Raw genomic sequence first — 72,089 nt, forward strand, 5'->3', positions numbered from 1 at the left:
TTTAGCATGATGTACCAGTCCACTCCTCCTGCCCTCTATTGCCCAATTCTATGTCCCATTATTGACTTCCTGCTTAGCCTCTGTGCTTAGCTTACTGCCCCTATTCTCCTTCCCCCTGCCCTCTGATGTCTGTGTGCTCCATCCTTTTTGCCCACTATGTTCAATGTACCTGCCACTCCTATCTACTCTGAGTGTTCTGTTGAGTTGCCACTCCCCTCCCACCTGCCTAGCATTGTCAGATGACTGTAACCTGTCCCTGCCACCTCCACCCTGCCTGTCCACATTCCATGCCCCTATCCCCTTCCTCCTGTCCCCCATGGTCCATTTTACTGCCACACCCTTCTGCCCTCCCTGGTCTGTTGTGCTGCAACTGCTCCTCCTGCCGGCCCGTGTGGTCTGTTGTGAGGCCCCTTGCCCTGAACTCTCTTGTCTGTGCCCAGGTCCTGACCCTCCCTTCTATCCTCCATTTTTTTTGTTTGAATATCTTTTCTTGCATTTTTCGTTTATATTGCATAACATATCATTAAACTTACATCATGACCGTATCACACAACTCCCTTCAATCCTCCATGGTCCTTTGTGCATGCCCCTGCACCCTCCTTCTTGACCATCATAGCCATTGTGCTGCCACTAACCCTCCCACTTGCCATGCATGGTCTTCTGTGCTGCCTCGGGCCCTCCCACCTTCCCTGTGTGGGCATCTAGCTGCCCCTGACCCCCTTCCACTTTCCCTCCACGGTCTGTGTGTATACCATTATACTGGCGGAAACAGTAGTAGCACAGACGGTCCAGCAAACGGATGAATGGGAGGCACTGTCCAATAAAAAGAAAGACGGCATCCGGACAGCTCTCCATGGAGCCTTCATGACGAAATACTTGCGGAAAAACAGTGCACCAAGGGGACTTATCGTTACCAACGAACCCAGACTGTTTCATAATAATAAAGAATTTCACACAAATTGGTCAGGAATAGCCTGGAAATATACAAAGGACTGGCTACCCCTTATCATTAATACTGCTAGGGAGCTAGCAGATGCATTGTTGGTGGAAATCCAACAGAGTGAGGACAGACTTAAAACCATGGTACAGACAACGGTGTTCCGGAAAAAACTGGAAGAAATCAACAAGGATCACTCGGAATGCCAGGAATACCTGACTCAGTCTAAACTCACCAAACTGAAGAAAGACATTCAGAAATTCAGTAAAGAGACCATTAATCCATACACCACCGATGAATATTACGAAAGACCAGCACAGCCTGAACAAAACAGAAGACAACAACGATTTAAGGCGACTCCACAAAACTGGACCTTTAGCTCCGGGGAAGAGAGGAGCTCAAGTGGGAAGCAGTACTGACGAAAGCACTGACAATTACCAGGGCAGAAGACGACAGAACCATCATCCACAAATGATGCACCCACCACTGCCTCAATATGGGTTCTGGCAACAACCTTTCTATGGACCCGAGTTCGGATTTCCACCTTGACCGCAGCCTATTTTATACCGGGGCCCCGGCCGGGGAAAAGGAAGACAAAAACAGTAGAATACAAGAATACAATGGGAAGATCAAACCCCAGTTGCAATGGGAACCTGCAGCAGAGGGAGAGGGAATGGTCCCTCAACAAGCAGAGAGTAACCAACATTGTCAACTTGAGTGACTACCATCTCTCTGAAGATGAAGAGTCTGTTCTCTCTAAAGGACTTGGTTTCGTACCTACACCAGTCAATGACCCTTTTGTGCTCAACACCAAACTAGAGCCATTTTCAGGAAAGTCAAACTGGTAACCATTTTGGGGAAACAAGTGATGGACAACTCGAGAGAAATGATACAGGACTTAAGAAGAAATCCACATTTGTGCCTCCTACCCAGACAATTCCCTGGCACATTCTAGCGTTTGAGCAGATAGTACTCAAAGAGGTGGAAAAAAATCAACTTCAAGGGAGAAAAGGGTTTTAACCCTGGAACCCCTAAAGCGTGCCCCACACCCCTTCTTTTACATATATCTTTTTCCTTTGCATGACTGTAAGTTGCAGATGCCAATGGATTGACAATGTTACCTGATTGGGGATTGATTGATTAACACAATGATGCACTACAAGAGGTTCATTATGAATCATAATCATCACAAACATGCCGACACCTCTCCTGCGACATCGCACCAGACGCAATTTTTTAACCTCAGACACTCCTTTTTAATGGGCCTTTTCTACAAACATGCACTTTCATTTAGTTCCAGCACATGCGCAGCTCTAGCTCCACATTAACACCGGCTCGATTCCTGTGCGCATGCGCGTCTCAGTCAGCAGGACCTGCGCAATGCTCATGAACCCCCCCTGCGCATGCTCACAGGCGAGCCGCTTTCCGCACGGCATCCAACATTGCGGTAGAATCACGAACAACACGTACTTAAACAAACATGGAGGAGGTTCTGGGGACCATATTTGGACAGCCAGGCACTTCACGAGGATACTCCATGGGCATTACCTAGACACCGGATCTCGCACAGCTGCCCCGGAGTAGTGCTCATCAATTACCTCATTAATCACTTAACTTCTGTAGCTTAGACTATAAAAACGAGTCACTAGCTAAACTCACTTCACCAGCGAGGAGCGAAGGCATGCAGACCTAGGCATAGAGGCGGAGATCCCGTCACTGGACAGTAAGAGTATGAGTGTGGTGCTGGATGGTTTCTCTCCCTACAGGTCATACGATCATTTTTAAGGCATAGAGACATGAATGTTGGTCCTTGTGACAGGCCCCCAGGGGCCTCTAACAGTGATTTTCAGTTTTTTCTCCCCCACATCTTTCTAGTTCTTGGACCTAAAGGGTTTATCTGCCCCCTCCCTCCTATGGGGCCATTTTGACCTTATCCCGGGGTAAGCACAATGGGTATAATTTCTCCAACTATGGTGCACAGATTGTTTCTCACGCTAGAACCATGGTGATTATGGCTTGTTTTGTCAATATGTATACTAGTTATGTGACAGTGTTATTGGTTTATTCACTTGGTTTTTTCTTTAAGGCAATAAAGATCTAGCCATTTCATAGTGGAATGTGATCTCTATCACCCCACTAAGTGGAACCCTCTGGCCATATTGTGGTAATAGCGGAGCCTGTTTTCACATGGTCATGGAGAATGCAGCGGACCCACATGTGCCTACAGGTAATGCATATAGCCATGTCTGAACTGGGGTGGCAGAGTGGGCTAAAGAACGGTGATGGATTAAACCCATATCCTTTGACTGGGTGTGAGTGTTTGTTTGATTCAAATGCCACGTCCATCACCACCCCCTTTTGTACCGCTACAGGTAATGGTGGGCGCAAAATCCGTTCGGCTTGCAGATTTTGCGGATTTTCGGCAATTTCGCGATCCGCGAATCTCGCAAAATTGCCCAAAAAATCCGCAAATCCGCTTGCGGGCGGATTTTGGGCAGTTGAGTAGTGGTATCGCACAAACCAGTGGCGTCTTCTTGGATAAATATGAAGGGCAGGGTTCATTGTGGCACGATGCTCCTGTCACAAAAATTAAACCTCAACAGGAAGCACTTACAGCTATAAATAAAGCAGGTGCCCGAGTTGAAGCTCAAGTTCAGTAACGCATTCATCACCCCAAAATCAATCGTGAGCTTTGTAGAGGCCGGGCAGGTGTGCTTTCTGCACGAGTCGGCTCCTGCAGCACGGATTCCATTGGAGGGCTCCTGCAGCTTCACGCAGCACGTTCCTGCAGCACCGACGGATACAGTCCCGGACAGGTAGGCTGCCTCTAACCATCGCATGACCTAAGCAGCGTACACTTGCACACCATCGGATGTCTGTCATGAAGGGGGGTGCCCGCTCACCGCCCCCGCCCCCGTGCTGATCCACCGCCGGGGGTGTGCTGGAGGTGCGGGGCTGTAATTAAGGAGGCGCCCGATCATCGCGGGCTTCGCAGGGGCTGCAAACAATGGAACAGAAAAGGCATGTTTTGCCAACAGTGTCTTAGTTCAATTAGGGGGTGCGGGTCGACGCGGTGCCAGGGGCGGTTAATCTGCACCGCGTGGGAGCCCCGGACCCGGTCATTGAATCCGGGGTCACCCTCGGTTACAAAACCGGAGACGGATAATCTGCTCCGAGTGGGGGTGCCTGTGTCGTGCCTGTGTCGTGCACAAACAATCTGGGTGCCCGTATGGTGTACAGAATTTCGGGTGCAGCGCCCCGGAGCGCGCGCCTCCAGTGCTTCACACACTACCAGGTACTACACCATGGTGAAATACCGGGGACTGTTAATCTGCACCCGATTAATTCAAAATATCCCCCCCTTTCCACCTCTATCTGTTTGCAATACCAAAATACTAAACCTGCACGGGGTGGGCAGTTGTGAACACAGGAACTGGGGCACCCTCCGGTGCAGTGCCAAAGACTGCACGGGGGGCATCCCTCCTGCACTCAGAATGAGGGGGGGCCAGGTGCAATGCCAGGGCTGGTCATTCTGCACAGAATAGAGACCCTCCAGCCTGCACCCAGAACCTAGACCCCCCCTGTACCCCACCCAGTGCAGGTAACCTGCCTCATGCGTGGTCCCCGGGATACCTAAGGTTACAGGAGTGTGTGCCCGGGGCCCTGATCTTGGGTGGGAACAGCGAGCCCTGCACGCTCACCTGAGGGACCCCGCCACCCACGGGCTCGGGTCAGCGGTGAACCCTCATACCTGCGCACAGGATCAACCCCGTGGGTGCCGTAGTGTAGGAAAAGCACTGTACATTTACCCTATAGCACTTACTGATTAGCCAGTGGACAGTGGGAAACAGTCTATTTGGTCAAATCCGGGAGTTTGCAATTTTTTTTGCGAATTTGCAGATTTGTTTGCAAATTTGCGCGAATTTGCAGACCGCAGATCTGCAAAATTCGCCCATACTTACCTACAGGCAGAAACGTGTTGACCTCTTTCACAGCAGTGGGGGGACACTAAAATCCCCATGATACCAATCACCTTCTTTTAATTACCATATGGATGCTGGCACTATTAAATTTAAGCTGACACCCGTAATGGCCTTTTAATTCACTCTATAATTTTCTTTGGGCCCCCACTTAGTTTAGAAGTGCATCCCTGTCGTCAGGTGTATGCCCGCCCTCTATCAAACCAAGTTTTTAGAGGGCGAGGACTGGTCAATTGTGAAGCATTACACCCGGTGGTGTGTGAGACCAGTCCTTCACTTTTTGTGAGATGCCAGCACTCACAATTGGAACACTGCACTTACACTGGTGATACCAAGACTGTGAGCGGCTCATTGTGGTACACAGTTTATGTTGGAGGCTGCCGTCTACCAGTACCCCGTGCCTCTGGTTCCCTCAGTCCAGATTTATCTGGCTTTTGTGGTTACAGGTATACCATTATAGTCTCACTGTTGATCTCCATGTTGTGTCCTGCTTCTAGTGCCCATCCTGCCTGACCTCCATGGTCATCTTGCTGCTCTTGCCCTGCCCCCTTGCCCCCAGCCCTCTGTTTCCATGTGCAGACCCCTATTCCTTCCGTCCTGGCTTGTCTGTTCCATTGTAATGCCCCTGATCTGTCCCTCCTGCCCTTTATGGTCCGTTCTGCTGCAGCTTTCTCTCCTGTCTGTCTATTATGGTCAGCTGGCTACCATTGCCTCTTTCCCCTCTGTTCTCTGTTGTCCATGTGCATGGTCCTGTCCCCTCCCTATTGCTTTCTATGGATTGTTGTGCTGCACTCCCGTCCCGCATGCCCTGTGTGGTGTATTGTGGTGCTGCAAGCCTCCAAACCGGAAGCTCCGCCTCTGGCCCGGAAGCTCCGGCCCGAGTGCAGACGTAAAGTTAGTAGTCGTAAATCCATTCTGTGAATACCAAAAGTAGTAAGTGCATTCTGTGAATATTAAAAGTAGTAAGTTTAGGATTTTGTCTTAAGTTAATTCTGTGAAACGGGCCCGTTGTTTATTAGATCACTGTAGTAAAGCTACTGCTCACCAGGGAAGTCTGCTGCTGGTATTGAAAGTGCAGGTTTCAGTCTGCATGGCAGAATTTTTTAATGAAATAGAAGAGGATTTGAGAAGTCACTCAAAATGTGCCCTAATATTTCTTTCTGCAGCTCTAATCATACTTTCTATGGCAAAATGAACCCCCTCATTTTGTTCCTTTTTAAATGAAATGTTTTAAGTGTTATCACTTTATTCCAATCAAGATGGCTTCAGGTGTGCCATACTTTTGTCATAAGTTAGACTGTTAGCGCTCTAGGTGTTCTTTAGAACACTCTGGGAAGCTGCAGTAGAACACAAAGGAATCAACTGACAGTCTCTGCCCTTGTTGGATGTACATGTTTTACTGAGAATGTCAGACTTCATTCTCACATGACTGAGAAAGATAATGTGAATTTACAGAAAATATGCTCTCAGTTTAGCTTATAGGTCACCCTCCAAGCCTCTGTGGGAAAAGCAGGAGAAAATAGTTTTCTCTCAAACATGATTCATGATATCCCAGCAGAAGGTTTTTTCACATGGTAAAATCACATTAGAACACACCACAATTGCTAAAATGAGTATGGTACCATCAAAAATGAATTATAATGTAACTAAAGTCTTAAAACCTTCTATTAACTGCGATGCTTTTTAATGAGGTGCTATCCTGGATATTGGTCCCAAGATGGCTGCCAACACTTCTTGGATGAAGTGCTGACAGCCAATCAGATCTCACGATGAGATGTGTGGTTAGGCTCCGCCCAGATATTAAAACTTTTTTTTTCTAGTTTCTCATGAACTACTGAACGGATTTACACCATTTAACAAAAAGTGATCTTTCTGAACCAAGGGCTGCATTTTTGCCAAATTTGGTGGAATTCCGTTCAGCAGTTCGGGCTGTAGCCGTGTCTACAGTTTCAGATGGAAAATTGCATGGAGAAAACACATTTTGGGGCCTCCCTTTTTTCTCGGCCCCCACCTGCCAAATCACCCTGAATCATAAGTTTTGAAAATTTGACGAAGATTTGTCAATTGGCGCCAAAGTTATTGGGAATAGAATGTTGCGATTTTCCTATGGAAAATAGGTCCTAACTCTAACTACCTAGGTAGGTGATATATATATATATATATATAACCTACTGGCGGTCGCCAGTAGGTAGTTATAGTTAGGATTGATTTCCATAGGGAAATTGCAACATTCTATTGGGAATAACTTTGGCGCCGGTTGAGGAATCTGCCTGAATTTTTCAGCAACTTTGCCTCGCGGCGCTCCGCTCCTTCTCTGAAAAGTTTGGGGGGGATTCGTCAAGTGGGGGCCGAGATAAAAGGGGGGTCCCAAAACATGTTTTCCCCATGTTCATTTCCATAGGGCGGTCGGTCGCACTTTTAGCTCGAACGGCTAAATGGATTTTCACGAAACTTGGCAAAATTGTAGGGACTGGTAGCCCGATGTGCCTTTGCTATGTCTCAAGATATGTGCTCCAGAGGATTTTAAGTAATTTAGGTTAAAAAAAATGTATATATCTATGGCAGCGCCCCGGTACGCGCACAGGGGAGCGCTCCGGGCGCGCCACGCGACTTGCGCACGGAAAGCTGATTGGCTCTCGGGTGTCTGTAAACATTCAAAACAGTCCGCAGCCGCCGCCATCTTGTGTCTCGGTAGGATCGAGACACAAGAGGTGGCAAAAAACAAAGGGGGAAATGACCAAAAGGGGGCAGGGTACACCCCCCTGACCCCCTAGGTTTGATGTGGGGGCCATAAAAGGGTCCCGCGGGACAAAACATTTTTTAAAAAAAATTCGATTTTCGCGGGGGGAGCGCCCGGTACGCGCACCAGGGAGCGTACCATGGGGAAAAATAGTGAAAAAAATTATATAATCATAATAATAAATAATAAAATAATCATTTTGAGTGATCAGAGGTAGGGTAGCTCTGAAAAGAGCTTTTGGGTTCTGTGGCTGTTTTAGGTACCTACAAGTACGTCCCGCACACACCCACACGCACACAACCCCACACCCCCAACCCACACACTCCCCACACACACCTCACACACGCACACCTCCACCCACACCCAAACACCCCACACCCCCACACTGACACCTTACACATCCACACCCGCACCCACACATCCCACACACACACACACACACCTCACCCCCCCAACACACACACACATGCACAAACAGATACCTCACAGACACACCTCACACATCCCACACACACACCTCGCCACCCACACACATACGCACACCTCACAGACACACCCACACATCCCACACATACACACACATCCTACACACATACCCCCCACACCCACACACACCCCACACACACCTCACACACCCACACCCCCACCTACACCCAAACACCCCACACACCCACACACACACCTTACACACCCACATCCCCACCCACACCCACATACCCCACACACCTACACACACCTATACACCTCATCCCCCCTCAGACACACACACACACACACACCTCACAGACACACACCACACATCCCCCACACACACCTCCCCACCCCACACATGGGGAAAACTCAGTGAAACACTAAAATAATAATTTAAAGTGCTTAGAGGTAGGGTAGCTCTGAATAGAGTTGTTGTGTTGTTTGGGTGTTTTAAGTACCAACATGTAGGTACCAATGCTGAGTCTTAAATTTAATGTACACCGTTTCCTCTGTAGATAATTTGCATGTTGTTACAGAAGTTATTGTGGTATATGGAATCCATATCATAGTCTGTCAGGAAAGCAGAAACAACATGGAGGCAGGAGATGAAAAAGAGATGTCAAATACACATTGGAGATACTATATTGGGAGAAAGGAAGTATCTATGAGCAAAATTACTATGTAACATAAAAAAGTTGCACAGTATACTATAAGTCTGACTTTACATTATAATCAATTTGGTACTAGTATAAGAATTACATATAAAAATGAATAATGTCTCAAACAATTTTAGAATTATTAAATATACATTTATTTTTCAGATTCTTTTTCAAAATTTGATAGAACTTCTAATATTTGACTGTCAGAAATGTCCTCATTTTGAATCAACAAATCTACTGATTCTACACATTGAAGTAGTTCATAGTCCCGTGATTCATCCATGAATTCCAAGTTATCATTGGGTACAATCATTTCTTCATTGTTGCTCTCCAGAACAATTTCAAAGGAAATGTTTTGCTCTCCTTCCATTTTTGTGCTGTAATTTGCATAAAAAATAAATATATCAGTAGGGATAGGGCACTGTTGGGTTTAAGTTCAGACAGGTAGTTTGGATTTTTTAACAGTGAATTTATCTTTGGGCAGTGTATGGTATCAGACTGGAAGTAGAAATATAAAAAAGTGTATTTGATGAAGCCTAAGTAAAATCCTAATTATACAAGATAAGCCTAACTCCATCCATAACTATAATAGAGAAGTCTATCTCAATCTATAACTATTACAGAGGGATAGTATATAACTATCAGAAAAAGTTTTCCAAATTAACTTAAAGTGCACAACGTACTTCGGTTTTCAAAATAATAACTTACCTTTGAGAAAGCAGTTGAAGTTGTCAATGAAAATGCTCTTGAAATGTACTTCAGGAAGTAGTAGTCAAAATGGCTGAGTTTCCCTCTATTTCTTTATATATATTCAGGTACATAACCAATCAAATGTCATGAAATAATAGTAGAAAATGAAAGTAACATTTTAATTGGTTGTCAATTCTAACACTTCAGATGTGTTTTTGTGAAGTAATTTACCTCAGGATATTTAGAGAGGTCTACAGGCTAAATGGCTCAATGGAATTCCACCAAATTTGGGAAAATGGTAGGGATTGGTATGTAGTATGAGCTATTCTATATTTGGTGAAAGTGTGTGCAGTGGTTTTTGTGTAAATTAACTTTTCAAATTTTTTGGGAGCGCTTCCCGGTGCGCGCCCCGGTACGCGTACCGGCAGCGCTACGGGAGTCCTCCATTTTGTGTTTCGGTAGATTCGAGACAGAAAATGGAGGACAAACAACGTTGGGAATGGGTATAAGGGGGCACGGTAGGCACTCCCTGACCCCCTAGGTTTTCTGAGGGGGTGTTAGGAGGCCCATATAGACCAAAAAAAAATTATTTATTATTTTTAAATTTTGCCGGGGGGAGCGCCCGGTATGCGCACCCGGAAGCGTACCGGGGAGCGTACTATGGTGAAAAATAGTGAAAAAATTAGAAAAAGATAATCATTTGGAGTGATCAGAGGTAGGGTAGCTCTGAAAAGAGCTTTTGGGTTCTGTGGCTGATTTAGGTACCTACAAGTAGGTACCAATGCACAGTCTTAAATTCAGGAGGAATATTCTATTCCCCTCATCTGAGAAGTGCACACCATCTCCTCTGTAGATATCTTGCATGTTGTAACGCAAGTTGTTGTTGTATATTGAACCCATTCCATAGTCTCTCATGTAAGCAGAAACAGATTTATTCACATGTTTCCGTGCTTTCTCAAATTGTGGACAAAGTTGGTTGGACCAGTTCCATTTCTGCCTTTGGCATATATTGGAAAATACCAAGGCAGTTTGAGGAAAAAGTGCCATCAATTGTTCAAAGGTGTCCTGAAAAAGCATTTCCAGACCTACCCCAGTCAAAGTGCCTAAGTCATTTCCACCACAGTGCAGAATTATGAGGTTAGGGTGTGGCAAATGCAAAAAGGTTTTCACCAATGGTATCAATTGGTGACATCTCAATCCTCTCTGGCCACTCCATTTAATGTTCACATTTGGTAAATCAAGGTTGTGAAAATTTCTGGTAGCTGCATACCTTTGAGCTCAGTGGATATAGCTATGTCCAATAATCCAGACAGAATACATGGTAGAGGAGGTTCTGGTGCAGTCAGATGAAGTGTAGGAATACAATGGCAGTTGGAACAGTAGGAGTTTGCAAAAAAAAACTATGGAGTTTCAGTGCTCTTGAATCACAAGCAATGATTGGTAGATTGAGATAGTTGAAAACTGAAAGTTAGGGTGCATGGTTGTGTTCTGTGTAAGAAGTCATTTGAATGGTTAAAAAAAAGTCATTTAAAGAAACATTGCACCAGATAAGCTGGTGTATTCTCAGGTCAAACATCCTTGCTGAGGTGATTTGCAACATTGTAGAATAAACTTTTAAACCTGAGAGCTCAGTGAGGAGGGAGTTGCTATGGTAACAGGTAGAAAGGGCTGAGGGGGGGAAGGGTATTGGTTTGAAAATACAGAGGGAAGAGTTTTGATTGGTTACCATGAGCAATATGTGTGTAGAAACAGAGGTTTTCTGTGCCATTAAGGGTTGCAGTGCCTGGAGCACATGCCTTTTGCTCTGCTAAAGAAATATTGGTGTGTGTATCTGACACTGTTCTGAATCTCCTAGAGCATTTGTAAAGGTGAGTTATGATTCATTTAATATACATAGAGACTTGTATACTCTATGGAGAAGATTTGGAAGCAAATTGTGGTTTTTTAATGTTGCTTTGTGTCATGCTTTTTGATAATGCTTGTTAAAAAGTTTTTACTGCATAGAGGAATTGTATTTTGTAAAATTGTGAAGTTTTAGTAGTGACATGGAATGCTTGTACATAGGACCTGTGCTGTGTTTCTTAAATGTGACGTCAAAAACGATTTTGGGAAAAATGAATGGCTTTTACATTTTTTAGAAGGAATAAAGAATGTGTGCATGTTTAAAGAAATAAATTTGACTCTTTACAATGATGTTACCTGTGTTAACTCAGTGTAGGAAGCATATTGAGTTTGTTTGCATAGAGGAATTGTATTTTGTAAAATAGTGAGGTTTCAGTAATGACATGGAATGCTTGTACATAGGACCTGTGCTGTGTTTCCTAAATGTGATGTCAAAAACGATTTTGGGGAAAATGAATGGCTTTTACATTTTTGAGTATAATGTGGCGCAGAGGTTTAAAAAGTGACGCATCTACCTACATGCGTCACTTTTTAAATATGGCGCAAAAAGGTACATGTTTGGGCTTTCCTGGGGAGCGTAGGTGGTGAGGATTGTGTCTAAGAGTGCAGTGGACTAGGCTTCATGAAGCCTATCCCTGACTGCACTCTTAGACACAGGCGTCAATTTGACTCTTTACAATGATGTTACCTGTGTTAACTCAGTGTAGGAAGCATATTGAGTTTGTTTGCATAGAGGAATTGTATTTTGTAAAATAGTGAGGTTTCAGTAATGACATGGAATGCTTGTACATAGGACCTGTGCTGTGTTTCCTAAATGTGATGTCAAAAACGATTTTGGGGAAAATGAATGGCTTTTACATTTTTGAGTTTAATGTGGCGCAGAGGTTTAAAAAGTGACGCATCTACCTACATGCGTCACTTTTTAAATATGGCGCAAAAAGGTACATGTTTCATGCCGCCGATGCGTCATAAAAAGTGACCCATCAGCAGTGCAAAACTGACGCAGGGCCTCATAAATGAGGTTCTTTTTTTTTGCACACTACTCCAGTTTAGTCCTGTCCACTGCACTCTTGGACACAAGCCTCACTTTTTGTGCTCCCCTGGACAGTCTTTATCTCATCTGCACTCCTGCTTAGGTGTCAGTATCCTATCTCATGGGGAAAGCTCCATGTGAAAGCGTTTGCCTCAGTCTTATCCCTGCTGTGAGGCAGATGCTTGTACATAGGACCTGTGCTGTATTTCCTAAATGTAAAGACAAAAACGATTTTGGAGAAAATGAATGGCTTTTACATTTTTGAGTATAATATGGCGCAGAGGTTTAAAAAGTGACGCATCTACCTACATGCGTCACTTTTTAAATATGGCGCAAAAAGGTACATGTTTTATGCCGCCGATGCGTCACAAAAAGTGACCCATCAGCAGTGCAAAACTGACGCAGGGCCTCATAAATGAGGTTCTTTTTTTTGCACACTACTCCAGTTTAGTCCTGTCCACTGCACTCTTGGACACAAGCCTCACTTTTTGTGCTCCCCTGGACAGTCTTCATCTCATCTGCACTCCTGCTTAGGTGTCAGAATCCTATCACATGGGGAAAGCTCCATGTGAAAGCGTTTGCCTCAGTCTTATCCCTGCTGTGAGGCAGGTGCAAGATTTTGATGTAACAGTGTCCTAAAAGTGACGCAGTGAAATCTCATAGATTTCACTGCATCATTATTACGAGGCTTTTTGCGGAGAAATGACCCCTCTGTGTACATTACACTTGACAGAGGTATAATGTGGTGGAGAGGTTTAAAAAATGACGCATCCACCTACATGCGTCACTTTTTAAATATGGTGCAATAAGGCACATGTTTTATGCCGCCAATGCGTCACAAAAAGTGACGCATCAGTAGCGCAAAACTGACGCATGGCTTTATAAATGAGGCTCATCTTTTTCTTGCACACTACTCCAGTTTAGTCCTGTCCACTGCACTCTTGGACACAAGCCTCACGTTTTGTGCTCCCCTGGACAGTCTTCATCTCATCTGCACTCCTGCTTAGGTGTGAGAATCGTATCACATGGGGAAAGCCCCATGTGAAAGCGTTTGCCTCAGTCTTATCCCTGCTGTGAGGCAGGTGCAAGATTTTGACGGAACAGTGTCCTAAAAGTGACGCAGTGAAATCTCATAGATTTCACTGCGTCATTATTACGAGGCTTTTTGCGGAGAAATGACCCCTCCATGTACATTACACTTGACAGAGGTATAATGTGGCGCAAAAGGTTTAAAGAATGACGCATCTACCTACATGCGTCACTTTTTAAATATGGTGCAACAAGGCACATGTTTTAAGCCGCCAATGCGTCACAAAAAGTGATGCATCAGTTGCGCAAAACTGACGCATGGCTTTATAAATGAGGCTCATCTTTTTCTTGCACACTACTCCAGTTTAGTCCTGTCCACTGCACTCTTGGACACAAGCCTTACGTTTTGTGCTCCCCTGGACAGTCTTCATCTCATCTGCGCTCCTGCTTAGGTGTGGGAATCGTATCACATGGGGAAAGCCCCATGTGAAAGCGTTTGCCTCAGTCTTATCCCTGCTGTGAGGCAGGTGCAAGATTTTGACGTAACAGTGTCCTAAAAGTGACGCAGTGAAATCTCATAGATTTCACTGTGTCATTATTACGAGGCTTTTTGCGGAGAAATGACCCCTCTCTGTACATTACACTTGACAGAGTTATAATGTGGCGCAAAAGGTTTAAAAAATGACGCATCTTCAATACAAAAAACACAGTTGATGGACAGAATGTAGAACAATGTCATACATTCACCCCAGTACAAGGATCTGGGCCTAAATCCATCGTTTTTTTGCACTCCACACCACCCTGGGTTAGACACTGGCTATATGCAAATCAGCTCTGACCCTGTGCCTCATGGGAACAGTCCAGTCCGAACTACCAAGCCATGTCTTTCCCAGACCGGAATCAAGCATCCAAGGACCGGTTTCTGGCTATCAGCCTTCATCAGCCTGGATAGCTTGACTCCAGTGGTGTGGAGAGCCTGGGACTCACGTCTGAGCATACCCAGCCCACTCGGGGTGAAAATTGCAAAAAACACAGTTGATGGACAGAATGTAGAACAATGTCATACATTCACCCCAGTACAAGGATCTGGGCCTAAATCCATCGTTTTTTTGCACTCCACACCACCCTGGGTTAGACACTGGCTATATGCAAATCAGCTCTGACCCTGTGCCTCATGGGAACAGTCCAGTCCGAACTACCAAGCCATGTCTTTCCCAGACCGGAATCAAGCATCCAAGGACCGGTTTCTGGCTATCAGCCTTCATCAGCCTGGATAGCTTGACTCCAGTGGTGTGGAGAGCCTGGGACTCACGTCTGAGCATACCCAGCCCACTCGGGGTGAAAATTGCAAAAAACACAGTTGATGGACAGAATGTAGAACAATGTCATACATTCACCCCAGTACAAGGATCTGGGCCTAAATCCATCGTTTTTTTGCACTCCACACCACCCTGGGTTAGACACTGGCTATATGCAAATCAGCTCTGACCCTGTGCCTCATGGGAACAGTCCAGTCCGAACTACCAAGCCATGTCTTTCCCAGACCGGAATCAAGCATCCAAGGACCGGTTTCTGGCTATCAGCCTTCATCAGCCTGGATAGCTTGACTCCAGTGGTGTGGAGAGCCTGGGACTCACGTCTGAGCATACCCAGCCCACTCGGGGTGAAAATTGCAAAAAACACAGTTGATGGACAGAGTGTAGAACAATGTCATACATTCACCCCAGTACAAGGATCTGGGCCTAAATCCATCGTTTTTTTGCACTCCACACCACCCTGGGTTAGACACTGGCTATATGCAAATCAGCTCTGACCCTGTGCCTCATGGGAACAGTCCAGTCCGAACTACCAAGCCATGTCTTTCCCAGACCGGAATCAAGCATCCAAGGACCGGTTTCTGGCTATCAGCCTTCATCAGCCTGGATAGCTTGACTCCAGTGGTGTGGAGAGCCTGGGACTCACGTCTGAGCATACCCAGCCCACTCGGGGTGAAAATTGCAAAAAACACAGTTGATGGACAGAGTGTAGAACAATGTCATACATTCACCCCAGTACAAGGATCTGGGCCTAAATCCATCGTTTTTTTGCACTCCACACCACCCTGGGTTAGACACTGGCTATATGCAAATCAGCTCTGACCCTGTGCCTCATGGGAACAGTCCAGTCCGAACTACCAAGCCATGTCTTTCCCAGACCGGAATCAAGCATCCAAGGACCGGTTTCTGGCTATCAGCCTTCATCAGCCTGGATAGCTTGACTCCAGTGGTGTGGAGAGCCTGGGACTCACGTCTGAGCATACCCAGCCCACTCGGGGTGAAAATTGCAAAAAACACAGTTGATGGACAGAATGTAGAACAATGTCATACATTCACCCCAGTACAAGGATCTGGGCCTAAATCCATCGTTTTTTTGCACTCCACACCACCCTGGGTTAGACACTGGCTATATGCAAATCAGCTCTGACCCTGTGCCTCATGGGAACAGTCCAGTCCGAACTACCAAGCCATGTCTTTCCCAGACCGGAATCAAGCATCCAAGGACCGGTTTCTGGCTATCAGCCTTCATCAGCCTGGATAGCTTGACTCCAGTGGTGTGGAGAGCCTGGGACTCACGTCTGAGCATACCCAGCCCACTCGGGGTGAAAATTGCAAAAAACACAGTTGATGGACAGAATGTAGAACAATGTCATACATTCACCCCAGTACAAGGATCTGGGCCTAAATCCATCGTTTTTTTGCACTCCACACCACCCTGGGTTAGACACTGGCTATATGCAAATCAGCTCTGACCCTGTGCCTCATGGGAACAGTCCAGTCCGAACTACCAAGCCATGTCTTTCCCAGACCGGAATCAAGCATCCAAGGACCGGTTTCTGGCTATCAGCCTTCATCAGCCTGGATAGCTTGACTCCAGTGGTGTGGAGAGCCTGGGACTCACGTCTGAGCATACCCAGCCCACTCGGGGTGAAAATTGCAAAAAACACAGTTGATGGACAGAATGTAGAACAATGTCATACATTCACCCCAGTACAAGGATCTGGGCCTAAATCCATCGTTTTTTTGCACTCCACACCACCCTGGGTTAGACACTGGCTATATGCAAATCAGCTCTGACCCTGTGCCTCATGGGAACAGTCCAGTCCGAACTACCAAGCCATGTCTTTCCCAGACCGGAATCAAGCATCCAAGGACCGGTTTCTGGCTATCAGCCTTCATCAGCCTGGATAGCTTGACTCCAGTGGTGTGGAGAGCCTGGGACTCACGTCTGAGCATACCCAGCCCACTCGGGGTGAAAATTGCAAAAAACACAGTTGATGGACAGAATGTAGAACAATGTCATACATTCACCCCAGTACAAGGATCTGGGCCTAAATCCATCGTTTTTTTGCACTCCACACCACCCTGGGTTAGACACTGGCTATATGCAAATCAGCTCTGACCCTGTGCCTCATGGGAACAGTCCAGTCCGAACTACCAAGCCATGTCTTTCCCAGACCGGAATCAAGCATCCAAGGACCGGTTTCTGGCTATCAGCCTTCATCAGCCTGGATAGCTTGACTCCAGTGGTGTGGAGAGCCTGGGACTCACGTCTGAGCATACCCAGCCCACTCGGGGTGAAAATTGCAAAAAACACAGTTGATGGACAGAATGTAGAACAATGTCATACATTCACCCCAGTACAAGGATCTGGGCCTAAATCCATCGTTTTTTTGCACTCCACACCACCCTGGGTTAGACACTGGCTATATGCAAATCAGCTCTGACCCTGTGCCTCATGGGAACAGTCCAGTCCGAACTACCAAGCCATGTCTTTCCCAGACCGGAATCAAGCATCCAAGGACCGGTTTCTGGCTATCAGCCTTCATCAGCCTGGATAGCTTGACTCCAGTGGTGTGGAGAGCCTGGGACTCACGTCTGAGCATACCCAGCCCACTCGGGGTGAAAATTGCAAAAAACACAGTTGATGGACAGAATGTAGAACAATGTCATACATTCACCCCAGTACAAGGATCTGGGCCTAAGTCCATCGTTTTTTTGCACTCCACACCACCCTGGGTTAGACACTGGCTATATGCAAATCAGCTCTGACCCTGTGCCTCATGGGAACAGTCCAGTCCGAACTACCAAGCCATGTCTTTCCCAGACCGGAATCAAGCATCCAAGGACCGGTTTCTGGCTATCAGCCTTCATCAGCCTGGATAGCTTGACTCCAGTGGTGTGGAGAGCCTGGGACTCACGTCTGAGCATACCCAGCCCACTCGGGGTGAAAATTGCAAAAAACACAGTTGATGGACAGAATGTAGAACAATGTCATACATTCACCCCAGTACAAGGATCTGGGCCTAAATCCATCGTTTTTTTGCACTCCACACCACCCTGGGTTAGACACTGGCTATATGCAAATCAGCTCTGACCCTGTGCCTCATGGGAACAGTCCAGTCCGAACTACCAAGCCATGTCTTTCCCAGACCGGAATCAAGCATCCAAGGACCGGTTTCTGGCTATCAGCCTTCATCAGCCTGGATAGCTTGACTCCAGTGGTGTGGAGAGCCTGGGACTCACGTCTGAGCATACCCAGCCCACTCGGGGTGAAAATTGCAAAAAACACAGTTGATGGACAGAATGTAGAACAATGTCATACATTCACCCCAGTACAAGGATCTGGGCCTAAATCCATCGTTTTTTTGCACTCCACACCACCCTGGGTTAGACACTGGCTATATGCAAATCAGCTCTGACCCTGTGCCTCATGGGAACAGTCCAGTCCGAACTACCAAGCCATGTCTTTCCCAGACCGGAATCAAGCATCCAAGGACCGGTTTCTGGCTATCAGCCTTCATCAGCCTGGATAGCTTGACTCCAGTGGTGTGGAGAGCCTGGGACTCACGTCTGAGCATACCCAGCCCACTCGGGGTGAAAATTGCAAAAAACACAGTTGATGGACAGAATGTAGAACAATGTCATACATTCACCCCAGTACAAGGATCTGGGCCTAAATCCATCGTTTTTTTGCACTCCACACCACCCTGGGTTAGACACTGGCTATATGCAAATCAGCTCTGACCCTGTGCCTCATGGGAACAGTCCAGTCCGAACTACCAAGCCATGTCTTTCCCAGACCGGAATCAAGCATCCAAGGACCGGTTTCTGGCTATCAGCCTTCATCAGCCTGGATAGCTTGACTCCAGTGGTGTGGAGAGCCTGGGACTCACGTCTGAGCATACCCAGCCCACTCGGGGTGAAAATTGCAAAAAACACAGTTGATGGACAGAATGTAGAACAATGTCATACATTCACCCCAGTACAAGGATCTGGGCCTAAATCCATCGTTTTTTTGCACTCCACACCACCCTGGGTTAGACACTGGCTATATGCAAATCAGCTCTGACCCTGTGCCTCATGGGAACAGTCCAGTCCGAACTACCAAGCCATGTCTTTCCCAGACCGGAATCAAGCATCCAAGGACCGGTTTCTGGCTATCAGCCTTCATCAGCCTGGATAGCTTGACTCCAGTGGTGTGGAGAGCCTGGGACTCACGTCTGAGCATACCCAGCCCACTCGGGGTGAAAATTGCAAAAAACACAGTTGATGGACAGAATGTAGAACAATGTCATACATTCACCCCAGTACAAGGATCTGGGCCTAAGTCCATCGTTTTTTTGCACTCCACACCACCCTGGGTTAGACACTGGCTATATGCAAATCAGCTCTGACCCTGTGCCTCATGGGAACAGTCCAGTCCGAACTACCAAGCCATGTCTTTCCCAGACCGGAATCAAGCATCCAAGGACCGGTTTCTGGCTATCAGCCTTCATCAGCCTGGATAGCTTGACTCCAGTGGTGTGGAGAGCCTGGGACTCACGTCTGAGCATACCCAGCCCACTCGGGGTGAAAATTGCAAAAAACACAGTTGATGGACAGAATGTAGAACAATGTCATACATTCACCCCAGTACAAGGATCTGGGCCTAAATCCATCGTTTTTTTGCACTCCACACCACCCTGGGTTAGACACTGGCTATATGCAAATCAGCTCTGTCCCTGTGCCTCATGGGAACAGTCCAGTCCGAACTACCAAGCCATGTCTTTCCCAGACCGGAATCAAGCATCCAAGGACCGGTTTCTGGCTATCAGCCTTCATCAGCCTGGATAGCTTGACTCCAGTGGTGTGGAGAGCCTGGGACTCACGTCTGAGCATACCCAGCCCACTCGGGGTGAAAATTGCAAAAAACACAGTTGATGGACAGAATGTAGAACAATGTCATACATTCACCCCAGTACAAGGATCTGGGCCTAAATCCATCGTTTTTTTGCACTCCACACCACCCTGGGTTAGACACTGGCTATATGCAAATCAGCTCTGACCCTGTGCCTCATGGGAACAGTCCAGTCCGAACTACCAAGCCATGTCTTTCCCAGACCGGAATCAAGCATCCAAGGACCGGTTTCTGGCTATCAGCCTTCATCAGCCTGGATAGCTTGACTCCAGTGGTGTGGAGAGCCTGGGACTCACGTCTGAGCATACCCAGCCCACTCGGGGTGAAAATTGCAAAAAACACAGTTGATGGACAGAATGTAGAACAATGTCATACATTCACCCCAGTACAAGGATCTGGGCCTAAATCCATCGTTTCTTCAATACAGGCCTCACCTTTTGTGCACCCCTGGAGAATCCTCACCTGATTTGTAACCCTGAATAGATCGTTTGCTTTTTGTCATTGCTTTGTTGTTTGGTAATAGTGGTCTATAATGTGCTATTTTTTTTTAACACAGATTGAAATCAAGATTTCAAGAGTAAGCAAAGATGCCCTCGAGGGAAAGGAAAAGAAAACAACATAACCGCCAAAAAACAAAAACAGCAACGGAATTACAGCACTCTTCCACAACAAATACTTCAAAAAACAGGAACCAAGCTCCTGGTAAGACAACTTACAGCCTGATTCATGTAGGTAAATTGCACTCGCAAAGGGCCAGATTCTGAGAATCTGGCCCTTTGCGAGTGCGATTTTTGCATTTGGTATTCATGATACCAAATGCAAAAATCGCTATTTAAGAAGTCGCAAATATGCGAGGAATAGCATTTAAGGAATCTCTAATAGAGATTCCTCAAATGCTATTCATGAAACATCAAGAAATAGCGATTTTGAACTTTTGGGGCCGCTATTTACCGACAGGTCAGACTTGTCGGTAAATAGCAAAAACTCAGAAAAATGCTTTTAAAAGCATTTTTCAAAGTTGCATGTAGCACACACACATGTCCTTTGGACATGTGTGTGCGCAACACCTGTCCAAAAGTGCATTTTAGGGGTGCTACAGGGCGTCCTTTGGACACCCCTGGCACCCTTAAAATCGCTATCTTAGTTGCGAGTAGCAAATTGCTACTCGCAAATCCCCATTCATTCCTATGGGCCTCTTGGCCCATAGGAATGAATGGGGAGTATTTGCGAGTAGCAAATTGCTACTCGCAAATAAAGAACATGTAGGAATCGCTATTTAAGTAGCAATTCCTACATGAATGCCGTTTTGCGTGTCCTCAATAGCGAATCGCTATGATTCGCTATTAGGGACACGCAAAACGGCATCTACATGAATCAGGCTGTAAGTCTTTTATACGGAACATATGTACTTAAAAAAAAATGATGGACAGCATGTAGAAAAAGAGAATGAGAGAGTAAATTTGAAAAGGAAGGAGAGAACCTCAAAGAATCCTACAACTGGAGCAGGAGAGAATAATATGTATAGGAATAGAAGGCAGAATCAGTTTAGAGACATTCGTAAACGAATGTTTCGCAATAGGGTGGTTTTCAATTTGTTAAAAAACATTAGGAAAGGTAAACAGAGAGTTGCTTTTTATAAGAAAAAGAAAAGTGTAGAGAAGATTGTTGATCAGGCTTTTGAAGTTTATTTATTTTAATAATCAATAGAATTAGGACACTTAACAAGACAATTGATGTTTTCAAATCAAACAGTAGATGGAAAAGAGTAATTAATCGGACTAATTTTTGTAAAGTTTTTCTGGAGAATGGATGCACAGTTCAAGTTGTGAGCCATTTTTTAATGAGGAGAGTTACTTCCAGGAGAATGATTTAGTGCATGCAGTTGACACCAGTGGTCGAGCGTATGAGGTGAAAGACATCACTGATGACACCATCCAGTGAATGTGTGTCTTTCTGAAAAATAAATATGTGTTATATATGTATATGTAATAGTTGATGGAAGAATAAATGTTTAAATAAGTGTTTATATGGATTTTTTTTTAAAGTTGATTGGTTAACTGGTTTATTAAGTGTATCTTAGTGAATACATATATTAGAGAGTAATGTTTAAATATTTAAATATATGTATTAGTGTTTCACTTTGTGTATAAGTGGCTGCATGGGTTGGTGAGTAGGTACATGTGTATGTATATAGGTTATTAGATGTTTTTCTTAGTATCAGTATGACTGTTTGTATGGTTTAGTGGAGGTATTACTTAGCACATAGATGCATGAATGACTGACTCTCTCTTTGTATGTGTTTTGAAGACAGCATATGTGCAGGACTGTATGGGTGGATGACTGTGTATATGTGTGTGTTACTGAGTGAATGACTGTCTCACTAGTTTCTTTATCAGTAACTACATATGTTTTAATCTAGTGTATGTGAATATTGATGTATATAAGTGAGTATATCTGAGAGTAAGAGATTGTAAGAGTTCCTATTTAAATTAGTATGTGTTTCTATAAGTGATTGTTTAAGAGAGTAAGTATGTGTAAGTTTCCTTAGAAGTAAAGTGGTAGTGTGTGTATAGCTGTATATGCAAATAAATGGATGTTGAATAGTTAATTTGCATGTGTGAGTATGTGTGTGAGTAACTTTTGGATGACTTTCAGTGTGTAACAGGATGTATAGGTGTATCACTACATATGATGAGTCAGTATATGTATGAGTGACTATATTGAACTGTTGGTGAATGAGTGCATGTGTATATAGATGGTGGAATTATTGAATTGGTTGTTGTAACTGGTATGGCTATCTCCATTTTTTTGTAAATTTTAGTTTCTATTTTTGAATGTTTGTTTCAAGGGTTACATTACAGTGAAAGGAGGTCTGTCACTCTGTCACAAGGATGGTGTCATCAGTGATGTCATGAGTGATGTCACTGACCATGTCATGAGTGATGTAATATGTGACGTCATCAGCAGTGCATTGCACGCGCAAGTTATAGTGAGTCCAACTAACTATAACGTGTTAATTTCAATGGTTTTATGCGAGTAAAATTTCCAGCTAACTATAACTGGTGTAAAACCTATGTTTTTTTTCTGTGAATTTAATAGGTTTTTTAAATGCTAATTCCTAACTATAACTGGTGTGAAACCTATGGTTTTTTCAGTGAATTTCAATGGTTTTTTAATAGCAAATCTTTATAGGTATAGAAAGTGAAAAATTTTAAAACGAATTTTATATTGTATGAATATGTAAAAAAAAAAAAAAAAAAATTATTTTTAACCCGGGGGCGCGTACCGGTGAACACACGGGTAAACGCAATATTACGGTGTGCCCCGGGGCGCGGACCGGGGAGCGTCCCGGGAGCGCTATTGACGCGAACGAAAACAACATTGTGACGTTTCGCGTACACGCGTGATGCGTCATATGACGCCCAGTGTAATCGCAACCGAAAGCACGCGATCGCATACGATCGTGAAACGTCCTGACGCGCTTACGCTACGCACCCGCGGGCGCGCCCTGGAGCGCAACTACGGGCGCGCCCGGGGTGCGTAGCGTAAGCGCGTCGGGTCATGTGACTTGAAAATAACACTTTCTATTGGTGCAGAACAGTTTTGGTTTCTAAATGAGTAATGCCTGGGTCTTGTGACCAGCCTGGCTCTTGTGACCTGAAAATACCACTTTCTATAGATACAGAACAGTTTTGGTTTCCAAATGAGTAAAGCCTTGGTCTTGTGACCTGAAAATAACACTTCTGATTGGTTCAGCATAGTTTTTTTTCCAAATGATAAAAAAACCCCACCTTTCTGCCTTACTCTGACTTTGTCCTTTGACTGAGGAAGACCTGTTTCATCTACAGAGACAATTCTTTTGTACTTTGAAATGGCTACTGTAGCAGCATCAGCTGGAGCATCTGCACCACCACCACCACCACAACCACCAAGAGGACCACCACAACAATACATTGGTGGTGAAGAAGAGGAGGAGGAGGAAGAGGAAGAGGAGGAGGGGAGCAGATGGCTGCCTGAACAAAATGCCCCATACAAGCCAAAAGAACACATTGTATGGGAGTTTTTTTCACTTCCAGAGGGCAAGAAAAAAGTTAATGCGGCCATGGTAACATGTCGAATCTGTGGTGCAGAACTCTCAAGGGGCAATCCAGATAAAAAATATTCATTTGGTAATAATACCATGATTCGGCATATGACCTGGAAGCATCCTGCTAACTATTCTGGTGCAGAGATCAGGGAACTGGCCAGTCACCACCCCCAGTGTTCAAGGACCAGCTCCAAAAGAAAGCAACCCACTCAATCGGGACCAGAAACATCAGAGGTGATGCCTTGTATCCAGGAACGATTTGCTGATTTCAGAATCACCTGTATTGCATGTGGCAAGCTCATCGCCTATGGTGAAAAGAGCATGAAGCTTGTCGTCCTTGCTGGTGACAATCACAAATGCCCCAAAAAACAGTCATTTTTTCCGTTTTTAGTTTTTTGCTCCTGTTGAGCCATTTACAATTCCGTTTTTTGATTCTCCCCATAAAAAATACAAAACAAAAATATAAAACTGTTTTATAAAGCCAAAAAAAGTACAAAATGTTCAAAAAAACATTAAAAAAAATATAAAACAACAAAAAGAAGAAAAAAAACAGTTCTTTTTAGAACTACCTTTCATTTATAAAAATAAACCTATATTTTTAATGAATCTCTGTCAAAAAAAATTTCTAAGGGTACGCGTACCGGGACGCGCCCCCCAAAAAAATAGAAAAAAAATGTAATGAAGGAGTTAGCATGAGGGAAGAACACAAAGAGAGTAATGTTAAGAGAAAGAGAGCTACAGGATGAACACAGAGGGATTGTTTATTACATAGTAAAAAACAGAGAAGGTGTAATAGGGTGAAAGTGAGAAAAGTAAAATGACTAAAGGAGTGAAAGAAGGGAAGAGAGAGGAAGAAGACTAAAGTAGAGATAGTGGGAGAATGTGAGTGGGTGTTGAAAGAAAAAGAAAAGACAGTAAAAAATTGAGAATGAAGGGTAGTGGCAGGACCGGGATAAATGAAGAACGATGCGGTAAAGTGAGAAAAGACCAGGTAGTATAAGTAAAGAGGGGTGAAAGAGGGGGAAAAAGTGAATTAGGATAAGACATGGGGAGTGAGAAAGAGAAAGGACAAAAAGAGTAAAGGAAACAGTACCTGAATGGGCTTGAGTGAAACAGCAAAGAAAGATAAGTAATGCAGTGTGTCTGACTTATAGGGAGTCAGTGGGTGTAGGTCAGGGTGTGGGTGTGTAAGGTGTGTCTGTGGGTGTGGCTCTGTGGGGTGTTTTTGTGTGGGTGGAGGTGAGGGTGTGTGAAGTATGTGTGAGGAGTGTATGGGTGTGGGGTGTATATGTGTGCGATGTATGTGTGTGTATGGAATGTGTGTGTGTATGTGAAGAGTGTGTGTGGGGGGATTTTTTGTGTGTATGAGGTATGTGTGTGGTGTGTGTGTGGGGTGTATGTTAGAGGTGTGTGTATGTGTTGAGAGGGGGATGAGGTGTGTGTGTAGGAGTAAGATAAATAATTAAGAAAAACAAAATGAGTGAAGAAGCAAAGGAAGGGAACAGAGGGTAAGTGAAGTAAAGAATAGGGATTGAAAGAAGTTGAATATGAGAGGGGAAATAGGGAAATTGGAGTAAACATGGAGAATAAGAATACGTGTGGTAAGCAGAATAAAGACACAGGAGTGAGGTTGGTTGAGAAAATTTTAGTAAGCTTAAAGCAAAGGGTGATGACAAAGTACATTTTTTTAGTCATATTTACCATATAATAAATGTAACTTTAATTATTTGTTTTACTGCACTTTGTATCTGTGAAAGAGAGAAGAAAAAATAAGTTATAATTAGTAAAATGTGTATTTTAAATTAAAATATACAAATGAAGAGGTTAAAAATCATAACAGTGTATCTAGAAATAAAGTAAGAGTGAAGGACACAGAAAGGGAAATAAAGTAAGGTAGAAGGATAAAAAGAGAAGAAAAGAAATAGAATGAGAGCAAATTACTAAAATTAAGGCATATAGATTCACTGACAGAGAGGAAGAGAAGAACAGAGAAATGAACTGAAGGTAAGAAAGATACTAAAACAATGTGACTTAGCAAAACTAAATCAGGAAACAGTAGTAAGTAAAAAGATAATGACTGAGACGGAAAAGATAAACACAAGTGAACATAACACAAGGAGAGTGAGGCACTAAGGACATAGAAGTAGTGAACGAAAAATAGAGAGAAAAGGTCAAAAGTAAGGAGCAAACAAAGATAAGCGAGGGAGAGTGGGTGATTTATAGTGATAGAGTGCGATAATACTGCTGAGTGAGTAAACAGGAATTACTAAAAGAGCAAAGGAGGAAAATACGGAAAAGGGAAGTAAAGCAGAGAGACTGAAAGCTGAAAACTTATGCAAGGGAGAGAGGGGATGCAGACAGTTGAAATGAGAATGAGGGCTTGTCAAAGAAGTGGAGTAAAGGAATGGGGGTTACAGAGAGTGAGAGAAAGACATTATAAGTGAGTAAAAAGAGCTGAAAGAGGATGGAAAAAGGAAAGTGAGTGTCAGAGAATGGGAATACAATTTAATTTACACAATCCAAAGTATAGAATAACTTGTACAACATGTTACATAGTTTATTTTTGCTGTTCTCAGAATATATTGAATTTCACTTAAAACAGTGAGTTCAAATTACTCATCATATGACAGCGGGGGGAAAAACACAATCTAAAAGATTGTGTTTTAAAAAAAAACTTAGATAATGACAAATAACAAATGTACACTAATGTTTGATTGACTTACTTTTCCTTGAGGCCAAATAGTATATCATAGAGGTCCTTTTCTCGTTGCAAAGTACTTTGCTGTTCAGTAAAAAATCCATTTCATCGACTTTCTAGAAGAAAAGCTCCAAGAACATCTTAAATATTTTCATTATTTTCATATATTCCTTTTTTTCAGTCATGACTCTTTACTCATTCCTGTACCTTTCCTTTTGTCCAAATAGTGTCAGATGTATGAGTATATTTTCAAATTAATTCCAAGAAACTCTGAAATTACCTTTTTTCCGACGTTCTGAAAGAAAGGCTCAACAACATTTTCACAATATTTAACTATTTGTAAAACCATCTCTGACTCACTCATGTTCATCATTTTCTATAATACTAATATCACTTACTATGAGATCCACTTACAGTACCTATATGACAAGTCAATTTTTTATATTACCTGGATCACTTTTACTCAGAATATATTTTTAAACAGCAAAATAACCTTTATTAACTGCTCCCGTCTTCATAGGCCAATTACCTTTACCTAAATTTTGGTTGTAAAAACACTAGGTATGAATTTTTTAAGCCAAAAGGCAAACGTTGTTTGAAAGTCAAATGAGTGTCGTTACATTGGGTTCAACCGTTACAACTTTTTAAATAGCATGTGTAATGCCCTGATGTTGTAGAAGGACCATCATGAAAAATAATAGCTGCAGTTGCAAAGGTTCTTCCTGATATCGATAACTGTGAAGCCACGAAATTTTTAATAGAAGTTGTCAATTTAGTTCCATCAGGTCTACATCGTTGGAACATTAAAATGACATACTGACCATAATTTTGTAGAAATAATGTGGACAGCATTGTAGACTTACATTGGGGACACACCATATTGTGATCCGCTGCTTTAACTTGATTATTAAAAGGCACTGGTTTGCAGTCTGGTAAAGTCAAATATATAAATCTTTCAGTGTCTATTCTAGTAGTACTTGATAAAGTACAGTTTTCGCAGTCATGCTGCCACTGATAAGAAAGGCTAAAAAGATTTTTAATATCTACACCTTCATCTTCCAATACATCAAACATATACATTAAAAATTCCTGACAATCCTGCTGAATATTCTGTGAAAATTGATTTTGACCAGTAGATATGTCTAGAAGATTTCGAATTTCTGAAACACTTTCTATTTTTGCTCTATCACTGGTACATTTCTCAAACACGGAATTCAACAAACAACAGAATCTTTGATCACGATTTTCAACAATCTGTTCTTGTATATTTTGAAGAAAAAAAACAACATTAACCAATCCCTCACTCTCGCATATTCTCACTTATATACATCAATATTCACATATACTAGATGAAAACATATGTAGTTACTGATAAAGACACTAGTGAGACAGTTATTCACTCACTAACACACACACATACACACTCATCCATCAATACAGTCCTGCACATATGCTGTCTTCAAAACACATACAAAGAGAGAGTCAGTCATTCATGCATCTATGTGCTAAGTAATACCCCCACCAAACCATACAAACACTCATACTGATACTAAGAAAAACATCTAATAAACCCATATACATACACATGTAGCTACTCACCAACCCATGCAGCCACTTATACACAAAGTGAAACAATAATACATATATTTAAATATTTAAACATTACTCACTAATATATGTATTCACTAAGATACACTTAATAAGCCACTTAACCAATCACATTTTTTTTTAAACATCCATGTAAACACCTATTTAAACATGTATTCTTCCATCAACTATTACATATACATATATAACACATATTTACTTTTCAGAAAGACACACATTCACTGGATGGTGTCATCAGTGATATCATGAGTGATGTCAATGACCATGTCATGATTGATGTAATATGTGACGTCATCAGCAGTGCATTGCACGCGCAAGTTATAGTGAGTCCAACTAACTATAACGTGGGAATTTCAATGGTTTTATGCGAGTAAAACTTCCAGGTAACTATAACTAATGCGAAAACTATGGTTTTTTCAGTGAATTTCATAGGTTTTGTTAATGCTATTTCCTAACTATAACGTGTGTAAAACCTATGTTTTTTTCAGTGAATTTCATAGGTTTTGTTAATGCTATTTCCTAACTATAACGTGTGTAAAACCTATGGTTTTTTCAGTGAATTTCATAGGTTTTTTAAATGCTACTTCCTAACTATAACGTGTTTAAAACCTCTGTTTTTTTCAGTGAATTTCAAAGGTTTTTTAAATGCTAATTGTTAACTATATCTTGACTGTAACCTATAGTTTCATCATTGAATTTCGACAAATGTTTTTATCCGATAAAAAAGTTTTCTTGACTGGCAGAATTGTTTAGGGACTCCTTGTAAATCTCTAGAGGTTTACGAAGTCTTTACCTTGCCTTCTATTTAACATTTTCAAACTTGCCACTAAATGTCGGAGAACGTCTTTTTATACTTCCGTGCGCGACCGGGTGTGCGCACCCCGGTATTTTTAAAGATTAAAAAAGGTTTTATAGTTTATCAGTATTCTTCTTGGAGCCCCATATGAAGGTGTACAACATCAGGGATTATCTACCTTTCCTCCTTTTCACGTTTTGAAACTTCATTAAATTAAACCGATACTTCCAAATGACGTACGTGACCGGATAGTGTCATCGCGTATACGTCCTAATGCGCGCATGTTAAATCATGTGACTTGAAAAGAACACTTCCTATTGGTTCATAGAAGTTTCTATTCTGAAATTTTCAAGAAACCACCCACTTCCCTCACTATCTTTTTTCCTCTCAAGGGAGAAGAACCTTTCACATCTTTTCGAACAGTTTGGTAAAATCGCTGCCGCACGCAATTCATCTTCGGAATCTGAGGAAAATTATCGAGTACCTTTAAAAAAAGGAATGGATCTTTCATCTGGCAATTTTTTACTTATCCTCAGGGTCAAAAAAAGTAAATGCCCCGAAAGTTACTTGCACAATTTGTGACGCAGTGGCAGTGCTTTCAAGAGGAAATCCTTCGAAAAAGTATTTGTTTTCGATACATACAATGAAGAGGCATGTGCGCCAAGTTCATCCTGTGCAATTTGCACAGGCTTCTACAAGAGCTCTGGCAACACAACTCCCACCAGCTGTGGCCAGTACTTCATCTCGAAGACGACCTGCATCTCCATCTACTGCACAGTTGGACTTGAGACCATATTTGTCATCAGTGCACATTAAATGCAACGAGTGTTCAGGAATGATTGTGTACGGAGAGCAGAGCCTCACTCTTATAGAAAAAAGAATTAATGAACATGAATGCTACGACAGAAGATAATTTTTTAACAATTTCTTTTGTTCCTGTTTCACAGTTTCACAGTTCAAAAATTCGGCTCCAGTTTAAAAAATCAAAAACAATATAAAACTTCTCAAAAATAAAAAAAAATAAAAAAAATACAAAACCAAAAAAAAGTTCTTTTAGGAACTAACTCATTGTACCAAAAATAGCTCTATTCATAAACTCATGTTTCGCCGCTTTTTCAGCACAATTTTTCAAAAAGCGGCGATACTTGGGGCATATTATGAAGTAGACGTGATACGTTATCGTCGCTTTTATCGGGAGGACACTGCTAATAAAGCGACGATAATCGCCTTCATAATATGTTCTATAAATTCTAATCGAAACGTATGTTAGATGTCTTTATATCTATCATTACGTTCGATTGCAATTCATAGAGCATAACATGATGGCCCTTTTCGCCCCTATATCGGCAGTTTCCTGCCGTTAAGAGCGGCGATAATGTTTTGCCTATCCTTGTAAATATTCCTCAGCACCTTTGTGAAAACGTCATAACAGCGCCTGCCGTAAGAGCACTTTGCATGTCTGCCACACAGAAAGTTAATGACATGCATACTAGGCGTACTTCAAACCACAAGCAAAATGTGGTTGGAGGGGAAAAGACTATCACGAACACAGCCGCTGCGAGAAAAACAGTTGGAATAAACTTGTTTATCGTACGACTGCCACGGCCTGCTCTGATCAAGCATTTGGCAGCGTTAACATGGGGGTGTGGAAAATAAAACTAAATCAACCCCCTCTCCTAATTACAAGGCACACATTAGTGCGTGAAAACAACGCTCGTTTTCACGCGGTAATGTTAACTGCCGCCGGCTGCTCCAGGATTTACTATCACATATGTATTCGAATTGATAATAACGCAGTTACACTGCGGAAAATTCTGGCGATAGCCGGCGAAAGTCAAATGTACGATGTTCGGGGCATATTAACAACAACTATAGGTTCACCAGGCGTCCCCGTTTTACCAGGACGGTCCCCGTTTTTGACCAGCTATCCCAGCAAATTTCAAGAAATATTGCTCATGTCCCCGTTTTTAGAGAGGGTCGACTGAAAACGGGTAGAAATCTTTTTTATGTTTTACAAAGCAGTTAAAATTACCTGTTGTTTCTACAATGCAATGTAATTGACAGGCAAGGTACACGGTTTAAAAATTACGTTTTATTTATGTTCTTACTGCCTCTTCTGTAATTCTCTGCTAACGAGCACTCTCATCACTTGAAGTAAAATCGTAGTCCTTCTTCTATTTTTCTGAAATGTCCCGGTTTTTGGCTTTAAAAATCTGGTTACCCTAAACAACTAGCGATAATTATTATTATGTTGGTTTAGTTGCGATATTTTTTTCGTCGAGCTGCGGCGATTCTTATCGCTTAGGAGTCTTGCTATTATCAAGGTTTATTTCCTAAGCCTGTGATTCACAAACTGTGCACCGCGGCTCCCCAGTACGCCGTAATGAGGTGCCAAGGGCGCGGCGCACACTAGGCTAACCAACCATCCATAAATTCCACGAACGTCCCTACCCTGTTATCTATAATTGTAGCCATCACAGGGAGCAGCGCTGCTCCCCTGCGAGAGGCCTCACCCCCGCTGCTGGGACGGCCTCGCACTCCTCCAGGAGTACAGGAGCAGCCCCTCCCGCCCATTGAAATTCTCTATGGACCTCATTGCCACTTACTGAATGAGAATATGGCAGTCAAGGTTGTTCAAGCACATAGCGCTCCTCCTGCCTCAACGTACAGAAGGGATTCTGTTAGATAAAAAAAAGTAAAACGCCCACGCTGCAATGTTAGAAAACACTTCCTTTAAAGAAGGCTATGAAATAAGTTTAAAAAAACAGATTAACGTTCTTTCATTCTCTCATCATTTTTGAACAGAAGTATTTTCAATATTATATTCAACAATGCCATGGTTACTGCTTTTGTACTTAAAGGAACTAGCAACCATTGACAAAGCCAATAGTCCTTGCTTGTTGTTGGTGTAAAGATACTTGCGGTTTTATATATCTGCATGCAATGACAGATACAACATAACACCAGTCGAGCACAACACTATTCTAAACGCATATTTGTAGCTTAGGTATTTTAAACTGCCCTCGGAATTACATCCAACACCCCCTTTGAAGAAACCCCTCCATTTTTATTAACACTGCTTAAAGCCCTGGAAACAACACCATTTTACAGTAACCTCACATCCTGTTACTGTACATCATGTGTGACTGATAACTTCTACGTTTTCAGTCTGCCTATGTACGAAGGCATTGTGAACTCTCCCCCACCGCACCCCACCCCTTGCTGTAGTTTGTTCTTCATAGGCCTCTTCTCCCTACAACTCTGCAGACAAAGACTCAGGTCATAAAGTACAAAGCTGGGTGAGTAAATAAGTATGGAATGTCTAAATGGCTGGATCGATTACTGAAAGCATGAATGGATGAATGAAAAGAGAATGGTTAGATAATCAAAGAAAAGATGGATGAATAAATGAATGAGTGGAAGTATAGATGAGAGAAAAGATAAATAGATGGATGTATGGCTGGAAGGGTGCATAAATGGCTAAAAGGATGGATAGATGTGTTAAAGGATGGATGCATGAGTAAAAGAGCACCTGATGGATCAGTGATTTAGTGGATGGATGTGTGAAAGGATAGATAGATGAATGAATGAAAGGGTAGATGATGGGCCAGTGAATGCGTGGATGGATAAATTGATAAGTGAAATGGTAAAAGAATGGATAAGTGAAAGGGTGAATATAAAGATTAATTAGTAAGTGAAAGGGGGTAGATGGACAAAAGCATGGATACATCAGTGAAGTAAAAGGGTGGATGGATAAGAGAGCGGATGGCTGGATCAGTGAACCGATGATTGGATGAGTGAAAGAATGTGTCCCAATTACTTTAAGGAAGATAACAGGACGTACATACCACCTACCCACCGTTAAAAAAAATAGTGGGGAGCCACTGTAAACTGCTGAGTAGGTCAAGGAAACCATAGGTCAACAAAGTTTGCGAACCACTGTCCTAAGTGATAAAAATCGGTCCAAATACATAAATATTGTTGTAAAGTCAGCAATATTCATGCATTACCGAGCTATTGGTCTTAGTCATATTATCTAACAACCATTACATGACATAGCTATGAACTGCTATGGGGCAGCTATTAGGTTTTGGACATTTTCGACCTTAGCACAAATATGTTCAAAAGTGGGTAAAAGGAGATAGCAATGTTAGGAACTGTTTCTAGTCACTAACATCTTGCAATGCTAACTTTGCATGTCAATATTGATAAATATCACAGACAAACAATGCGGGTCACAAGATGGTCGTTATCTGCTATTAGATGTCGCTAACTGGTGTTAGCATCAGCTACGTACTAGAGAGATAATTTTATCTCCACTTTCTTGGCTTTTAAAGCCAAAAAAGCAGAGTAAAACCCCCTTGATAATATGCCCCAAAGTTCTTTAACACACATCATTTACCTGCAATGTTTTGACACATCAGCATTAGTGAACTGACTCAGTGAAATGTTGCTGATTTCTTTAAAATTAATTTTTAAGGGGCTCCTTGCGACAGTGCAGCCAATCCTCCGTGGAAGTGCTCACATAAAACACGACACTGGTATGACCAGGATACTCAAACAAATGACACAGTGATGAAAAAGTATTTTTATTTTTTATACTTACCTAAGAAATAGTAATAAAGAAAAACTTAAAATCTTTAAAAAAAATGGTATCTGTGGAAGAAAAGTAAAAATAAGGTTATAATGTCATTTCATAAAACAAAACAAAGTAGAAGTGATTGAAACAGAAAGTGAAAGAAAAGAAGACTGAGGGACAGAAAGAGACCGAGACAGAATATGTAGTATATAAATCAATAAATAAAAGAATTAATTGAAAGAAATAATAGCACTGAAAGAATGATTGTCTAAAGGAAAGTAAAGTGAGAGAGAAAATGAGAGTATGATCAGTGATAATACACGAAACAAACAGTCTGTAAAATAAACAGACTAAGAGTACCGAAATTTCTTAAAGAGATAGATAAAATAAAGGAAGAACACTAACAGAAACAGAGGGAAAAAGGATGAGTAACAGAAGATGAATGGAATAGAAACAGACAAGTAGTGTAAGAGAGAGAGATAAAGAGAAATGAAGTAGGGTAAGAGAACTAAACTATAGATTTAAGTTTGGAAATTGAGCATAATTAATGAAAGCAGAGTAAGGGAACAAATTGTAAGGTACAGTAAGACAAAGAAATTAAGATTCAGGAAACAAAGGTGATACAGGGTCAATAAAGGTGAGTCAGCATAAAACAATGTAAGTAACAAACTGAAGAGTTAGATAGACTGAATAGAATACTAACAGAAATGATGTAAGAGAAACAGGTTAGAAAATTAAAAAATGCAAAATGTGCATGAGTTAAAGGGAATAACCATGACTAAACACCACTAACAAAGGAAGAGGATGAAAGAAATAAGGATAAGAGAGAGGTACACAAAACTCTCAGATATGATTAGTTGTACTTACCTTATAAATGTAATATCTGTGGAAGACAATAAAGAAATCTGTTATAATACATATTTCTAAATCCAATGTAACAAAATAACTTAGACAACATATTAAATAGTTTATTTTTGCTGTCCTCAGATAAATTGATGTTCAGTATAAACAGTGATTTCAATAGTAATCATCATGTAACAGCGGGGAAAAAAACCCACAATCAAAATGATTGTGTTTAAAAACCCCGTACAAGATCTCTATACATAATATAAATACCTGAAAAAAACATGTCTTAAATGTTTTTCTCTAATTCGCAATTTCTTGAGTAAGCACAGCACATACTCCACAGTTACAAACTAATTAAACTATACCACTTACTTTTAAATACCTCTCAACAAATATCCGTGCAACTATGTTCTAAAAACATTTATCTCAAGTCCACATTTTGATATCTCATTCTTTTCCGCGTGGCCAAATAGAATGAGTTAATTCGTTATTTTTTGAGTACCTCTCAACAAACTTCCGAGCAAGTATGTTCTAAAAACATTTATCTCAAGTCCACATTTTGATATCTCATTCTTTTCAGCGTGGCCAAATAGTATGAGTTAATTCCAACGTGTTCTGTACCATTAAACATTAAGGAAACCTTACCTGATACTATCACTATGCCACATAAAAGTTTCATTTCTAGATCAGAACACCCTCAATCACATGATATTTCTAAACAACACAGTTTCATATCTTTACAGTATTAATCTTACTACACCAAGTAATGTTACTGAAATTTAGGTTGCAAAAATATCAGATAAGAATTTGTTCAGTCAAAAGGCAAACGTTTCTTAAAACTCAATTGACTATCATTGCAGAGCGTCCAACCTGTTGGAGACTTCAAATAAGCTATGTAATGTCCTGATGATATTGATGGCCCTTCATGAAAAATAATTGCTACAGTTACAAATGTTCTTCTAGAAATAGATATTTGAGAAGTCACAAATTTTTTAATTAAAGTTGACAATTTACTTCCATCAGCTCTGCATCGTTGAAGCATTAAAATTACATACTGTCCATATCTGTGGATAAATAATGTTGATAACATTTCTGAGTTACATTGAGAGCAGACCATGTTCTGATACGCATCTTTAACTAGTTTATTAAAGGACACTGTTTTACAATCTGGTGATGTTAAATATATAAATCTTTCTGTGTGTATGTCAGTACTACTTGAAAATGAACAATTATCGCAAGTATGTTCCCATTTATAAGAAAGGCCAAAAAGACTATCAATATCTACACCTTCTTCCAAAACTGTAAGCATATACATAATAAATTCCTGACAATCTTGCTGAATATTCTGAGAAAATTGATTTAGTCCTGAACATATGTCTAAAACATTCCTTACTTCTGAAACACTTGCTACTTCACTATTACCACTGCTACATTTTTCAAAGACAGAATTTAAGGAACAACAAAATGTTTGCTCCTGATTTTGTACAATCTGTTGCTGTACATGTTTTAGAAAAAAAACAACATTAACCACTACATTTGCATGGCAGTTGACACCAGACCTGTTTTCAAATTTAAATCCAACAATCTCTTCAATACTAACCTTTTTCTTACTGCTACCAATGACAGCCTCATCTTTTTTTCTTCGTTTCTCTACTACTTCACTACATTTTTCCTCATTTCTCCTTTTCTGACCAACCATACTCTTTTTAATTAAAGGATATTGAGGTAAACTTGGAGCATATTCTCTTCTTAACCTATTATACTCCTTCACACATTTTAAATCTGCACTAATCTTTGTCTCATCAAAATCAATTAGATAAAGTCCAGATAAAGTTCTAACTCGAGATAAAGCAACATATGCCATACCCTCTTTGAATACAGTGCTTCCAATATTTACCAAAGCACAATATACACTTAAACCTTGAGATTTGTGAATAGTCACTGCATATGCCAAACAAATTGGAAATTGCTTCCGACGGACATATAAGTCTTTCACAAGCAAAAAACGAGTTGAACAGCGACTGAATTGTTGAACTTCCTCAATTCTATCAAATTTTATTCGTAAAAATTCAATCTCATCTCTATTTGGGTAATTTACAAAACCAACAATATTACCCATTGCTCCATTCACCAAACCTCTTTCTACATGTAAATTTCTCCGTAAAATAATCTGACAATTTAAACATACATACAGATTCTTTTCTAAGCCAGCAGTTTTAGATATAGATTTCTGAAGAGAATCCAATTTTAACTTCAATTTTTCAGACAAAACAATAGTACTTCCTTCATGCTCTATTTTATCTTTAGCTTCCAGTTTCTTAATTTCTTGATTTTCCAATTTCAACATTTTTTCATTGAAAACAGAGCATTCTTTTAGAGTTGGCATCAAGCATATGACTGACTTATCTTCTACCTCTTTACTATATATTTTCTCAGGTACATTATCTTCATTGGGAACCAACTTAGAAAGTAATCGTGTTCGTAGAGTTTCTTTCGCATCTTCAGTTAGTTTTCCAATCCTTATATCTTGAAGAATATTTCCATATTTAGTATCCTTTGCCTGTCGCATATTTTGAATCAGTTCAGTATATTTGAAATGTGACCATATATTAACATTTCCAATACTGCCCAGGCACTTTCTGGTGTCTTCATGTGTAACAGTTTGAAATACAGGTTGTCCTTTCACAGGAGTTAGTTGCAGTAGATCTCCAAAAACTATGACATGTTTGCCTCCAAATAACACATCATAGTCTGTTTTAAGTATCTGTTGCATTCTTAACTGCACAAAAGCAAGCATTAAATTGGATACCATGCTTACCTCATCAATAATGAGAAGTTTCATTTCTTTAAGGACTCTAGAAACTTCATAACAAGCGTCTCCAGATAGCTTGTGATATTGTAATTTATTTTCATGTTCAATTGGCAGCATCAGTAAACGATGTAAAGTAATACCTTTAATATTATGTGCTGCCAATCCAGTTGGAGCAGTAACAACACAAGACAGTGGGGACTGAGTTCTTTGCTGTAGATATGTAGTAATTCCTTTAATTAGAAAACTTTTACCAGTTCCAGCTTCTCCACTTACATATAGTCGAATAGGTTCAAATGACATACATGAGCATTCTTTTTTGTCATGACGAAAACCATGCTCAATGTGCTCTGTCACTTCATCATATATCTGTCTTTGCTCAAGATTAAGTTCCTTCTCCAATTCTTCTAAGTTTATGATATCCTCTTGAGCTTGCTGCATTGCTCTTTCCACCTCATCCATGGCAGTGGCTGCTTCATTTCGGATAAATGGTTGTCCCAGTGGATCCTGACTCAACGATGCAGAACTTTGAGTGTCTTGAGAACTTTCTCTAGCAATCTCCGCTCCAATTGTTGCTTCTTGCTCTATTTCGTCGTTCAACATTTTGAGATAATTACTGAAAACAGGACATTCTATACTTTTAGATGCGTTAAATGAATCTTCATAACCTCTTCTGTACACCATGGTTTAAAGAGTTGCAAAAGAGCTAAATAGTAAAATTCTCTTTTGTCAGGACTTTCGTAACTCAGTTTTCGGTGATTAATCAAGTGTCCTTTTCTTTGTTTGACCAGACATCCTTCCTGTCCAATTACAGCGTATACACCTTTTTAAATATTCTCTCTAATATTCCTTTTAAAAATGTATTTTTCAAGCACTTCATACAGACAAATGTTTTCAAGCAGAGTACTTCTATTTGGATAGTATGTATCCAACATATTTGTTTTCAGAATGTCTGTACTGTTTGGTTCTTTCTGTGCTAAATATTCAATTTCTTGCACAGTTTTCAAAACACGGTTTCGTGTTCCTGCAAGACCTAAACTCACCCACAGGATACTTCTAGATTTCGCATAAAGACTTGCTGATGATAATCGATCACAACATTCATATGCTCCAATTTCTCGATGAGATAACATCTTCAAACTGTACGTATACAATTTCTTGCTTAGGCTCTTTTCATGAGAAATATCTTCCCACATCTCCTTCAGTCCGTCTTTTCAGATTTCGTGATGTAAGACGTTACATATCGAGCCACAGCAATAGAGTTGTCCGCAACATATTGTATATCCATGTTAGCATTCCACATGGACAAAATGACTGGGTTATAGTCATTTATATATTTGGACTCTTCACCTCTTCTTAAATTGTAGGTATTTCTGGGTGATCTTCTTGTGATATTATGTCGCAAAGTTGACATCAAATTGTTGACTCTTCCTTTTGAAAGCACCGGTCGTGCAAATCCAAAACGACATTTAGTATAGAATTTATCCTTTGATTTGAATTTTCGCAGACAATATTTTCCACAACGATGTCTTTGAAAGCGTAACACTTTTCCTCTTAAGTCCTTATCAGTTGTACTGTTAGGTATGTCACAAGTGGCATATTGTTCAATAAAAGACAGTACAGTGTCATCCGAGTCTGTTCCAAATTTGGGAGCATCCTTGATCCATAATAGCATATGAATATGAGGAGCACCTCTTGCTTGATACTCTTTTCTCCAGAAGAAATCCAGAACTACACCAAGAGGTGGATTTTTCTTGTTTGTAATAAAATACATCATAGCTTCAAATCTATGATTAAAATATCTGCAAACATTAACCGGATCCAACGAACACAATTCTCCAGGTGTCTTGTAGTTTATATTTTCAATATTTGCATTCGCCTCTCGAAGAAATTCAAGTAAATCTTCCCAAGAATAGTCTGCACAGCTTAGAGTTAAAAACCATGTAGGTGCTCCTAAGTTTCTTAGCATGCATTTTAAATCTCCTTGACGACGGTACCAATACTCATTAGTACCACGCTGACATGCCATTAAATTAATTAGGTGAGAATCCAAAACACTGTCTTTCTGTTGCACTTTATCCATAAATTCCTTTGCTGAAACATTTTGCAGATGCACTCCACTTTTTAAGATATGGTTTACTGCATAAGAAAGACCAGATAAGTCACTCTCAAACAGAAGATGAAACAAATATGGAATACATTGACGAAATCTCGGACCTTCTGCATATAATCTTGTTGTCCGGTACTCAGATGCAGGAATCTGCATAGGTCGATCATCATATCGCGCACCTTCACCTGTTGGGAATAACTGTGGGAAACAACGACCTTCCAAACTTTCTTCCCATACACTAATAGGACTTCCTTCTGCTTTTTTCATCTGAAATAACTCAATAGCATTCCCCATTGCTTCTTTCGAATGCAGTGGATGAACACTGTAATGTTCATAAATTTCTTCACTTCTGGACAAGTCGACTTTTTCAATTTGTCCAATAGACAAATCATTATCCTCTTCTTCACTTACATCCTCTTCTTCTACGTACACATTTTTATAGTATTTATTATTTTTGACTAAATACAACGTTGCCTTTTTGACTTTCCTAACATCCACTAAATCTTGCCAGATTTTCTTACTCTTTGTAGGTACACCATTAACTAGAATAACTAGAGGTTCCTCTTCTACATTTTCAATACCAATTGTCTCCATATTTTTTTTTAAATCAAGTGTCAAATATACAACTCTACCCTTTAATCCTCTTTGTAAATCTGAAGGATTTAATTTCCCAGTCTTAGGCTCCTTTCGAACAATAGCCTGAAAAGGATGTACACATTGAATCAGAATAGTCTCATACGTATTTAAATCCTTCAGTTCCGATGGAATATTTATCAACTCAAGATTATTATATACAGCTCTAGCAGGCATTCTATTTTCATTTAATTTATTATAACAATATTTACAAACACGTTGCTCAAAACCCAAATCAAAATAGTTTTCTACCAACAAATAGTCGCAAACTCTTTCCACTGAGTATTATCTTCATCTACACTTTTTAAATATAAATCAACTAACCTAGTTTGACTTTTGTAATGAATGCGTCGACAACACACACAAGTAAAATTTGGTTTTTCACCTGCAATGACCTTAAACTTTGTTATTTCCTGTTCAAAATCTTCAGTATTAAAATGTCCAACATTTTCTAACACATATCCTTCTATAACTATATCAGTTTCTGCATTGTCTTCATCTCGACCAAAATAACTTACCTCAATTTCTGCACAAATGTTCTTCACATCTAATGCACATCCATGCAAAAGAGCACTATTTAACTGTTTAAGTTTAATTGCTGGACTTTTTGCATAATACAACTTTCTCACTAATTTTCTCATTTTGGTATGATGCACTGCTAACATCCTGAAGTGATGAAAAACACTCTGGCATATTTTTTTAGAAAGACAAGCCAGAGAATGGCCTTGCAAACCTGTTTTTTCTCTCACTTTGCAACGATCTAATTCTTGCAACATTACAATTTTTTTTTAGACTTTCCTTAGTGTACTTACGTAAGAAATTGCAAAAGAAATCAATTGAATCCTGTCGTACACTGCAAATACTGCTACAATTCCAACTATAAACAGGAGCATGAACACGTCCCTCTAAAACTTCTCCACCTATTACCCCTTCTGGATTTCTAACCTCAATTTTCTCTTTCTCAATAGGACAGCCATCCTTCACCTCATACGCTCGACCACTGGTGTCAACTGCATGCAACAAATCATTACTTTGAAAGTAACTCTCTTCATTAAAATATGGCTCAGAATTTGAAGTATGCATCCATTTCCCAGAAAAGACTTTACAAAAATTAGTTCTATTTATGTGTCTCTTCCATTTACTCTTAGCTTTTAAAACTCTGATTGCCTTATTTAGTGTATTTATTCTATTAAGTACTAAAATAAATACACACTGTAGGTGTTCCTCGTGCTTTTAATTTTTTTTACTTTAATCTCTTATACAGTTCATGAAAACTTTTATTCTCACTCTCATAAAGCAGATCAAGGACGAATAGTACAAGAACACTGCCTTCAAGATTTTTTTTTTAATATAAATAATTTTATTCATTTAATAATTCATATTGTAAAATCACTTGTAGCATAATTTCATCAGGAACTTCTTCATTATTATAATTTTCTCTTCTAAATTCTCTTCTTCCCCTTCCACCATTTCTAAATAAGCACTGTCAAAAGTGCGGTCCATAAAGTCCACATTTTCTGTGTCATTTTCCTCCTCAAATACTCCATCTAGTAATTCTTCTATAAATTCATTTGCAATTTCAAAATGTAAATTTATGTTTTCGGAATCATTTTCCATTTTAGTATTCCTTTTCTGTCTTCTGTGTCCTTTTAAAAAAATGTAAAGACTAAATTATATCTTTTTCATGAATAGATAACCAAAAATTACCTTTACTAATTTTTAAACTACATACATTTTCATACTTTTTAACACATTAACTACATATATTAAGATAGCACCTTCTTCTTGTTTTGAAAGAAACTGACACTATGATCCTAGACATTAACACTATCCCTTTAAATTTTTTTAAGTAAATTGTGCTGTAAAAACACATCTTACTGTGAAATTTGTTTTTAGGATTTCTGGACTGTAGAACTGTTGATAGACTTTCTAATTTATTTTTAGGGATCTATTTTCTGAGTTCACCACTACAAACTACGATTCAAACTGTATGCAGGCTGAAGGGGCGACTCACAATATACCAATTAAAACATTCACTAAACAGATTACTACTTCCCACAGAGACAGTTGCTTTTACCTTTCAACAGCATACTCAACATGTGAATTTCATCCAATGTAGAACATTTCATGCTAACCATGAGAAACCACATCATAATTGACCTCTGCAAATGCATATATTAGGGTGCAAATAGATAGTACAGTCACAGATATGCACAAAAAATGCCCATCACGCCAACAGCCATATCATAATACACCTCTATAAATCAAGAAAAACGACTGTACACAAATGATACAGCATGAGTTACAGAGATAATGATAATTTAGCAAGAATTAATCCACGTAAAGAGCAAACTCTTGCAGTCAAAGACTAGATGAACCAGAACTGCATAGAAAATAACACATGGACCCGGCCCATAAAAAGATAGTGCCAACAGACAGTGGAAACCTATCTCAAAATACATATGTAGTGCAAGCAGGTACAGACATGGTAAAAATAGAACATAAAATCCTCCAGCAAAAGAGAAGCAGTGCAAATATTCTAAAAAATCTTGCTTATTATTTTAATCTGCACAAACATAAATTGCCTTTAAAAAATACCAACTCACCTGGAAAAAAGAATTTGATCGTTGTAAACTCTATCACGTTGACTACAGGTTGTTGCTTTTCAGCACAAAACACTCTAAAAAAAAAAATAAACTGAATTTTAGTTTACATATTACAGACATATTTATTACACAACATACACCCATTGTGCCAAATAACAAGCCTAACAGATACATTCCCTAATTTTCTCTCCATTATATATCCTAAAGCCTAACTAAGTTTAATATTTGTTTTTTAAACACATCCAATAACCACATTTTTCACCCAGATTTTTTAAAAATCAAACTTCATTTACAGTGTAATCTCCCACACATTGCCAGGATACTACATGCAATTTTATGATATGCACTGCTACACAATCTTACTTAGTATATCTGTTACCCATCTTACTTGGCAAAATAAATCAGCATGGAACATCAACATCACACTGTGAATAAAGCTTCTTTTTACATAATTTTGGGTGAATAATTTTCTTTTGAGTTTTATATTTGAATTCTGGTAATTATACTGATTCGTTTTCTTTCCTACATTTTCATAATCACTAGTTGCACAAAACTAATGACAGAGATACAGAGAGATGTACAATACGAAAGAGACACAGAATAGAAGGGACACAGACCACAGGAGACAGACACACAGTACCAGGGGCACGAACATGCAGAGAGAGACCAGCTTTGAAAGCACAAATAGAGAAAAAGAAAAATAACAGAAAGCAGAGAATAGTGTACAAAAAGAGGGAAGGTACAAAAAACAAAAAGATGAACATAGACAGGGTGTGACAGAGTAGAAACAACAGACAGGGCACAAAAGAAACAAACGCCAGGAGGCACATGGAAATAGAGGACACCAGGCAAACAGCACAATAGGGAGAAAGAGAGCATAAGGAACGCAGAGATGGACAAGAAGAGCAGAAGGGAGAGAGAGATGGAGAGAAGGAGGCTGAATAAAAGAGAGAGAGAGAGATACACCACCATAGAGATAATGCAGGAGAAAGACTGAAAGCAGGAGATAGAGAAACATACAAAACGACCATAGAAAGCAGTGAGAGATCACAAGGGAGAAGGAAAGCAAGGGCATAATTCAGGCCACAAAGTAAAAGAAGGATAGATGGGGAAAAAAGAATAGTAAAAACGACAACAAAGAGAGGGACAACAAGAGAAACAGAAAGAATACAACAAACAGTGAGGGAGAACAAAAACAGGATAGAGAGAAAATACATGAGAGACAAGAAGGGTAGAATTCAGAGAGTACACAACATGAAGTAAAACTGCACAATAGACAGAGATACAGAGAACTAGCCGGACACACTGAAATATATGAAGGAACCAGCACAAAGATAGAGATATTGAGAAAAGGGAAAGAGGAAGACAGATATATGTTTGCTAACTCCAGTAACTTAGTGCATGAAGACATCTGCTGCAGGAACTTCTGTATAACGTCATAGTCAAAACTCTTTGTTTCCCTTTAGCCCCACCCCATTCCCCTCTGACCTCTCACCCACCAGAACCACAAACCACACTGTAAATTTTGCCCTACATATCAAAGCATGAGGGTATGGTACACTAGATAACATGATACCTACAGCAACTGTGGACTATTGCCTTTGACACACATTCATAGCTGCACAAGTTAAATAAGCATTAATATCAATACCACACATAATCTACCTGCAGTTTCTGAACGTGTCTGTACTGCACTCTCTTTTTTGCTCTGCCACTTTTTCTTGAAGTACTGCAACAGCATGCTGTCATGATAGGCCGGCAAAAAAAACTGTCTACCTATGCCAGAGCTCAAAAGTGCACCCCGATACACACCGAGCCTAGCTTTAAGAAACTGCCTCTAATGAGACCCGAAAAGACCCGGCACACTTAAAGCCCTGAAACTATCTTAATGTCTCCTCTCCCTTCGCACCTTTAAATTTCATTTTCAAACCACGTTTCCTTTCCATCACACACGATTCTTTTTCAGTGTTCCACATTCAACGCCTAGACACTTTACCCTTTTTAGTTAGAAGCCGCAGCTGCAACATGCCTCATCCACAAATTAATTACTCTATCTTTCGCGCTTTTTCAATGTTTAAATTCCACAGATTTTTTTCACAAAAATACATACCACCGGCTCAGTACCTCTTAGTAACATGAAATCAAGTCCCTCCCTTTTACTTACAAATCCCTTAGAGACGGCAAAAAATTATATTAGTATAGAGATGAGCGTACTGAAACATGGGATTAGTCGTTCACATCCAGGCACTTCCAATTGCATGACTTATTTAACTAGAAACGCCGTAATGTTGCGTGTTTTTTCAAAGGTACACCGGTGCCTCCTATAAAGCCGACTTTTACCTTAATACTCAACAGTGATTATTTATTTTCAAGCAATGAGAATTGCTATGAGTCATTAAACGACAAACCTTACTCTGTAATAGTCACTCTGCATATGCTTCTCTGTAAGAATGTAGTTTATCCACCCCCGCATGGGAACCTTGATGTTTCCATCTGGCCGTGAATTCCGGCCTTGAATTCAAAGTTCCATCCCAAGACATGAACAAGAGCCTTATTGTCACAAAATCAAGTTACCCTAGCATCTGTTCACAAACATATCTCCTTCACTTAGCTAACACTCGCAGAGAACTGCATAACTTATTAAATAGTGGCCTTCCTTTACAATTTCCTGAGGTGAATCCCATAATCTTTAACGTATCCTCCACTTCACAGCTGGCCTTTTTTTTTTGCAACTACTAACCAATGGTTTTGTGATTTCTTTGCCCCAAATTATTTAAAGTCATTCTGCTACTCTTCACTCCATATTCTCCGACCTACGTTTGTGGACTTCCTGTTCTACTACCAGTAGCTGCTACTTTTCTGTTCCTATTTTCTTTTTTACAAAATGAATGTTCGTCCTGTCTTCGCAAACGAGCTGGAGCACTTAGAACTGTTTCGCCACAGGATGCTTGAGTACTATGGCATCCTGCCACTCGCGACTTTGAGTGCATCATATGGATTATCATTTCGATTTTCCTATTTCACCTGTGTGCAGCCTGTATTTCATTGCCTGAGTTGTGATTTCATGTGGGCCCTGGACTTATGTCTCTGCAACTCGGTATCTCCTGAAGTGAATTACAATCATCTCATGAATCCGTTAATTGATCATGAACAGCTTTGTTCCGACGGAGGGATCATGGCCTTTGCAGCGATACATGGAGTTCTGGGTCATTGGAATATATTCGCAGCAGCGCAAGATTTCTTGGCACACAGCTACATAGAAAAGTCACTGAGTTGTCCTCTGATGGTACTAGAGGCTCCGGTAATTAAAGAACATGTATGTTCATTTCCTCTTTTCAATTGGATGGCTGACTTGTTTTCGGATGATAACACTGACTTCCTTTTAGAAGCGGTTGCTGCTTACTTCGCCTACTCAGTTGTAGGATGACTCTTATGCAAGCCATTGACGTCTTAAGTTTTTTTCCCCTCCCTATCTTTCTCACGTTTTTTGGACTTTCTTTTTTTATATAAACAGACCTATTGGCTTTACTAACAGTGGACATTACAATTTCGTACTGGTGAGATTTTCGTGTTTTATGTGCAGTTAATTTTTTTTCCTCACCTACTCGATTTCGTTCAAAACATTTCATTATACTCTAATTTCAACAAATCACTTGCTTATCTTATCTTATCTTATTTAAAACGTTCTCGAAGCAAGGCTGGGTAAAATATGGTTAAATGTACCCTGATAAATGTGTAAAGTTACAATGACTTTTTATATGTTTAAACACCATTTTCCCTTTCTGCTCCTTATTTCCGCCTCACACACATGTGCTGCTTTTCTTCTCTGCCTAGTGAAATATTTTCGATTCATAACAGAAAAATTTGTGGTTACACTGAAATTACCCTTGCCTATTGAGCTGTATCTGACATCGAGTACTGAAACCTTTCAAAAGATATCTCAATACAGTAGTTGTTTTGAACACTGATTTTCGAACATCCCTACAGATAACATACATGCACCTCCAGCCAAGTTCTCGCTTTTGGCGCGTTTTGTATTTCCTTACACAATACCATAACACAAACTTGATAGTGCTTCGTATGCAAACAACTAATTGTTAATGAGATGATGTCTAACCACTAGCATTTTCATATATGATTACTGAACTTAAAATCAAAAGACACCTTCTTAGATTTAATTTAATTTAATATATTTGCTTAGGAGGCTGTAGAATATGTTTTGTTAAACCTTATTTATTTTGCATCATACTATGCTTCTACCATTTGTGTCTATGGACTAGTAACTAAGCCGATTACTTTGTTTCTTATAATATCTTTACTCGTATTAGATAATAAACTTCGCTACAAAGCAGTGCATTAGTGAATAAACATTTCAAATATATACGTTCCCTCTTTTAATCCATATTCAGAACTGAAATTATTGTATACTAAAAGTGTATTCATGTGTTCGACGTAATCTCACCTGTACTAAGTTCCTGTTTTCTTTTGTCGACCTGAGTTACTCATACTGCAACCCGCTGGCCTGTGACGGCCTGTCAAGCCTTTCTTAGCGGGTCGCGGACCATGCAACGTATCGAAAAAAATATTTTATTACTGTTACCAAGCACCGCCTCAGTTGCGCTTCACTCAGACTGATAATCACTGCTCCCCCGCTTCTACAGTCCACACACTATGTCATATTTCACTACTTATCACCCTTTCATCTCCACTATAACAAACACTTCTTCGCCAGCCACCAGAGAACAAAGTGGAAAACCAAACGGACTAAGAAGTGAAATACGACAAACCCTTTGCTCTATGGAGCCGACCGAGCGGTAATTCTGAAAGTAGACAGTCACTGACTAGCGCTTCCAAAAAGCATCTCAATTATATAAATAGTATTTTGAAGATTGAAGGTGGGCTAGTTGGCGCCCAGGGACCCCAGTATGCAAGGGGACTTAATCCCCCAACTTAGAACACTCTACAGGATGCGTTTGCACAGTGGTGAAGGTAGGGGGCGGGGTTTGAGGTGATGTGAGTGCAAATATGCCCTGTGGCGCGTTTTAACTTGGGGAATTAATTCCTCTTCAATCCAGAGGTCCTCTAGGGGGCAACGAGTCCAACAGGTATCTCCAGTAAGCGCCACAGAGCTATGTTATGGAGCTGTGTTGCAGAATGTTGTAAAAAGGGGGCGTGCCCTCTGAACACCTCTCTGCAACACACCTCCCTGGTGCATACTGGAGGTACCTGGTGGGCTAGTTGGCTCACAGGGGACCTCAGGATTGAAGAGGAATCAATTCCCCAATCTAAAACGCGCCACAGGGCATGCTTGCACACATGTTACCTCAGGCCCCACCCCCTTCCTTCACTATTGTGCAAAATATTCCAGTAAAATCAGCCGAACTAAAAATTCCGATTTACTCACCTGTTATCACTACTGATCCTGAAAAGTAATTCTAACCATACTTACAGTAAGTTGAATTTCCTTCCATAGGCTAACATTGACTGGTTTTACTTGGAAATATTTCGAAGTGTGAAGTTTTGGAACTTTAAAAAATTCCTCTAAAATCAGTCGAACTACAAATTCCGATTTACTCACCTGTTATCAGCAGAGACCTCAGTGCTGCATCTTTCAGCTCACTACTATTCCTGAAAAGTAAATTTAACTGTACTTATCAGTAACTTGAATTTCCTTCCATAGGATATCATTGCATGCTATATAACATATATATACATTAAAAAAATATTAAATAAAAAAAATATATATTACAATTTCAAAATTTTTAAAAACATTTTTTTTCAATTTATAATAAAAATATGTAATGTAATTCAAAAAATAAAATATTTAAAAATAAATACTTTAAAACAATGTAGTAAATTAGTATAAAAATATAACAATTAATACATTTAAAAATTATCATTTACAAAACCTTTTAAATTCACTGAAAAAACCATAGGTTTCAGCCACATTATAGTTAGGAATTAGCATTTAAAAAACCTTGGAAATTCACTAATAAACATAGGTTTCACACATGTTATAGTTAGCTGGACATTTCACTCATACAAAACCATTGAAATTCCCCCGTTATAATTAGTTCAGCTAACTATAACTCGTGGGTCGCAATGCACTGCTGATGATGTCACATATTGCATCACTCATGACATGGTCAGTGACATCACTCATGACATCACTGATGACATCTCAAATGACATCACTGATGACATCACTGATGACATCATCCAGTGAATAAGTGTCTTTCTGAAAAATAAATATTTTTTATATATGTATATCTTTTTATTATTATAGAATACTTGCACTATTTGCACTAATCACAATATTTGCACTACAAATGCACTGTTATCGGCTTGGGTATTACTTGACATATACTGGATTATCCAATTATTTGCACAAAGCAAAGTTTTGCACATTCTGAATTTATTCAGGTATTAATCAATCCCAGTACTACAATGAATTTTTAATAATATTTGTATTATTTGCTAAAAACTTATTTTTTAACAAATATGGTATTTATGTATGTATTTATCGACATGCAACTTTTTTATATCAATTCAAATATTTTATAAAGAAATGTATTACTTCATCATATATTCTGTATCTTATAAATTGATGATGCTGTAGGATTGCAAATTTATAATCTACAGGTACTGTTTGGATCGAGCATTTTCGCAGGCAACACACTCAATCAAGTATTTTTCTCATATGACAAAGTAACAAAATTATGTTATTCTATCTCATGCCAAAATAACAAAATGTACTGATGTATATCCCGGGTGCAAATTAAAATGTATGGGGTGCCCGGAGGGGCCCCCTAGCCCCGGGGACCGCCACCCCCCTGCTCTCTCTTTCAAAATCCAAACCAAGTTTGCTATGGGAGGGTGGGAGCTGTGAGACTCCCGCCCTCTCATATCAAACAGCAGTGTCCCGGGTGTGGGCACCCCGGGACACTGCAGGAGCCAGACCTGGGGGGTTGCGGTCCCCAGGGCCCTCGAGAGCTCCAGGGGGGCCATGTAGCCCCCTCCCACAATACAGAAAGCTCTGGGGAGTGGTGGTCCCCGGGGCTTGGGGGGGTTGTTAAAATGTCTAATTTTGCAGGGGGGCCTTGGAGCCCACCAACCATTTATTTTATTGCTCCGGGGGTGGCTCTCACTCTTGCATAGCAAACAGCAATGTTGAAAAAATCTTCCGATAAGATAAAAAAGGATTTTGAAGTCCTTTTTCACAGTTTTTGTTGTAGTTTGCTGACATTAAAGCGGCGACAATATTACCGCCATCTTGGTAAACATGCCCCTAAGTTTTGTAATGTCAACAATCCCGTCTCCCATTTCAATAGGCACGAAATATTTATTGAAGTGCATCATGAATCGTGAAGCAACACTGTCTAATTGTGATCGATAAAGAATTGAAAGAGTTGTGTACTTCTTTTGCTCGTAATGTGCATAGGGGAAGATTTGCAAGTTCATTGCGTTACTATTGCATCACTTTTAAGATGGAAAAGTGACGCAGAAGTGGCGCAAGGGGCTTGTAAATCTGCTACACAGTGTTCTGTCTTACTTTGCTTTCCTTTCTGTCATGTAGAGGATCCTGGGTAAATATAACGGTTTCTGTACAGCCAGTACATTTCAACCCTACCCCCAAACTGCTTACTGCCTGTTTAGTCATCAATGGAGCGCACACCGCTATCCTCTCCTCCGGAACGCCCCTCGGGACTCTGGTACTTGTAGTTCTTTAGTGGATCACCCAGGTGGGTGCAAGTCGGTACTTGTTGGACTGATGAATCTCTAGACCCGATACATGTCTCGGGTTTAAGGAGATCGCCCGAGACATGTCTCGGGTTTCGGGATAACTTTCCTCATCAGTAGAGAAAGATCGTTAGGGGTGGAAGAGAAGGCCGCCACACAACAGTCAAATGCCTCGATGCCAGAACCGGCACGCAGGCGCGTCGTCCATGAGCGCGTCGGCCAAAAGCTCAAGGGAGCCATATTGTGTTTAGTCATCAATGGAGCGCACACTGCTAGCCCCTCCTCCGGATCGCCCCTCGGGACTCTGGTACTTGTAGTTCTTTAGTGGATCACCCAGGTGGGTGCAAGTCGGTACTTGTTGGACTGATGAATCTCTAGACCCGATACATGTCCCGGGTTTTAGGATATCACCCGAGACATGTCTAGGGTTTCGGGATAACTTCCCTCATCAGTAGAGACAGATCGTTAGGGGTGGAAGAGAAGGCCGCCACACAACAGTCAAAGGCCTCGATGCCAGAACCGGCACGCAGGTGCGTCGTCCATGAGCCCGTCGGCCCAAAGCTCAAGGGAGCCATATTGTGTTTAGTCATCATTGGAGCGCACACCGCTAGCCCCTCCTCCGGGTCGCCCCTCGGGACTCTGGTACTTGTAGTTCTTTAGTGGATCACCCAGGTGGGTGCAAGTCGGTACTTGTTGGACTGATGAATCTCTAGACCCGATACATGTCCTGGGTTTTAGGATATCGCCCGAGACATGTCTCGGGTTTCGGGATAACTTCCCTCATCAGTAGAGAAAGATCGTTAGGGGTGGAAGAGAAGGCCGCCACACAACAGTCAAAGGCCTCGATGCCAGAACCGGCATGCAGGTGCGTCGTCCATGAGCCCGTCAGCCCAAAGCTCAAGGGAGCCATATTGTGTTTAGTCATCAATGGAGCGCACACCACTATCCCCTCCTCCGGATCGCCCTTCGGGACTCTGGTACTTGTAGTTCTTTAGTGGATCACCCAGGTGGGTGCAAGTCGGTACTTGTTGGACTGATGAATCTCTAGACCTGATACATGTCCCGGGTTTTAGGATATCGCCCGAGACATGTCTCGGGTTTCGGGATAACTTCCCTCATCAGTAGAGAAAGATCGTTAGGGGTGGAAGAGAAGGCCGCCACACAACAGTCAAAGGCCTCGATGCCAGAACCGGCACGCAGGTGCGTCGTCCATGAGCCCGTCGGCCCAAAGCTCAAGGGAGCCATATTGTGTTTAGTCATCAATGGAGCGCACACCACTATCCCCTCCTCCGGATCGCCCCTCGGGACTCTGGTACTTGTAGTTCTTTAGTGGATCACCCAGGTGGGTGCAAGTCGGTACTTGTTGGACTGATGAATCTCTAGACCCGATACATGTCCCGGGTTTTAGGATATCGCCCGAGACATGTCTCGGGTTTCGGGATAACTTCCCTCATCAGTAGAGAAAGATCGTTAGGGGTGGAAGAGAAGGCCGCCACACAACAGTCAAAGGCCTCGATGCCAGAACCGGCACGCAGGTGCGTCGTCCATGAGCCCGTCGGCCCAAAGCTCAAGGGAGCCATATTGTGTTTAGTCATCAATGGAGCGCACACCGCTAGCCCCTCCTCCGGATTGCCCCTCAGGACTCTGGTACTTGTAGTTCTTTAGTGGATCACCCAGGTGGGTGCAAGTCGGTACTTGTTGGACTGATGAATCTCTAGACCCGATACATGTCCCGGGTTTTAGGATATCGCCCGAGACATGTCTTGGGTTTCGGGATAACTTCCCTCATCAGTAGAGAAAGATCGTTAGGGGTGGAAGAGAAGGCCGCCACACAACAGTCAAAGGCCTCGATGCCAGAACCGGCACGCAGGTGCGTCGTCCATGAGCCCGTCGGCCCAAAGCTCAAGGGAGCCATATTGTGTTTAGTCATCAATGGAGCGCACACCGCTAGCCCCTTCTCCGGATCGCCCCTCGGGACTCTGGTACTTGTAGTTCTTTAGTGGATCACCCAGGTGGGTGCAAGTCGGTACTTGTTGGACTGATGAATCTCTAGACCCGATACATGTCCCGGGTTTTAGGATATCGCCCGAGACATGTCTCGGGTTTCGGGATAACTTCCCTCATCAGTAGAGAAAGATCGTTAGGGGTGGAAGAGAAGGCCGCCACACAACAGTCAAAGGCCTCGATGCCAGAACCGGCATGCAGGTGCGTCGTCCATGAGCCCGTCGGCCCAAAGCTCAAGGGAGCCATATTGTGTTTAGTCATCAATGGAGAGCACACCGCTAGCCCCTCCTCCGGATCGCCCCTCGGGACTCTGGTACTTGTAGTTCTTTAGTGGATCACCCAGGTGTGTGTAAGTCGGTACTTGTTGGACTGATGAATCTCTAGACCCGATACATGTCCCGGGTTTTAGGATATCGCCCAAGACATGTCTCGGGTTTTGGGATAACTTTCCTCATCAGTAGAGAAAGATCGTTAGGGGTGGAAGAGAAGGCCGCCACACAACAGTCAAAGGCCTCGATGCCAGAACCGGCACGCAGGTGCGTCGTCCATGAGCCCGTCGGCCCAAAGCTCAAGGGAGCCATATTGTGTTTAGTCATCAATGGAGCGCACACCGCTAGCCCCTCCTCCGGATCGCCCCTCGGGACTCTGGTACTTGTAGTTCTTTAGTGGATCACCCAGGTGGGTGCAAGTCGGTACTTGTTAGACTGATGAATCTCTAGACCCGATACATGTCCCGGGTTTTAGTATATTGCCCGAGACATGTCTCGGGTTTCGGCATAACTTCCCTCATCAGTAGAGAAAGATCGTTAGGGGTGGAAGAGAAGGCCGCCACACAACAGTCAAAGGCCTCGATGCCAGAAACGGCACGCAGGTGCGTCGTCCATGAGCCCGTCGGCCCAAACCTCAAGGGAGCCATATTGTGTTTAGTCATCAATGGAGCGCACTGCCTGTTACCATAGAAACAGTTAATGGAACACTTAAGTGAGCACAGAGGTTAGAAGTTCACCACAGAATGTTGCTAATCGAAACAGTTACTGTGCTGGAGTTTTAAAAGTTTTCCATAGGAACCGTTAGTCGTAGCTATAGACTCTGGTAAAGAGCTGGTTAAGAGTTAGCCTCACTATTATACTTCTAGTTATAAATATCATTTCTATTTTTAAATGTCTTCTAACTATGTGATTATCACACTAAATAATAGTGAAATGTTGTCAGAAAAAGAAGACAAATATACTTTTTTTATCAAAAGATAACAATATAATAAATAACTAGAAACATAACTTTAACATAACAATATAATAAACAAAATGTGATATGAACTCCAATAGAAGTAGGGTAGGTAATCTGCAAAACAAAAATGAAAATATTTGTTTAAAATGAGATCGATGTGACTGAAGGAGGTCAACGGTTACAAGTCAAGGTAATATTTGGTAATTTTTCTTAATTTGCAGGTCTGCAGTGTGCCTGATACATTCCACCTCTCTTATAGGCCCGCGTTCAAGAGGTGTCTGTATGGAAGTGCAAACTGCATCACATTTACAGTATGGACGAACAGGTCTTTAAAATGATTCAGAGATGAGATAGAATTAGGTGAGAGATCAAGTCATTATGCAGGACAATATTCTTTGAGGCTTATTTAAAAGCCCCTAGCGCCACTTTTGTGTTATTTTTCCCAAGTTAAAAGTGACGTAAAAGTGGCACAAGGAGCTTGTAAATAAGCCCCATTATTTCTAACGCATTTAATTGGAGACATTTTTTATCTAGGCCGCTCTGCTTACTTTCTGTAAACACTGTGGCGAACAGAGTTCACAACTTGAAGTCCGCTTTGGTTGTGTACTGCAGACTGTTTACATTCAGCCTTGATTTTTTTTATGGGCAAAGTGGACAGCAGCGTCCATAACTTTAAAAGAGAAAGAGAAACGATGTGAGAGAGAGTGAGAGAGAGAAAGAGGGAAAAAAGCTCACATTTTTGCCTCCGTTGTGTGTCCAAGCACGTGCCGGTTCATAGTGCACCCTCTAGTTTAGTGATCTGAAAGATAGTATATAGAGTTAGTAATAGCATAGTACATACAACTGCACAAGTATATTTTTTATGTATTTCTTTGTACACTCAGGACACTGTATTTCATCAAATTCCACTGTAAGGAGTTGTCTGTGCGCTGTTTTTCTTCCAAAGTACTATATCCCATGCACTCCCACAGCATAGCGGTGAGTTTTCAATTCTGCATACCCAGACTGTTGCACCCCATTGACTCCCAGAGTCCGGAGGTGAGTGCTTTTTCTTACGCACTCAGGGGCAGATTTACAAGCTCCTTGCCCCACTTTTCCCATGTTAAATGTGACACAAAAGTGGTGCAAGGGGCTTGTAAATCTGTCCCTCAAACTGTTGTAACCTATATATTCTTACTGCTCGGAGGTAATTGTACATTCCTACGCACTCAAGTCGCTGCACACTACCCACTCTCTCCTTCCACAGATGACTTGTCGTTATTTTGGAAACAAGCTTCTTTGCTCACCTTGTGCCATTGGCATGATTCAAAGAGGGTGCACCGCGTGTCGAAGCAGCCTTCTCAGACGTTGTTATGATGGCCACGCATCATCGCAGAATGCACAAACATTGAGCTTTGGAGGTGTTTGGGGGGACGCCAATTTGTTAAATACAACCTGTAAGATAAAAAGGAAGTTAACATTATGTGTTGTTTCTTTATCAAAGGAGAGAGGACGTGAGAGAGTGACTGAAAAGAATATTTGCAGCTCACCTTTCTGTCACCGGTGTGTCTTTCACCAGGTACCGGAACATAATGCACCCTGAAGCTCTACATCTAAAAGATAGTAAAAGAAAGATGTTATGATTGGTAATTGTTACTATCTCAATGTGGAGCAGAATTACATCGCCCTTTCACACACTTTCCCTCCCGCATTTAAAAACAACTATTTGTACAGTTCTAACTTGTTAAACAGGCTTCAACTTTTTAAAAATGACTATAGTAGTAATCTTTTTATTTGGTTGTGAAAGCAAGTGGTGTGAAGTGATACACGTGGTTTTGATCATCACGAGCGTTGGACATTTGGCCGATTATAAAAACGTTCCTGCTATTGGAAAAATATATATAAATGCAATAAGATACGGTATATAGGACTGAGTACGCCTAAATCGCTGCGTCGCCTTTTTGTATCCAATCTGTCGCCTTTTTGTATCCAATCTGTTGCACCTCATCAACTCCCTCCGATGCGCACCCAGGCCTCATTGCTCACCTTTTCGTGGACAGGACACCTTCTACAGCATGCGGTCCCGCTTTGCCACCAAGAAGTCTGAAATATGGTGCAGAGTCTTGAAATCATTATGGGAAAGGACATACTTGTGCACCTATCTTCATCGCAGGTTCCTCTCCCGCTCAGTCTTTGCGGTACCGCTAACTCAGTGACCTAAGAGGCCACGCACGTAATGGTGGACCGTTGTACTCGTTGGTTCGGGCCTACATGAAGCGTCCAAACCACTAGGACGGGCCATTACAGCGCTTGCGATGGGAGCAACTCTGAAATGGCGTAGAGCACGTGCACCTCGTCTTATTTATTGGTAGGGTCACGTGTGTAGTGGATGGGTGTGGTATGGGTGTATACCAGGCATGAGGGAGTGTGTGTGTGTCGTTCTGACAACTAAACCTGGAACTAAGAAATCTTGGCAATGTTGTGTTTTATTTTTTTCCTGGAAACTGGCCTGACGTATACCAGTGCTGCGCGAGGCTCTGAGCCATGGTTCCGGAACTATGGGCGGGGTTCAGTTGTGAGCTATGTGAGAAATCAAGTGATTCGGGTGTCCATTTTGTAGTGCTGACATCACTCGGGTCTTAAACGCAAATGTGTCATTATATCTGTAAGGTTCCACAACATGGCCAACATGGAAGGTACGGGGTATCACTGACACTATATTCATCCATCGATACACACATAAATGATGGTGGACATGACGCATTTCTGTGGTTATGAATGTTTGTTGTACATTCAGTGGAGTGTTGTAGCTGTAGTAATACATGGCTGTGAAAGGTTTAAGTTGCAGTTTTTGGCATGTGAAAGGCATATAATATATAGACGTATGTTGTCATTCATGTATACTGTTGAACTTGGTGCTGGAAATCAGTGTTCGAGGCTCGGAGTTGCGTCGACATCCTGTTATAATAGAGTAATGACGTAATCTACGCGTGCCTGAAAATGTACTGTAAATACGGTGCTCATGTAAATTGCTGATATGGTTTTGGGTTGATTTTGCGCTATATAGTCAAGTCAAGTCAAGTCAGGACATTTGTAGTGCGCACATATCACGTCCTAAGAGTCTTATGGCGCATGCAGACGGCTCTGACAATGGGCAAGCAGCTGAAGTTAACAAAAAAGCCAGGTCTTAAGTTTCTTTCGGAAGCTTGTATGTTCGGAGGTCATGCGCAGGCTTAGGGGCATTTTATTCCAGAGGGTTGGTGCCATAAAAGAAAAGCCACGACCCCCATTCCTGGCAGTTTGAATTCTCAGCGGAGTAAGCAATGACTCAATGCTTGATCTCAGCTGCCTCCTTGGCACATACCACGTGAGTTTCTGGGCCCAATATTTTGGGCCTCTTCCATACATATGTTTGTGCGCCAAACACAATGTTTTGAACATGATGCGCTCTTTTACAGGTAGCCAGTGTAGGGCCTTAAGGCACGGAGCAGTGGGCGATCTTCGTGGTAGGTCTAGAACAAGGCGTGCTGCCGTATTCTGCAAAACCTGCAGCTTTTTCAGATGGCATTCATTAGTTGCCAGTAGTAACGAGTTTCCATAGTCTAGCCTATTTATAATGAGGCCCTGTACCAGGGGTTTACGTGCTTCGGTTGGTATCCACCTGAAGACCCTACGCAAACTGCGTATGATTCCAAAGCATGTACCGACAATATGGTTTACTTGGGCTTTCATGGAGAGCTTATTATCCATGTAGAAATCCAGATTGCGAACTGATTCCTTGGGGGCTGGACACTCGCCCAACTGTGTAGGCCACCAGTCATGGGTCCAATGTTCGTCTGCTTTGCCAAAAAGCATGACCTCTGACTTATTGCCATTCAACTGCAGGTGATTTCGGTCCATCCAGTTCTTCACCTCAATCAAACAGTTCTTAAAAGGACCTTTGGTCTCATTTATGTCAGGGCCAAGGGTGACCAGGATTTGCGTGTCATCGGCATAGGATAGCACATGAAAGCCGAACGCTCTAATCACTTTGGCCAAGGGAGCCATATAAACATTAAAGAGCGTAGGGCACAGACACAGATAGATAGTTGAAGTGGGTACGGGCACGTGTGCTCAGCTCCATTTTATTACGCTGCTGTTGGTAACAAGTAGAATAGTAATCATTATATCATACACAGATATTCAATCATAAACGGTTTATGACTTCTGCTGTACAAAGGTAGGAGCAATATATGTGAAATAATACACAGAAGATTCTATTGTAAAGGGTTCATGAGTTGTGGTGCACTGAGGTAGGGGCATTTTGTATGGAGCCTGCGATGATGCGCCATCCAGGCAGACCACACTGGTAAGAATGTCTTTTGGCAACTGAATTTTGCCTTAATAAGGTCACGTGGTGATTATTTATGGTGCACTGAGTAAGTGGTACGTGTGGTGCTCAGCGTGTGCTCACCCTGCGATGATGCGTGGTTCGAACGGTCTGTACTCAAAATATTGAGTGTTGTACACTGCTCTGCATGAATTTTGAGGTTAAAAAAAACTACCATCAATTGTTATCAATTGCACTGCAAATTAGGTCTACTGATTGCTCTCCATAACAAATTAAACAATTGAATTTCACGCAGTGCATTCTAACTTTCTCAAAATGGGGACATATGTCTGGTGGCGATGTTGAAGGTGATACCCCAGAGGTACTTGGTATTGCCAGTGGTGGAGGTACATTTTGGCACTGTGTTCTACTTTCTTTGTAAACATATTTCACAGAATGTAGGTATTAAAGGTGCTTGAGCATAGTAGCAGCGCCACAGGAGTATTTTTTGTCTTTGCCTTAAATAAATCAAGGGTAAATTCCCTACTGTCTGTAGTGTAGATACAAAACTGTATTCAAGTTATGAATCCTACTGTATACAGTGTACATCGAAGCCAATATTAAGCACAGTTATAGAAGAATGCTTTTTTCACTTATTTTAACAAAATCTGAAAACATACAGTATAATTGGCTCTGTATTGGGTAAATCAAGGCTGAATTCCCTACTGTGTATAGTGTAGATCCAAAGCTGAATTGAAGTTGTAAACCCTGCTGTCCGCAGTGTGGATCATAGGGTGGACTGCATCATCTGTAATCATGATTGAAGTAAAAGCTAGAACATGTATGCAGCGTAAATTTTATTATTCGACTAAATCTATAAGTGATATAAAAGAAGTTTTTGAAGGAAGCATACTAAAAGGATGTTGTGTAGGGTTTGATAGGTGTTATACTTAGTTTGGTTTGCACTGAGTCAGTGGTATCTGTAACAACAAGGTTCTGTGGAGCCTGCAAAGATGCGCGATCTGGGCAGGCCGTCCTAATAGTAATGTTTTTTGTCTTGTGAATTCTGCCTTAGTAAGGCCACGTAATAATGATTTTTGGTACAATGAGTTACTAGTACCTTTGGCGCATAGCGTGTATGTATCCTGCAATGATGCGTGGTGTGGGGTACAGTAATTGGACCAATGTGTTTTGTCAATTGAATTTTGCATGAATTCCATTTAAAAGGGACAGTATGTTTCACTTGACAAAAAACTGTTCACTCTTCTTTGCGATGATTTATGGTGCACCGAGTTAGTAGTATCTTTGGCACTGAGCTTGTACGTAACCTGCGATAATGCGTAGTGCAGGGGGGCCGCACTGGGTGCAATGTTTTTTGCCTAGTGAATTCTGCTTAAATAAGGCTACGGCGAGATGACTTGTGGTGCAGTGAGTTAGTGATACCGAAAGAACTCAGCGTGTGCGTACCCTGCGATGATTTGTGGTTCGGGGGGTTGCAGTGGTATAATCTCTCTTGTCTACTGGAATGCGTCATGTACAATCGTCATTCTACCTGAATGGTGAGCCCTCACAATGTAGATCAAAGGCAGTAGTCATCACTGACATCAAGAAATTATTTTTTTTCGTACCTTTTAACAAAATCTGAGGACATAAAGTACAATTAACTGTACCTTAAAAAAAACAAGGCTACATTTTATGCTGTTCCTAGTATACATTAAAAGCTGAATTCAAGATGTGAACCCTGCTGTCCGCACTGTAGATCAAAGGCAGTAGCCATCAGAGATATCGACGAAGGATTTTTGTCACTTATTTTAACAAACTCAGAACACATACAGTACAATTGTCTCTGCATTAAATAAATCAAGGTTGAATTCCCTACTGTTGTAGCGTACATGCAAAGCTGAATTGAAGTTGTGAACCCTGCTGTCTGCAGTGTAGATCGAAGGCAGAAGTTGACACAGACATTAAGGAATGCTTTTTTGTCACATACTTCAATAAAATCTGAGGACATACTATAATTGTCTGTACCTTAATTAAATCGAGACTGAATTCAATTTTATCTGTAGTGCTTATCCAAAAATGGTATCAAGTTGTAAACTCTACTGACCGCGCTGTAGATCGAAGGTAGTAGTCAGCACAGATATCGACGAAGAATTTTTGTCATTTATTTTAACAAAGTCTGAGGACATGCAGTACAATTGTCTCTCTCTTACATAAATTAAGGCTAAATCCAATGCTGTCCGTAGTGTAGATCCAAGGCTGAATTTATGTTGTGAATCCTTCTGTCCGCACTGTAGATTGAAGGCAGTAGTCGATACAAACATAAGTCTGCGGTGGTGTGGCACTGAGTTCGCAATGGGCCTGTATCGAGGAGGCACGTGGTCATGTCGGCAGCCACATGGCAGGGTGAGGACCTTCGATGTGGTGGAGTCTCTTCTCTATGCAAAAGTGCACCACGCCCAAGGCGTAGCCTAATCATTTATAGTCTTATGCTGACGTTGTGTACCTTGGACCAGCCCACTCTGCTTCTGTTTCAAAGGGGGGGAACACAGCTACATGATCAAAATATTCCCCAGTGTCTGAGATAATATGGTTGCATCCACTATGCAGTACACTACACGTATCAATGGTATATCTACTCACAGAAAAGTTTTTGGTTTGTATAGTGAATTTTGTATAGCATTTCACTGGTAGTCTTGGCGTTGTGCACATTATTGTTGATGTGTGAGTTCTTTCCCTTATACATACTTGGTTGCCACATCTCTGAACATTGAGCTAGAGTGCTGTTGAGGGGATATATTATTTTGGGACGGTTGGTTGTCCTGTTTTGCGCTGCCTGTGAAGTAGTAAAGGGGGAGGGGTTAGGAGGGTTGTTGTAGTGGTGGTGGCACTGGGTATTAGGATTTTGTTTGGTGTCGGAAGTGTATAATTTGAACCTCTATTACATATTCCTCTTTAAATATGGGTGTGAGTTGGATGTAATTCACACAGTACATAGTCGACGTCCTTACATTAGTTACATTTTAATGTTAATTTGTTACTGGTAAGTGGAACTATTGCCTGTGTTTGTCCGCACTTGCCTGTTTTTGTCCGCACTTGTTTTTAACGTGAACAACTGGCCCATTAATAAACATTTTTTTAGGCACAGCTGGAATCTTTTAATCCTGCACTCACATCACTAAGCACACACACAAAAAAAACTTTCAAAAAACCCCAGCTCCGCTGCAATTGCAGGCGTCGCAGCACACAGGGGGGACATACGGTCTCCCCTGTGGGAACCCCATGATGAAGCATGTCACCACTAGGGTGAGTGAGGGTTCTTTTAAGAAATAAGGTTTCTTTTTCAGTTCCTTTTCCTTATGATATTTTTTCTTCCTCATTTTGAACACTGTGTAGATCGCTAGGTAGGAATAAATTGTCACGTATGGTTTCACAGGTATAGTCACTCTTTTGTTGTTGTATTACTGTTTTTTTAGATACCATTGCATATTTGGTTTCCTGTTGAAAATATGGGGAATTGGTCAACATTATAATTACTTGAAAAAGCGTTCCCCTCAGATTGGGGAGTGTTCCCAGGTCAGTACAGTGTCCTCAGATGGGGTCAATTATTCAATCTTAACTTTCACTGAAACAGTTCAATATGGCACTTGTTGTTGGTGTAATAACAGAGTACTTCATCTGTTTTCACTGCTTACAATAACATCCATGTTCATTAGGAATGGCATCTTACCACCGCGAGAACTCAGCAGAGCGGTCGAATCCCCTTTCACTCCACAGTGATACGGACCTGACACCGAGAGAAAACAAGTAAGCTTCTCTGTTTTTGTTATTGGTAAAGCGGCGTACACTGTGTTTAAAAAACGCGATATCGGGCACATCACGCGAGTACCGCGGTAAAGTTGTTGAGTTTTTAATCACGAGAGTTAAAACTTAACAAACACGTATTTCATTGAGATGCGATACCTGGCACATCACGCGTTCATCGCGTAGTTTTCACCAAGCTTCTCACCGTTAAAGCAAATCGGAGCATTATATCGTACACCCGTCTGAATTTACCGATAATGCAATCATGACGGACCGCATCCCGAAAGTTGGATATCTGAAGGTTTTCACAGTACTGAATCTCCATTCACATCCTTTTTAGCCACTTTTGCCACGTATAGAGCTTAATATCACCGGATACCGTCGTCCACAGCTCTATTATTATTCACATTCACCCCGCTTAGGTCTCACTTATTAACTTTGTTTGGAGCCTCACACTGTGGTATTAAATCACAATGATCAAGAAAACACTGATGGAACTAAGAGAAGGGGCCACACTAAGCACATTTAATAAGACCACAAAGATATAGGAATTGTGTATGGTCATATTTTGCACACATGCATCCTCATGCATTAAATGTAGACATGTATATGTTTATTTCCAGACACATGTTTCCTGAGGAAGGCTTGATATAGCCCAAATGCATTGGATAAAGTTATCACATGTGTCTGGATTGTGAATTAACATGTGATTGGAGTGAATTTCAACTTGAATTATGAAAATCAAAAAATAAAACTATTGGACCTTAAACAAATGGAATAGTGGAAGTCTTTTTTAAACTATTTCAGTGAAAGTTAAGATTGAATAATTGAACCCCATCTAGGGATACTGTAGTGACCTGGGGACTCTTCCCAATCTGAGGGGAACGCTTTTTGAAGTACAGCACAACGTGCATACGGAGTGCACACCCAAGGAGCACACATGACATTCAAAACTATTATTAAACCGGTAGTACAAGCGTACACTCACCAATCAACATTATAATTAGGAATTGTCATTTAAAAAACCTTTGAAATTCACTGAAAAAACATAGGTTTCAGGCAGATTATAGTTAGGAATTCTCTTTTAAAAAACCTTTGAAATTCACTGAAAAAAACATGGGTTTCAGGCAGGTTATAGTTAGGAATTATCATTTAAAAAACCTTATAAATATTTGAAAAAAACATAGACTTCAGGGGTGTTATAGTTAGCTGGACATTTCACTCATACAAATCATTGAAATTCCTCCGTTATAGTTAGTTGTACTAACTGTAACTCTCGCGCCGGCAATCCACTGGTGATGATGTCAGATATTACATAATTCATGACATAGTCAGTGACATCACTGATAACATCACTGATGACACCTCAAATGACATCACTGATGACATCATCCACGTGACAATGAGATACACCTCATCATACGCTAGTATAACCTTTCATCACTCACTGAAAAATACAGAGTATCATATTTGAATCCATTGACACAGTAATACAAGTATCTAAAAACCTACTCAGTGATTTATAGATCTACATACACATCTAATCAATTAACTATAGATTCACTCATACATGCTGTCAATAATCAATAGAACACTATCAAATATACTTGTACACCTATATTGATATTACACACCAGCACACATCCTATTCACTTATGCCGTCATCCTACTCACTTTTGGAAATAATGTATCATATTTACATTTACTCAGCTACACACTTATACGAATAGCACTTCATTTATTCATATAGATAGTAACTGATACTTGGAGGCACATTGGGATGGCGGGCGGACAAAGTCCCGACACAAAAAGGGATCGCCCACCATAAGGGCGGGGGTCCCGTGGGGGACATTAGGATGCGCCTGCCACAGTGGCGGGCGCATCCAGCATTCCTGACATTGTGGCGGGCAGTGTGTGCACTCAGCACCGCCATGTCAGGAAGGCATGTTGTGCACTTCTATGCGCGGTGCCTGCTGTGTTGTGTGTGGAACTGCTGACGGTTACCATAGGTACCCCTCATGTGCACCCCCAACCCCCAGAGTCCCTGGGGGCCCACAACAGGCCCCCAAATGCAGAAACCACCAGCCTTTCCGAAAGGCACATCCCCGCATACATGCTAATATGGATGGCGGTGTCTGCCTGTAATTTTCCTTAACTTTGCCTCGCTCCGCTTCGCTCCTTCCCTGAAAGTTTTGGGGGTATCCGTCAAGCGGGGGCCGAGATAAAAGGGGGTCCCAAAACGTGTTTTCCCCATGTTAATTTCCATAGGGCGGTTGGACTCACTTTTAGCCCGAACGGCTGAATGGATTTCCACCAAACTTGGCAAAATTGTAGGGACTGGTCATATATGTCATTTGAGGTGTCATCAGTGATGTCATGAGTGATGTCACTGACCATGTCATGAGTGATGTAATATGTGACGTCATCAGCAGTGCATTGCACGCGCAAGTTATAGTGAGTCCAACTAACTATAACGTGGGAATTTCAATGGTTTTATGCGAGTAAAATTTCCACCTAACTATAACTGGTGTGAAACCTATGTTTTTTTTCAGTGAATTTAATAGGTTTTTTAAATGCTAATTCCTAACTATAACTGGTGTGAAACCTATGGTTTTTTCAGTGAATATATATATATATATATATATATATATATATATATATATATATATATATATATATATATATATATATATATATATATATATATATATATATATATATATATATATATATATATATATATATAATTATAAATATATAGTTAGGATTTTTTCCCTATGGGATTTTTGAAAATTCTATGTCTAATAACTTTGGCGTTTGTGGACGGAATTGGCTGACATTTTCTGGAAAATGGAACATTTTGTTTCTGAGCAGCCCCTGGAAATTTGGGGGGGGTTCGTCAAGGGGGGGCCGAGAAAAAAAGGGGGTCCCAAAACGTGTTTTTAACATTGAGTTTTCCATAGGGCGGTTGGCCTCACTTTTAGCCCGAACGGCTGAATGGATTTGCACGAAACTTGGCAAAATTGTAGGGACTGGTAGCCCGATGTGCCTTTGCTAGGTCTCAATATATGTGCTTCAGTGGATTTTGAGAAATTAACGTTTAAAAAAAGATATATATCTGTAAGCGCGCTCAGGGCAGCGCTCCGGTTCGCGGACTTTACGCGTACCGGAACTTCGCGTAGCGAAGCTGATTGGCTCTCCGGTGTCTGTCAACATTCTAAACAGTCCGGAGCGGCCGCCATCTTGTCTCTCGGTAGGATTGAGAGACAAGAGGAGGCCAAAACAAAGGGGGAAATGACCATAAGGGGGCATAGTATATCCTCCCTGACCCCCTAGGTTTAATGTGGAGGCTTTAAAAGGGCCCCGCGGGGCAAAAAAAAATAAAATTTTTTTTTGTTTTTTTGCGTGGGTAGCGCCCGGTTCACGAACCGGGAAGCGTTCTGGGCAGCGTACTATAATGAAAAATGAATGATAGACTTTTCAAATACTGTATGTTAATTGATTGTTGGTTTTGTTGATTATTTTTTAATTTTTTTATTTTTTAAGCAATTATTTATTATTGTGATTGTGTTTCAAAATTTAATAACATTTCTAACATTTAACTAGTTTATGAATTACATATAAAAATGATTAAAGACTCAAACAATTTTTTAATATTACATACAATTTTATTTTTCAGATTGTTTTTCAAAATTTAATAGAACGTCTAGCATTTGACTGTCCGATATGTTCTCTTGTTGAGTGAACATAAGTTCCCACATTTGACCGTCATCATAATGGAGTAAATGATCGACAGATTCTACACATTGAAGTAATTCATAGTCCCGTGACTCATCCATGAATTCTAAGTCATCAATGGGTTCCATAACTTGTTCATTGTTGCTGTCCAGAACAATTTCGAAGGAAACATTCTGCTCACCTTCCATTTTATTGCTGTAATTTGCATAAAAAATAAATATATCAGTAGTGATAGGGCACTGTTGGGTTTAAGTTCAGACAGGTACTTGTGAGTTTATAACAGAGAAGTAATCTATGGGCACTGTATGGTTTCAGGCGTGAAGTAGTACTATTAAAAAGTGCCTGTGAAGAAGCCTAAGTAAATTCATAATTATACCACAGAAACATAAATCAATCCATAATTATAATAAAGAAGCCTTTCTCAATGTCTAACTCTTACAGAGGGATAGTATATAACTATCTGAAAATGTTTTCAAATTTATAAAATAATATCTCACCTTCTAAAAACAAGTTTAAGTTGTGAGTGAAAATGATCTTGCAATGTAATTCAGGAAGTAGTAGTCAAAATGGCTGTGTTTCTCTCTCTTTCTTTATATATATTCAGGTACATAACCAATCAAATGTCAGGTAAAAAAAGTAGAAAATGAAAGTAACATTTTAATTGGTTGTCAATTCCAACACTTCAGATGTGTTTTGAGAAGTAATTTACCTCAGGGTATTTAGAGAGGTCTACAAGCTAAATGGCTAAATGGAATTCCAATCAAATTTGTGAAAATGGTAGGGATTGGTATGTAGTATGAGCTAATCTATATTTGGTGAAATTGTCTCCAGTTGCTTTTCTGTAAACTACTTTCCCACCTTTTTTGATGGTGCGCTTCCCAGGGAGCGACCCGGTACGCGAACTGGTGAGCGCCCCGGTTCGCGAACCTTAAGCGTTACGGGAGTCCACCATTTTGTGTTTCGGTCGAATTAAGATACAAGATGGAGGGCAAATAATGTTCAGAATGGGTAGAAGGGGGCACGGTAGACTTATTTTGACCCCCTAGGTTTTCTGAGGGTGGCTGAGGAGGCTTATATGTGCGAAAAAAACCCATTTTTTAAAAAAAATTCGCGAGGTTAGCTCCCGGTTCGCGTACCGGGAAGCGCCCCAGGGAGCGTACTTTGTTGAAAATTAGTGAAAAATGTTAGAGTAAAATAATAATTGTGAGTGATCAGATGTAGGGTAGCTCTGAGAAGAGCTTTTGGGTTTATGGTACATTTAGGTACTTATAAGTAGGTACCAATGCACAGTCTTAAATTCAGAATGAAAATTCTGTTGCCCTCATCTGAGAAGTGAACTCCATCTCCTCTGTAGATATCTTGCATGTAGTAACGCAAGTTATTGTTGTACAGGGAGCCCATTCCATGGTCTCTCATGTAAGCTGAAACAGATTTGTTTACATGCTTCCTCGACTTCTCAATTTGTGGACAAAATTGGTTTGACCACCTCCATTTCTGTCTTTGGCATATATTTGAATATACCAAGGCAGTTTGAGGAAAAAGTGCCATCAATTGCTCAAAGGTGTCCTTTAAAAGCATTTCCAGACCTACCCCAGTCAAAGTGCCCAAATCATTACCTCCACAGTGCACAATTAACAGGTCAGGTTTTGGCAAATGCATAAAGGTTTTCACCAATGGTATCAATTGGTGACATTTTAATCCTCTGTGGCCAAACCACTTAATTTCCACATCTTGTAAATTGAGGTTAGGTAAATTCCTGTTCTCAGCATACCTGTGAGCCCAATAGATGTAACTATGTCCAACAATCCAGACAGAAAACATGGTGAGAGAAGGTTCTGCTGCAGTCAGATGAAGTGTGGCAATGAAATGGCAGTTGAAAAAATGAGAGTTTAAAATGAAAAAAACTGTGGAGTTTCTGTGTTAATGAAGCAGTAACAGTGATTGGTGGATTTTGATTGCTGAAAACAGAAAGTTAGGGTGCATGGATGAGTTCTTTGAAAGATGTATTTTGAATGGTCAATAAAAAGTCATTAAATGAAAGATTGCAGTGGATACGCAGGTGCACTGAGAGTTCAGAGTTCAATTGCAACATTGTTCTGTGAACTTGCAAACACCAGAGGTCTTCCAAGAGGTGGTTGCCATGCAGAAAAGGCATGAAATGGCAGAGGGGGGAAGGGTTTTCATTTGAAAAAAAGTGAAGGAAGAGTTTTGATTGGGTGACATGAGAGATATGTGTGAAGAATTACAGCATTTCTGTGCTTTTGATAGCTGCAGACTCTGGAGTGCATACCTTTTGCTCTGCTGAAGACAAATTGGTGTGTTTCTGAGACTGTTTTCAAACTCAAAGTATTTGCTAAGGTGAGAAAATATTTCTTTAATTTAGATAGAGAATAGTGTGCTTTAAGGAGAAAATTATGAAGAAAGTTGTGTTTTTCAAATGTTGCTTTGTCTCAAGTGTTTTACAAATAGATTTTGTTTCTTTGAGAAAATGTAATTGGAGAAAATGTGAAGTATTAGTACTGACAGGGTGTTTTTCTGCATAGGAGCTGTGGAGTCTTTTCAAATTATGACTTGAAAATCGTTTTTGAGGAAAATGAATGGTTATAATATTTCTGACAATGACATAATGGTGTATGCTTCTTTATAATGCAATTGACTGTCTCTGATGTTATTTTTCCCATTTTAATGTAAGACCTTTCTCTGTGGCGCAAATTGCTTGTAAATATGCTCCCACCTGTGCATGGCAAATTTAGATTTTGATGGTTTGTGTTACATAGCCATGTTAAAAGTGATACAAACATGCTGCAAAGGCAATCAAAAAACGCTTTTATGTGTCTTAAGGACATTTTAAGTAATTTTCCCATGTGCAGTGTTTTGAAATTATGATTTGAAAATCGTTTTTGGGGAAAAGGAATTGTTTTTAAATTTATGACAAGGACATAATGGTGTATGCTTCTTTATAAGGCAATTGACTGTCTCTGATGTTATTTTTCCCATTTCAATGTAAGACCTTTCTCTGTGGCGTAAATTGCTTGTAAATATGCTCCCACCTGTGCATGGCAAATTTAGATTTTGAATGTTTGTGTTACATAGCCATGTTAAAAGTGATACAAACATGCTGCAAAGGCAATCAAAAAACGCTTTTATGTGTCTTAAGGACATTTGATGTCATTTTTCCCATATTACATTAAAAGACCTTTCTCCGTGGGGCACATTCCTTGTAAATATGGTTACACTTGTGCATGGTAAATTTAGATTTTGACTGTTTGAGTTACATAACCATGTTAAAAGTGACCCAAAAAAATTGCAAAGGCTTTCAAAAAACACTTTCATGTGTCTTAAGGACATTTTAAGTCATTTCCCTGTGGGCAGTGTTTTCAAATTATGACTTGAAAATCGTTTTTGAGGTAAAGGAATGTTGTTAAATTTTATGTGCGCCATATGCCCCCAAATTTCTTTTTCAGGGGTGCAGCAGGGTGTTCTTGAGACACCCCTGCACCTTTGGAAAAATTCCTAATTTGCGATGAGCTAATTGCTAATCGCAAATTGCACCTTCATTCCTATGGGCATCCTGGCCCATGGAAATGAATGGGTAATTTGCAATTAGCAATTTGCTCATCGCAAATTAGGAATGGTAAAGAATCGCTATATATTCCTTAAAATTCGCTATTTTGGAATTGCAAAATAGTTTGATGATACATATGGCGGTTGATCTCTAACAAGATAAGAAGCTTAGGGATACATTTATGATGACTGGCGCAATGAAGTGGACATCACTTACTTCATTGGTAGAGCTTTACATGTATTATCTCCTCTGTATTCTTCATCAAGCGTAACTTTAATCTGCAATCCTGAGTAGGCCTCACCTTAAACAAACCTCTGGATAGGCCACACCGTATCGTCATCATGAATTAATCATTTAAAATGCTAGGGACAGATTTATGATAGGTGTGTGCCTCTTTTGCGCCACTTACAAAACACTGCCCATGGGGAAATGACTTAAAATGTCCTTAAGACACATGAAAGTGTTTTTTTAAAGCCTTTGCAATTTTTTTGGGTCACTTTTGACATGGCTATGTGACTCAAACAGTCAAAATCTAAATTCACCATGCACAGGTGGGAGCATATTTACAAGGAATGTGCTCCATGGGGAAAGGTCTTATAATGTAATATGGGAAAAATGACATCAGAGACAGTGAAATGCCTTATAAAGAAGCATACACCATTATGTCCTTGTCATAAATTTACAAACCATTCCTTTTCCCTAAAAACGATTTTCAAATCAAAATTTGAAAACACTGCACATGTGGAAATGACTTAAAATGTCCTTAATTCAAAATTTGCTATTCCTTATTTTGCGATTGCACTGAAGGATTTGCAAATTTTGCGATTCCTTAAATGCAATGTATCAAACAAAAAATATGTAAAAAATGACATTAAGGATTTGGAAACTACCACCAACTTCTAGTTTGTGGTAATTTGCGAATTCTTTTCAAAAAGCTTTTTTTCCCAAAAACAAAAGGTGCCGTATGACGCCAATACATGCCCTTAGGGCATTTATGTGCGCCATATGCCCCCAAATTTCTTTTTCAGGGGTGCAGCAGGGTGTTCTTGAGACACCCCTGCACCCTTGAAAAAATTCCTAATTTGCGATGAGCTAATTGCTAATCGCAAATTGCACCTTCATTCCTATGAGCCTCCTAGCCCATGGAAATGAATGGGTAATTTGCAATTAGCAATTTGCTCATTGCAAATTAGGAATGGTAAAGAATCGCTATTTATTCCTTAAAATTCGCTATTTAGGAAATGCAAAATAGTTTGATGATACATATGGCGGTTCATCTGTAACAAGATAAGAAGCTTAGGGATACATTTATGATGACTGGCGCAATAAAGTGGACATTACTTACTTCATTGGTAGGCCTTTACATGTATTATCTCCTCTGTATTCTTCATCAAGCGTAACTTTAATCTGCAATCCTGAGTAGGCCTCACCTTAAACAAACCTCTGGATAGGCCACACCTTATCGTCATCCTGGATTAATCATTTAAAATGCTAGGGACAGATTTATGATAGGTGTATGCCTCTTTTGCGCCACTGTGCGTCACTTTTATGATGCAGCGGCGGTGCAAAAGATTTGCTATGAGGCGACAAAATTACAAATTGATGCATTTAGGCAGATGTGTCATGGTGTAAAAAAAACGTGCCACATGAAACCGATGCAGTAGTGATGCAAAAGATGCACCATGTTGCAAGACAGGCCTCACTTGGGGCCATATGTATCAAGATAATTAGCATTCGCAAAGATCAAAATTCTGCAAATTTCGGCCTTTGCGAATGCTAATTAGACAAATGGTATGTATCAAACAAGTTTGATGCAAAATAAGGAATAGCAATATTTGCTATTCCTTATTTTGCGATTGCACTGAAGGATTTGCAAATTTTGCGATTCCTTAAATCCAATGTATCAAACAAAAAATATGCAAAAAATGCCATTAAGGATTTGCAAATTACCACCAACTTCTAGTTGGTGGTAATTTGCGAATTCTTTTCAAAAAGCTTTTTTTCCAAAAAACAAAAGGTGCCATATGACGCCAATACATGCCCTTAGGGCATGTATGTGCGCCATATGCCCCCAAATTTCTTTTTCAGGGGTGCAGCAGGGTGTTCTTGAGACACCCCTGCACCCTTGGAAAAATTCCTAATTTGCGATGAGCTAATTGCTAATCGCAAATTGCACCTTCATTCCTATGAGCCTCCTAGCCCATGGAAATGAATGGGTAATTTGCAATTAGCAATTTGCTCATTGCAAATTAGTAATGGTAAAGAATTGCTATTTATTCCTTAAAATTCGCTATTTAGGAAATGCAAAATAGTTTGATGATACATATGGCGGTTCATCTGTAACAAGATAAGAAGCTTAGGAATAGATTTATGATGACTGGCGCATCACCAGGGATGTGCCAGTCATCCTGCGCCGCTGTTCCGCCACCCATGGTGTGCTGCATTTACAATGCGGCGCAGCATGGGGCAAAAATGGCACAGATGCGTGACGTATCTGTGCTGTAAAGGTGGCGCATTGCTGGAGTTGTATCGCAAGTGCGATGCAGCTCCAGCAAGGCTCAGGGGTGCCCCATCTTCACAATGTTGCGTCAAGACCTATGCCTGCTTAAAGCAGGCGCAGGGTTTTGACGCAGCTTTCTCCTATCTGATTGTAAATGCGGCACACCATGGGTGGCAGAGCAGCGGTGCACGTTAACTGGTGCATGCCTGGGGATGTGCCATTTAACATAAATCTGCCCCTTTACATTTAAGTATGTGCAGGGGACACAGAGTCGGTGAGGCTTATCCAAGGTTAAGAAGAGATGAGTCCTGTTCACTGAAAAATTAGACATAGGCTTCACCTGCTCAGCATCACTGGACATGGCTAAATAATAGCTGCAAAATGTTACTCTTGTTAAACAATTTTACTATTATAATCTCTGAGATTTGTCTCTTACTCTGCAACATCTCATTGTTGTTATCTTTCTTTAAAGATAAAGACAACATCAACATGAGCGATAATCTGCAATCAGTTGATTTTGACCTCATCATTGAACTTGTAATTGAAACATCAGTGGATGTTGATCCCTTGGATGATTTAAATCCTGAGGATGAAGAAGAACGTGATGAGGATGCAGATTTGTCCGAATTATATGACATAGGGTGGGAAGCTGACCTGCTTGATCCTATGGAACTATAAACATTTATTTTTAAAATTTATAATAAATAAAAAGTAAAAATGTAAACCGTTTAATTTAAAAATAAAGACACCTTCAAAAACAGGTTATGTGTAGTGTCTTCAATAAAATATTAAAA

The sequence above is a fragment of the Lissotriton helveticus genome, chromosome 2_1 (assembly GCF_964261635.1).
Source record: "Lissotriton helveticus chromosome 2_1, aLisHel1.1, whole genome shotgun sequence".
NCBI classification, from domain to species: domain Eukaryota; kingdom Metazoa; phylum Chordata; class Amphibia; order Caudata; family Salamandridae; genus Lissotriton; species Lissotriton helveticus.